We start from the raw sequence: 72089 nt of genomic DNA, 5'->3' as shown, positions 1-72089 counted from the left end.
CTGACCTCTCTGTTGGTCTAGGTGGGGCTGCGACGTGTTGATCTTCCGAGGCCGGGCATGACCCAGGAAAGTGTGTCCGGCCAAATGGGATCGAGCGTGTTGGGGTATGTGGTGCACCCCTGCAGGGAAGTTAATCTATTCGAATAGCCGTGATCTTCGGTAACAGGACGACTTGGAGTTGTATCTTGACCTTATGACAACTAGAACCGGATACTCAATAAAACACACCCTTCCAAGTGCCAGATACAACCGGTGGTCGCTCTCTCACAGGGCGACGAGGGGAGGACCATCGGTTAGGATTATGCTATGCGATGCTACTTGGAGGACTTCAGTCTACTCCCTTCTACATGCTGCAAGACGGAGGCTGCCAGAAGCGTAGTCTTCGAAAGGATTAGCTATCCCCCTCTTATTCTGGCATTCTGTAGTTCAGTCCACCGATATGGCCCTTTACACATTTACCCATGCATATGTAGTGTAGCTTCTTGCTTGCGAGTACTTTGGATGAGTACTCACGGTTGCTTTCTCCCCCTTTTTCCCCCTTTCCTTTCTTCGTGGTTGTCGCAACCAGATGTTGGATCCCAGGAGCCAGACGCCACCGTCGACGACGACTCCTACTACACCGGAGGTGCCTACTACTACGTGATGCCCGCTGACGACGACCAGGAGTAGTTAGGAGGATCCCAGGCAGGAGGCCTGCGCCTCTTTCAATCTGTATCCTAGTTTGTGCTAGCCTTCTTAAGGCAAACTTGTTTAACTTATGTCTGTACTCAGATATTGTTGCTTCCGCTGACTCGTCTATGATCGAGCACTTGTATTCGAGCCCTCGAGGCCCCTGGCTTGTATTATGATGCTTGTATGACTTATTTATGTTTTAGAGTTGTGTTGTGATATCTTCCCATGAGTCCCTGATCTTGATCGTACACGTTTGCGTGCATGATTAGTGTACGGTCAAATCGGGGGCGTCACAAGCAAGCACCTGCGATGGTGGTGTGGGGGAATTGCGGTGATCAACTAGAGAGCTACGTTGACTATCTTCATTTAGCCTTGCTATTTCTTTAGAATCATGTGGGGAGGATGACACTACACTCTTTAAACGAGTATGGGGTCTCACATTAACCCACCCGGGTGACTGTCTCATCATAAGTGATTGACGAGGGATACAAAAGAGCATTACTTTGATGTACGAACATGGTTAATAGACATATGTAGTATGTATCGAAAACAGGAAGGCATGTCATTATTAAAGGTATAATGTGTAAAGTAAGCAGATGCAATTTAACCAAATTGGAAGCAATACAAGCTAGACACCATATGCAACATGCAACCACATTTGACAGCGCGAAGTTAAAGCAAGCACCTGGGATGGTTGTGTGTGGCAATTGAGATCATCAACTGCAGAGCTACGTTTACTGTCTCCAACTGCTGACACTGCACCCGTTAGAGCGCTGGAACGCTTAGTGCTTATCTTTGAATTACACTGGAGCGACTTCTGTCTTTTCTTTTCTGCATTCATCAACACGGCGTTAGAGTCTGAAATACCCATGCATAAAAAACAATAGTGTGAGTATGGGTGAAGTGTGTGCACAATTAGTACAGTGTAAAGGTAGCAGATAGCAGGTCGGTGAGAAATAAATGATGGGAGACATATGATAGCTGTACAACATGCATGGCACACTAAATTACTACAGGATTCTATGAAAATAACAGTCGACTGAAAGCAAATAGGCCAGTCCATTTTTTCTGCACCGTCCGATGTACAAAGAACGGGCAGATCGCCTTCATCTACCTCCAGCCAGTCAGTGTTGACGATCTTCCTCGAAACGCCAGCGACCACCGGCCCAGTATTCCTCCCCTGCCTGCGCCCTCTCCTCGACCTCACCGCACCGCCGTGCTTGGCACCGCCCCTCGGCCATCCATTCAAGCCCCGCTGACCTCCAGATCGGGCACAAGCAGCTCCTGCGCCCCACACCCCGCTTCCGCGGGGAGCAGGCGGACTAGGTGCTCCGCGCGCCTAAGCGGGTGCTGCTTCTTTTAATTGCGGTTCGACTGACCCTGAATTGAAATCCAGGCGGGCTACTGACCTCTAGCAAAGGTGAAATAGTAAAATGGAGGAAACCTTGTGCATTTTGTATCACGAAGAAGATGCAGTAAGAAGCGCTCAACTAGTTTCTTTCGTGGGATGAATATGGTGTGAGCGGAGACGTAAGATTTGCACGAATATGGGAAGAGGAGTACCTCTTTCTGCTGGCAGTGCTGTGTCCTCCTTCTATTTTTCTGACGATCTTCTTGTTGTTCGCCGAAAACCAGAAGTTGTGGAGGACGGTGCAGCCTTGGACGAACCCATGGCCAAGTTATTGAGTGTGGTGCGGTGGCCATCTGTCGGCGGCGGGGAAGTAGATCTGAGGCGGCGAACGACGGCGTAGCGGGAACAGCTCCGGTGCGGTGGACGGTTGCGACAGTGGAGCCGCAGTAGTGAGGCGCAGGACGGCGTGGTCGGACTGGTTCCGGTACGGCGCACGTCGGCGTCGGCCTCATGGAGGCAGCTCTGCCTCGGCTTTAGCTGCTAAGTCCTTGAGGGCGTTGCGGTTGCGGCTGCGTTGGACGACGACGTTGGGGTACCGACTCTGGCGTGATGGAGGAGGGCGGCGGTGGATTGGCCTCTAAGGGGTGGAGGACGAAGGAGAATGGGGTTTCGCGGCTAGTGGAGAGGGCGTTTTCGCGCCCACGGAGTATGAATGGGGAAACGGAGGGAGGCGGGGAACTAAGGGGGAACAATGTTTCGGTTTGAGACGCGCTTGTTTGAAATTTGGGGAAAGTTACAAACTTTCCCCCCATCTAAAATTTTGGACATATTGCGGGTTGGGGGTAGGACAGTCATGTCAGGTGTCCCAAATGTGGGCGGGATAGATTTTGGCTGAGCGCATGGGTAGGCGCTCACGGCGTATAAATGCTTCTCTGGCGTCTTGGTGAAGTTACAAACCTACCCCGGTTTAGACCTTTGGACATCGGGCCGATAGGCTACACGGGCCAGAGTCAGGACAGTAATTTCCTACCACCAAAACATTAGTCTCGCGCGGTTTCGGGTGACCAGAGGCCTATTTGGCGCTTCGTTCAATATTTGGGAGCAGAAGCATTAACGTTTTCAGTTCTCTTGAATTGAACTTTCAGGATTTGTCAAACTTCACAAATCTTTACTCTTGAAAATCCTAAAGCTACGATTATTTTGGAATGGAGGGGGTACATTTGAATATACATTGCACACGAGTATATATTAAAAAATATGCAACTTACCTCAGTTCATGCATGGTTCCAGATATAATCTCCTTGGTTGCAAAAAAAAGTTAGATATGCGTATGAATATATATATATATATATATATAGCATGTTCAAACTCACAACAAAGATTGATGCCCCCTTTTACATCTGATTTACAAATGCAATTATCTCGGGTTCAAATAGATGAATGCACTTCCTATGAATTCGAATCTTCGAAACCCCCTTTATGTTGAATTCGACATGTATTCTATTTCATAGCTAGCAATTTGGAATGTATCCATGCAAGTGACAAATGTATAAAGTTCTTCACACTAACAACATGGAGTGCACTAATTAATGTTTATATATGAATTGCAAAAGCATCCATTGCCTGTATTTCAAACCGCTCTCACTCTATGGATCGATAATATGAAATAAACACATGCACATGCTAGAATTCAATTGCAGTTGAAGAAAGAGCCTACTCCTGGTACTGTATATTAGTGATAGGGGTGTGTACAAAGTACACGTGAATACCAGGCATTGTGCGTGTGTGGATATTATCGACGAACTAGCCCCCCCAAGCTTGTATAACATACTAAGGGCCTAGGGTTACAAATCATATATAGTCAGCTTATCACCAGTGGGGATAGAGTCCTCCGTGACTCTGGTAGCTTCGTGTTGTACGCCGAGTCCTCCACATGGGTCTTCGTATAACACGTCTTGGTCCAACCTATATGTGGCGCAGGATGGAACCGACCCATGAGTCTTCACATTGACCCACCACAACTATAAATGATGTGCCCACCACACCACACACGCAATCGGCCACTAAGAAAATAAGCATATACAATAGTACAACGGTATCTAGCTCATGATATGTCTCCATATTTTGTTGATGACACTGACGGACTTTGCATTTGATGCGTGGTCCGTATTTTGTTGACGACACTTACGATCATTGTATTTGAAGCGAAAGCACGATATGGTCAGTGGACTTGAGAATAAGCTCATCACGGTCACCGCATACATTTTGTCGTGCTAACCAACATGTGGTTGGATGGTTAGAGTACAGTGGTTTCTCGAGCCCACCAAGGTTAAAGTCCCGGTGCTCGCTTTTATCTTGTGTTAATTTCAGTATTTTCCGGCGACGTACATTCAGTGGGAGGAGACGTTCCACTCGACTACGAGGCACCTATGGTGACTTCGTAAAATCTCAAGATCATATATGCTGGCCCACTCTCTCGAAGGTGCTCATAGGGGTCGGGTTCGCGTGTGTGCGCTTATAGCGGTGAGTGCTTGCGCGTATATATGAGCTCTTGTGTCTGTACCGTTTTAAACAAATACATATCATGATTATACGATCACTGGCTCACGCGCACAACTCCGTATTTTGTTGATGACACAATCAATTGACCAGTCAAACGTTCCACGCGGCGCAACTAGTGTTGCACCATCGGGGCGCGTAACCGTGGGGCCCACCTGTCAGCCCGTATATGAAAGAAAGAAATGGTAGTTTGAGTCTGTACTGTGTTAATAAAATAGGAGTACATTTTAGGGTGATCGTACAGTCACTGGCTCACCATAAAGCTCCGTAATTTGTTGATAACACGATCAATTGACCAGTCAACCGGTCCACACTCAGCAGCGCACATTACCATAGGGCCCACCCGTCAGCGCGTATATGAAGGACATAAATGGTAATAAATTAGTGGTCGGCGGGTATTCGAAGTCCTGAGACCTCTGGTTGGCAGTCACCGGCGGTTGGGGGCGTTCATTGGGCGGTGGGGTCGGGATCCCCGGAGAAAAAGCTCGACGGGGGGGGGGGGGGGCTAGAGGGATGGCCGGTGCGGTGGCGGACCGGCGGTGGGGAGTGGTTTCGGGGAGGGCGGGCCGGCCGCGGGCGGCGGGGGCTGGCGGTTCGGCCGGTGGTGGCTGGCAGCTCCAGGGGGTGGAGTTTGATGATAAACTGGAGGCCCTTGATTTCGTATCCAACGGCTGGAAAATCTAATGACCAGAGATGAAAAAGTCAGTCGACTGACGTGTAGCCTCACCCCACACGTATACATGCACGCACGCAAGACACACATGCATGTAGGCGTGCAACACTGACACGTACACACGCACGCATGCTGGCGTGCAACACTGACATGTACACATGCACTCACGAACACACGCACGTACGCACCCATGCATGCAACACTGAAACATACCCTTGCACACACGCAACACTTGCGCGCCTGCATGCACACAGCACATGACGCAAGACACACGTTCAACCTATACGTGCATGCACCCTTTGTTAAGGACATGGATTGTTACGAGTATTAATCAATCTTATCTGTGATAAGCAGAACATTGATGTTTGCAGCGGTCTTTATGAATCACAACGTATCGAACGGGCTATCAACATAGTAGGCTTATCTACATGAAAAAGATGATGTCACACTCAATGAACAAACATCGGTTTATGAAATGCCCGCTTCTGACCGCCCTGGCCCACCAAAGGTTCCTCTGCTGTGCGCTGCCTGTGTTGGGTCACTGACATGCAGGCCATGCACCCAAAGAGCCCACACGTCAGTGGAAGAACGGCGCGGTGTCCTAGGTCAGAGTCGAGGGCGCCACTCGCAGCACGCCCGGCTGAACACGCCTCCGTGCCGCATTCAAATGCTTCCATGAAACCCGCCCGTGTGGAAGCCGAGAAACCCACTCTGGAAACACGTCCGTTCATGACCGGCCGGCGTTAAATGCAACACCGGCCGAGCTCCTCCCGTCCGCCGTCTATTTAATCTCCTATTTAAACGAGGCCAAACGCCGGCCAAGAATCGCACACCTCCCGCGCTCCCCTATCTCCTCCACCATTTTATCCACTCTTACAATGGCTTACGAAGAGTAGTTATTCCACATCCAAGCCGGTAGGGTATCCCGTCGGATACGAGCTATGCAGCTCGCTGATCCACCTCCCTCCCCTCGCCCGACGGAGCCAGTTGCCGCCCCAAGCCGGTGCGCGGTTCAGCAACTCACCGCTCCAGGCCAGCTCGACGAGGAGTGGCGCACGGGCGTCGTTACTGCCGTCCACGCCGCCGCCTCGTACCGTGTCTCCCGTTTCTGTGGCCGAGACTCCCATGCTGGCGGCCGTGCCATGCAAGCAGCGACAGAAGCCAGGTGTGTGGAGAGCGGCGAGTCGGTGTCCAGCGCCTCTGCGTCCGCCGCCATGATCGAGGAGAAGTAGAACACGGGAGGCCGCCGCCGCTTGGGTTCCATGAAGGCCACCGCGGAGGCGACGCCGGCGTACACAGCAGGTGTCTTGCTGGATCCTTTTGTTGCGAGGACCTTCGTCGACTCCACATGGGCTCCACAGAAGAGGGCAATGTTAAGATGAACTCGAGCCGGTGCCAGCCATGGCGAAGTAGTCACCAATATTTTGGCTACCCCGGGCAAGAACCAAAAAGCCCCTCCCAACAGAATCAAATCCCTCGTTCGCCATGGAATTTTGCCATGTGTTGTTTTCATGGACTAGCAAGATGCCCGTGCATTGCACGGAACATCAAGATGTATTTTTTTACAAACTCCCGCATGCATGCAAGGGATAATTAATGTCCTCCTTTGCTAGTACCACGAGGCAAACACCATTAATATTGCATCGATTAGTGTTAGTGGCCTTGTATATCTGCAAATTGTAATTTTGATAGTGGCCCCTTGTATATAAAAATGGAGGGAGAAAGATGAGAGATAAGGCGAGGAGGAGTGGGGCGTGGTGGTGACTGGTGGTCGGACTGGGCGGAGGCATGGGGATGGACGGCGCATTATGTCTAGGTTTGTATCTCTCTCACACACACCCACGTAGGTGGGGGACGTGCACGAAGAGAAGAGGTACACGCATGGCGCACGTACTCCCGTCTCTTTCCCAACCACACCCGCGCGGGTACACGGTGGAGCTCATTTCTGTACGAAAAAGGCAGCCCATGTGGTAATTTGGCACGTGTACTGGTTGTCCACTTGGTGGAGGGAGGATCATCTACCACGGGCGAACAAACAAATTGCGACTTGACGCGTTATGTTAAATTAAAAAAAGAGGCAAACCATGTGGGGCCTACCTTAGAGACAAGGCTCTATACACTGGAGTACTTTTGATGTGTCCCGTCAACTCGCAGAACGAGGAGAATCTTGCTTAGTACGCCGTCTCCCCCGCCCACGGGCGCGGTGGCTCGCAGGATGAGGTGAAGCTTGCTTACCACGCCTTACGCCCGCTCCCTCGCCCACGCGCGCGGTGGCTCGCAGCCCGAGGAGAAAATTTTACTACTCCCTCCGTTTACTCCTCGTCCCTACTACGTACTTTGGTTAGTACTCCCTCCATTTACTTATACAAGTCCACTATAAAAAATACATTTTGCATCTATACAAGGCCACAAAGAGTAATCGAGACAAAAGTTACTACTCCCTCCTTTCCAGTTTATGGCTCAATTTCAAAATCTCTCCAACCAAGGTAGACGGTGAGTGGTCGAATTAATTTCGTAGTTTGCACAAGTAATTAGTACGCTCGTTTTTCTCAAGAAGTTGTGTTTACCGAGGCATTAGTTAGAACGAATGCATGAATGACCACTAAATTTCCATGAACTTGTACATGCATTGGTTAGTTTCCTCTACACTTCTTGCGTCGGGTGATCTAACGCACCTCGAAATCCAACATGTAATGGTACTACTACTAGTATAGTACTCCCTCTGTCCCAGAATATAAGAACATTTTTTATACTATGTTAGTGTTAAAAACTTTCTTATATTTTGGGACCGAGAGAGTAGAATTGAGACTTATCAAACGGAAAAACGAAAGTTTTTTAGATGAGCCCTATAAACCCTAGTGCGTACGTACTCCGTAAAACAGATTTTTCCAAAACTAAGTCGCTCCCTTTCATGAATTCTGTAGTAGTATACTCCTCCGTCGATGCTCCCTTTCATGAATTCTGTACTTCCTATCGCCGACATGTGGGACATATAGCAACCGGGTCGATGTGTCAAGCACCAAATAACAGTGCAGAACAGCAGGGGGACGCACCCCACTCGTATCAGCCCAGTAGTAGTAATGAGAAATGAGACGTCAAATCACAATGCCGCACTTTCCCAGATGGACGAAGCAACCCTTATTTCACACTTCGGTTCGCCATCATCTCAAACCACGTACTAGTATCGCTTCTGCCTCAAGAGGGACATGCACATCGCCTTGGTACATCATGACACGTGGGACTGCATGACAGGCCATGCTCTCCCGCCGATTACTCAGTAAAATCACCTCATTTTTACTATACTTCCTCCGTATCGGTTTACTACATGGCATGCACGTCGTTCTAGGTTGAGAATTTAACTGGCTATATATGTGATGAAGAGTACTCTAGCCTTTTAAAAATGTATACTTTTGTACAGTAGTACTATCGATGGATTGCGCCATGGAGCAAAACTTGAAATTAAAAAAAGGTGGTACATATAGAGAGCGCTCGTCGCCAAATTATGCATATAGTACTATTAGAAAAGCTAGTACGTGCTTAATTGGGGTGCTAAATTCAATTAAAGAAATACTAGTAGTATGTACATACTGAAGAGTTAAAGTAACGAGAAGAAACATAACATAGTTCTGCTGGGAGCTCAGCACAACACACCCCTCAAATTAAACTAAGCACACATGAAATTAAACTATGCAACTAATCCGGTAGACACTGCATTAGAAGTTTAGAACCACCATGAGCAACGACACAGCCACCTTACTCAGAGTCCTCATCCACTTCCTCGACTTCGTCCTTGTCCCTATTCCTCTTGGCCGATACTTCTTTGCTTGAACCACACACTTGGCTGTTGCTCTTCATCCAACCCTTGTAGATATTGAAGCAAAGCTAGCCATCCATTGCAGCATAGTGGATGTGGTCTATATCTAGTACATTCCGCTGCCATGCATGACGATGAAACGTGTATGGAGGTTTCACCAGTTTACCATACGAAGGATGAACCATGGCTCCTGCCAGGGTCAGCATTGAAGGCTGACGAGAGGGCACCAGCCGATTTTTCTGGAGGTCGAAGGGGTTGCCTACAACGAGGCCTATCCGACCCAGGATTTCTTTGTCGTTACCAAAGTCTACAGTAACGAATTTGACTAGGTTGCTCCCGAGGAAGTCCTTAAAATCCTGGCACTCAACGTCGGCATGGCATATGTGGTAGACCAAGCATAAGTCATGCACGCAAACCTGGATCACGGCGGGCTTCTTCCTCTCTTCGCCCTTTAGATCCTTCTCTCGTCCCAGGACTGTGGTGTACTCAACATCTAGCCCAGCGACCCACTCATCATCTGAGTTTTCGAACATGCGTCTGAAGCGAGAAAGGCATCCTTTCACCGTCGCGGAAGAACGGGTGTAGATGACATCGAACTCATCGCCGGTGATGGTTCTAACCTTGTACTCACCGCCGATCATGGAGATTTGGGACGCCATGGATTTGGGAGGAGGGTTAGGATTAGTGGAACTACCGTAATGTGAATGGACGGGAGGACTAGGAGCGAACCGCCGTAGTATTGAAGGACGTGCAGGGACGAGTAGGAGCGAGCTGCCAGCGTGCGAACGGCAGGGTAGTGGCTTTCCATTCTCCCATTATACGGGCTTCCAAGAGCCCTTGGATCTGAGATCGAACGGTTTCATGGCGTGATTCTAGACCTATGGGTGAATATCCTTTCCTGTAGGGTTATTCTGTAATTTTCAGCAACTTAGCATGCGACCGTTTGATCTCAGATCCAAGGGCTGCCAGCAGCCCGTATCATGGTCGAGCCTACTACGACCGTCGCGTCGCTCGCGCGGTCGCGCCCTTGGAGATTTAACATGGTGCGTTAGGCTATCTGATGTTGGCATGTCATACAGAGTCATCACTTAGCCACTCATACTACAACAAGGTTGGCTATAAGTGTATTTTTTGTTACTCCTCTCTATCTCTTTCTTCGTACTCAAGGAAGAAACGGTGCTAGTAAGCGCGTGTATTTATTGCATTTTCCATGGAGTGACCTCTTCCAATGAAATGGTGTTGCTAAGTTTGCTTCATTTAATTAGCTATAGACTCAAAATAGTCTTTTCACCTAGGTACACGCGCTTAGCACCATTTCTTCCTTGGTTCACCAAACTAGTCTCTCTCTTCTTGATTAACTTGCCACATCAGACTTTATGCCTATGTGGCAAGCTTAAGCACCTATAGGAGCAAGTAAAAGTAAGTACAATAGTGCGCTTTACATGGCATTTTTGCATATGTGGAGGAAAGAGAGGCAAGGAAAAAGTGGAGAAGTGGGCTCTCATGCAAGAGCCAGCCTCTACTACATGGTGGAGCATCGGGAGAGGCACCTGTATGGAGGTGGTCAGGAATCTGGGAGACTCACGCCGGTCGTAGCGCCGCAGTTAAAATGATAATGGAAAGTCAAATCACGGGGCCCCACCTGCCAGCAGTAACTCACTGTCAAATCACACAGCCCTACGTTTGCAGTAGCTACTCCCTCATCTTCTCGCGTCTCTATCGAACCGACTAGGCGGAACTGCCCCGCCGCCTACCGCGCAGGAAAATCTCCGCCCTCGACTTTTAAATACAACTACATCCGCTTAAGAATCCAATGATATACTTTTTGTGACATAGTAACTCCTATTTTGTTAGTCAAATGCATGACCTAGAACTACGTGCAAGCCCTATTAACCGAGATGCCTAAAAATGAAAAAACCGAGACGGAGTGGGTAGTTCAGCATGTATCTTTTTAGATCAATATAGTCGGGATTCACCAAGGAGCAAAACCAAGTGGTAGGCTGCTCCTGTCGTGTTGGCGTAGCAACTCAAGCAGGGTCAGTCCGCACACGAAATGGCGACACACTTAACAGGACCCCTTTGGCCGACATGTGGCTCATCCACCATCTTGTTCCATGTGCGATGCACCAAATTACAGTTCGGAGCAGCGGTTGGAATTGGAGGCACCCCGGTCGTAGCGCTGCAGTAGTAGAAAATGAGCGACGAGGGGTCAAATCACAAAGCCCCACCTTTCCCGCATTAAGCTGGACAAACGAAGCAACCATCATTTCACTCTAGGGCGCAAGAGCATAAAGAAAAGAGAAAACAATGATGCGTGCGGCAGCTACTTAGGACACCCTAGGGTAGGGGTCTCCACTGCAGATCCTTTTTTTTGAAAGCGCCTCCACTACAAATCGGCTTCTCCCTCCTCCTCTTGAAGAAAACCGATGATGAGTGCGGCGGTAGGGTTTGTAGGAGTACTACGGCGTGCGGGGCCACGTCGTAGTAAACGGGTTCGACCGACGCCTTAAATATGTGTGGGCCGCTTGGTTTTACGGGAACGAGGCAACATTTTGGGTTCGGGGACCAGTGGAGATATAGTACATACAAAAAATTGTGGGCGTAGGTTCGACCAAAAGGCAATGATGCATGGGCCCTGCATTTTGATATACCCGGGGCCGCGTGAAATTTGCTACTCTACTCAAAACTACTAGTAAGGTACTCCCTCCGTCCATGAATAAGTGTACTTCTAGCTTTTGTCTTAAGTCAAAGTTTTAAAACTTTGACCAACTTTATAGGGAAAAGTAGCAGCATTTATGACACTAAATTAGTATCACTAGATTCGTTTTGAATTGTAATTTCATAATATAGCAATTTTATGTCATATATGCTACTACTCTTTTGTATATATTTGGTCAAAATTTTAAAACTTTGACTTAGAACAAAGGCTATAAGTACACTTATTCGCGGACGGAGGGAGTACACATGTATTGAACACATGAGATTTCAAAACCAAATTATGAATAAATACACACTATAACATGTAAAGCTTTGAGTCATATATGCATGATGTAGATGTTCGTTTAGTTCTTATAGTTCATCTCATTCAAAATCAATAAGTTCTATAAAAATGTTAAGATTCATGGGGTTGTGCATTGTACTCCCTCCGTTCCAAAATAGATGACCCAACTTTGCACTAACTTTGAGTTAGTGCAAAGTTGGGTCATCTATTTTGGAACGAGGGAGTAAATCATAAAGTAAAAAAATCAAATAATGGCAATTCATTTAGAAAAAAAATAATCAATTATGATACAGAAGATTCTAGAACAAAGGAGAAGTGCTTGTGTTATAAGGTTTGTGCATTATGCTTAAGTTCAACCATGGAGTCTTCTAAATTGTACATGTGGCAGTTCTGGTGGAATGTTGATGATATCCAACGGCCATTAGTGCTCGGTTTTGCCTATCTCTGCACTTTCGGGTTAGCTTCATCCAACGACCATCTTTCAAAGTTATTGGCACACTATATAGTTCTTGTGCCATAGTTGCATGTTTTGGAAAAAAGCTACTAGTGGGTTGTACTATCTATTTAGGAATAGAAGATGTATACATGGAAGTTGTAAGGAAAGAGATGACATGGAGCATCTCAATTCCTATGAGTAGGGATTGGAAAAGAGATGTCATTTGGTTCACATCATAGGAACTTTTCTATTGAATCTAGAGATGACATGTATCTCAATTCCTATGAGGAGGGATTAGAAAAGAGATGTAATTTGGTTCATATCATAGGAACTTTTCTATTGAATATACGCTAATGTTTATTTTCCTTTGAAACTAAGGGAGTATAGGAATCCATTCATATGAACCAAGTGGCTCTAAAGCTATAGAAATGATATCATGTTTATTTCCTTTGAAATGTGGAGTATATGAATATATTCCTATGAACCAATTGGCTCTAAAGGAAAAAATCCTATAAAAATCATATCATATAGAGTTCCTATGATATTCCTCGACACTAAAGGATGCTTGAAATTGCTGCGGGTGATACGATGGTCTTCCTTTGTAGACTCCTCACCCAACTTTATAGTTACCTCTCGAAGATGAATGAAATGACATATACATGGTATTCTACATGTGCAATTTGGTACACGAAAACTCGGTAAAAGTTAGCGAGGTTCGAATTTTCAATAAAGCTATATGCACTGCATTTCGGAACGGATGGAGCATACGGTAGTTGCTAACACTCACGTGGAAGATTTGTGTGTAGGAGGAGTGGCTGTTCGGTTAAATGACATGGCAAAACTAGCACTGTCGGATGCCGATCTAACGGTTCTTATGGAGTTCGTCAAGAAAAGCCTTGTGGCGAACGTTTGTCGGATAATGATTTACGGACACATGCATTGCATTGATACGTACCCCCCTCTCTCTCACGCACACACACTGTGACACTCCCAAAAATTTTAACTGGTTTTCATCAAAAACTTTGTTGAATTCTTTTTGAGGGCATTTAAAAATTTCTTTTCCAGAAATCCTTCATCTTAGAAACTTCCTTTTCTTTGGCAAGGATTTTATTTTTCTTCAAAACTATGGTGTTTGATCTTTTGAAATTTCTTCTCTGTTGGTTTCCCCTCAAATTATTTTGGGAGTTTTAATCTTTTTCTTTTAAAAAGAAACTCTATGAAAATTTGGGATTTTCATATCTTGTTAACCACCCATGACTTGGTATTTTTGCCCATGTGATAAAACCCCTCCAAAACCTCCCCTCCTCCTTGAAATCAACCTAATATCTCTGGCCCAACTCATCCAAGCAAGTTTTGGATTTTATTCTAATTATTTTTCCCCTCAAATCATTTCTGAAAATGATTTGGAGCCTGAGTGATTTTCAAAGCAAGTACCCTTTTGCTTTTGAGTTTTTACCTCAAACCAACTCTCCTGGATAGTTCTTTGAACCCACAACCCAGAACCAGCTTGATCCACTCCTCCCGTTTTCAAATTTTTCAAAATTCAGTCTCTGCAAGTTTGGACCAGATTTGCCAAATTTGGTGAAATTCATACCTACACTTCTCCAAAAATTCCACCAAAATTCAGGCAGCCTACTAGAGCGATGAGTAGCCACTCCACCAAAAATCAGCTCAAGGAAAAATCCCAGAGGCCAAAAACATTCTGTCGAACACCTGAGCTGCATTGTTCCTTTGCAAATTCAGTAAATTCAGATTTCAGTGTTGTTTTTCGTCCGTCAGCTTCACTCACGCGTCGACAGTGCGCTTGGCGCGTTGCGCGCGGCCTCTACTCCCTGGCCAGCACCCCCGCACGCGCGCTTGGCATCTTCCCGGTGTCGGTGGCGCCCCTGGCCGCCCGCGCCGGCGTGTCTTGCGGCGGCCGAAACCCCGTTACAGCCGACAGGGGACAAGAACGGCGACTCAACGCCGTTCCGCGCCGCCCATCGCCCCTCTGCTCTCCGCGTGGCCTCATGCGTGCCAGCGCACGCCCGTGGCACCGCCACCGTGGCCGGCAAGCACGGGACGCGCTCCCTGCCGCCGACGGGCCCGCGCCGCCCCGTTCTGTCGAACTCACCCCCAAAGCACCAAACTCCAGCTCGATTAGCACCAAAACGGAACCGTGGACCTCCACGATGACGCACAACGTCCTAATTACCCCGACCAAGCCCTGCGCCGCCGTAATGATCACCGGAGACCCCCGTTCACGGCCACCGCCTCGGACCGCCTATATAAAGGGCCCCCGAGCTCACCCTCATGCACGCATCATCTCTACACCTCACCAACACCCCGCCAGGCCACCAGGAGGACCTCGAGGAGGTCTCCTCCCCCAACTCCGGCCGCCCCGATCCGCCTCGGCCTCCACCACGATTCGCTCCAGTGAGGCCGTCTCCGGCGCCCTAACCCCGTCAGTTACTCCCTCTAGCTACCAGGAGCCTAACCCCCTCCTCAATTTGATTACTTCAGCTCTCTCCGACGAGCCCCTCGATCACCCGAGCCGCCGTCCGCCGGAGCAACGCTCGCCGCCGACGTGGTACTCGCCGGCGACCACCACCACCACCAACCGACGCGGAAGGGTGCACTGAACACGGAGGTACCCTCCGATCCCCCTGCCTCGCCGTGGATCGCCGCCGGCGACCACCGCGGCTCTCGGACGTCGACGAGCTTCGTCCCCCCCATTTGAAAGTTTAAACCTGACGAGTGGGGCCCCATTGTCAGCCTCTCTGTCATCTCTATGTGAAACGTTTTCTAGTAGCGCCTTCGGGCAAAATGCGTTTTCCCCTCTGGGCTGGCGTATTCAATACTGGAACGTCTTCTATTTTTATAAGCTAACCCCTGGGAACTTTCTGTTTCATTACAGATGAGTCCCTGGACAAAAACCTTTATAACTTTTAAACAGAATAATATTTTTGATTGATTCTTTTTCTGTTCTCTTCAGATTTTTGTCTAGTTTTTTATCATATTTATTTGAAAAAAATTTGGAATACTTTTTGTGCACCTCGTGGTATTTACGATAGCGCATATATTTTCTTTATACCGTAGATACCGAAGGAGGTGATGGGACCGCAAACTTCACCGAGCTAGGCTCCGACTACTCCGAACCAGGCAAGCATGTTTGAACTTTTGATATGATGAGTGTCTTGGCATGTTTTGCATTTTAGTTAGTCTCATGGCATGTTGAAGAGCATACCGATGAAGTTATTTCCATGCATTGATGAGGTAAGTGAGTTCGATGATCCATACGTGGATGGATGTGAGTATGAATGGCCATGTGTTGGCATGAGGATGGGTAAGATGGCAGTGTTGTAGCATGCCAGTCTTATGCCAGGCCATATGACTACAGTATCAAACCGTATCAGTCCAGTTCCTCCCATTTCCTTCCCTGTACTACCACATGTTTTCCGCAAGGAATACGGCTTAGTAAGTTGCAAACCGCTTTCCTGGTACACACCAAAAAGGAGAGGCTGGGATGATGGTTCCATGGCCCTGGATTAAAGCCAGTCATCCGGTCAGGGGGCATGGGTGTTTCCGGTTGGGACCGAGAGGGGGGCACCCCTTAGAGCGCGCGTATATAAATTTGATCCCATGCTATTCGAGATTGTGATCTCCCTGTCTCAAAAGTTTTTCTTGGACAATGTCTAGGGTGATTCCTAGCATCGAGAGGTAGGATGGGTGTGTACTGGTTAGCTGTGTTTTCTTCCGAAATACCGTAAACGGAACTAGACCTTCGTGACTACGGAAATCCGTTGGCTGTGGGAAATTTTTGTACAACCTCTACAGAGTCATATATTCCTTGAATCATCTATTCCATGTCCAAGTTCAACATTATCTTATCCTGACAAGTGCCAGTTTTGATGACAGAAACTCCGGTGAATCGTATGAGGGCTAATTTCGGTTAAATGATTATTCCTGTGGATGGACTAACCCGTTTATTTTCATGAATTGAATGTTGATTATGAGTATTATTTACTTGTGAATAAAATCCCTTTCTGTGATGTCGCTCAGACGTCCGACTGTGGCATTTCTTTTAAAGCCCTTTCTGTGATGTCGCTTAGACGTCCGACTGTGGCATTTCTTTTAAAGCCCTTTATGTGATGTCGCTCAGACGTCCGACTGTGGCATTTCTTTTAAAAGCCCTTTCTGCGATGTCGCTCAGACGTCCGACTATGGCATCATTTCCTTCTATTTATTTGTTCACCTTTCGAGGCGTCGCTTCAGACACCCGATCGGTTTTTCATTTATGTTTTGTTGGGATTTCAGGCAGACTACCGCCGTTTCCCTTTTTACTTACTTCGTTATGCTAATTTTTGAATATACATTGGTGAATTAATCGTGACGCATTCATGCATGCATTTGTTATATCTTACGTCCGAACTTTCTTGCGAGTACTTTCAAAGTACTCACTGGCTTGTTGATTTGGCCAGATGCTGACGATGGCGATCTCATGGATGAAGAGTTCGATAGCGAGTCCGACGCCTAGAGGAATCCCAGTCAGTCTCGTGCGCCCCTGGATTTGGTCACTGTATTATATCCGCTTCCGCTACCAAATAAATTCATCGAGCCTCACCTCGACGCTCGATGAGATGCCAGTTTTAGAGTCATGTATCCCACTCCCCGCTGTGTTTTTCCACCACCGCCCTATCCTCGACTCAGTAGTATGCCTCCACACCACTGTGTCATGTCCGCCATTATGTATAATTATTGGCGTGCTTGTAATAATTTGGTTGAGCTGCCGTGGCTCGACCCTGTAATATATTTTATGCTACTGGCCTATTGTATCAAGAATTTGTCTACCGGTAAGGAGAATTTTTCTCATACCAGACTCAAAAGATTGGTTTCTCAATAAATATTTTATTGGAAAACCGGTCATGACACGCACCCTCACGAGTCACGACTCTCCCGAGTCCTCTTGCATACTCGCACGTCGCACCCACCATCTATCTGCAGGTAGACGTCACACACATATGTGCTCTTCACACCCTACCCTCAGAACTTCTAAAAAACAAAAGACGGCGCGCACATTTTATTTTAGCTCACACGTCACATACATGTACTATTACTCTTGCGGCGAACGTGCTTTGGGCATAGTATATTGTACTCTCATGAAAAGAAGCGGTGCACGCACGCACTAGTTCTCTCACACCCACTCGCGGTTACACGTAGGAGCACATTTTTTTGAAGCTAGTACAACAAAATCACTCCATTATATATAAAAGCAGGAGCCTTAGCACTTGCTTTACTAGGGTTCCTCTCGTTCTCTCTCTCATGCTCTGGCCACACTCTCTCTCAGCTCACGGCTGGTCACAAATCCGACCGGACAACCTCGACCAGGGCAGGGGTGTAGGTGCATCATTCACGCTGTCGTCGGCAGCGAGGGAGGAGACCAACGGCTGCCCGCGCGTCCCGATCGGCGGCCATGTCGTTCTCTCTGAGAGAGCACCGGCTCGGGAGGGCCTTCGACCCCTTCTTCCTCCCTGCGGTATTGTGGCCAAGATGCGGCCTCCGGACGCCGTCTTTGCGACATGCCGACGACCCTCAGGTATATATTCCTTCGAAACCTACCTTGCTCTACTGCCCCAGCTCCCTTCATGTGGATCCTTTTCTACTTTCGTCCTTTGTTCCAAAGCCACCTAGACTTCTACTATTATTAGAAGTAAAGCTATTTCATACAGTCGACTCAAAGCGTTGGTTCAAACAGGGAAGAAAGTGGGAAAGCTATAGAATGAATTTAGGACTTGGTTCTAAGAGGAAACGGGGGAAAGTAGTAATATCTGTCACTGTTTAAATAACCGTAGTTCTTATTTGCGCAAACAGGGATGTCTGTCTCCATATCATTTCGGGATGTCTGTCTCCGTATCGTTTCTATCCATGCAATCAAAAGCACACACCTCCGTTTTAGTACAACTGCGCAAAATGAGATGGCTATCCCTCGTTGCCGTCATCTAACCTCCCGTCTTCAAGGTATCCCTACATTGGTAGTAACTAAGGTAGAATGACCAACGCAATCTAAAAGAAGCTGATTCGTACGTTTTACTTCCTGATTGCAGTGCAGGGGCGAGCGAAAACAACTACATCCTAGTCCGGAATGCACTTTCTACCAGTTCATCCATGGACCGAGGACTAGCTGGCACGGCTGCACGGCGGTTTTTTGGACAGGTGCGCGGACAAGAAGCATTTGGTCTGCTTATTTCTGCAAATAGCGGTGCTTAAATTTAGTGGAATGCACAAGAATTTCACCTGGTCAGTACATTGCATGGTTCAGTTCAGCATTCCAGCTGAGACCACAATTATAATTGGTTATTCTGGAATGAGAGAACCTAACCCTGAATGGTGGCAACAAGAAAAAACCAGAGTGAACTCCAGGAAATTTAAGCCTGCCAGGAGGCCCTTTGCTCAGAGAAAAGCCTTGCTTGTTTTTTCCTGATTTGTAAACCTTCTCACAACTTTGTCTTTTGCTGTGAACTAGTATATGTTTGATATGTTCTATGAATCATTGAGATGTATAAAATTTCTGAACTTATGCTTTTCAAGTTTTTATGAAGACAAGTTTAATGTGAGTGTTCCACATGAGTTCTAGACTAGCGTGTGAACATTTGGAATTTATTACATTGTGGCCTCAATTAACTGAATGAACCACTGTAACAAGATACATAGTTGCTTATATGTCAGACAGTAGATTGTTGATTGTTAGCTGGTCGATAGCCTAGTGTTGAAGAGAGCTGAACCAATGTGCTGTGTTTTGCACAACTGCTTACAATTGGGGTAGCACCAACAGTGTTTACAAGTACTTATGTATACGTCGGCGCACGGTTCTCGAACGAGTGCTCTATTTCATCAAAACACACACTGCTCGTATGATAAACCGTGACAACTTATGTCTTACCATGCCATATTCATGAAAAAACTAGTGAGGACGCATCTGTTTCGGCAACAATTACGATGGTTCTCACATGATTCACGGGAACACAAAAGTAGCAGCAGTTCCCATAGACAGATTCAAACTGAGTACTAGCCCCAGAGGGGTCGATAACAGGCAAGGTTCGGATAATTAGACACAATCCAAACTACTATTAAACACTAGCTGGGGCAACTATTTTATGCCTCGATCTAATTTGGGCTGGACACAAGACGGACCTTGCCATGAACATCATCGAGGACGTCCCGCAGCAGCTCAATCCTGTGAACCTTCATGAAGACAACCTTGTGGCCTTGCCACTAATAAACTAGTTTGTGGAGGCATGCCACGTCATCTTCCTGCATAAGCTTGACAAGAACAGTATTCCTCACAAACGAAGGAGTAGCTTTGAACTTCTTGTGCTTCAGTACACCCTGGACAACACGGCTAACAACAGTAAGGCTGGAATACAACTCTTCATTGGTATAACCGCAAATGGATTCCTGGATCCAACAGCCTAAGAACTCTATTTTCCAAGTGCGTATATTCAGGTCGTCCGCCTCATAGCGAGTGACATGTACAACCACACAATTGTTGTCTGCATCAGGGCTCTAATTGAAACAGAAACAAATTCTGAATTACTTTTCAGTATAAGAAACACAAGTTATTTAAACCACTACGTATACCATGGCATCGAAGCTAATAAAATTTTGCATTATTAATCACCACATACTTCCTTTTCTAAAAAAAATCACCACATACTTTGATGAAAAACCACAATCGAGACTGGCAAAGAAGGAAATCACCTTGGGCAGCTTAGCGGGGGGGGGGGGGACACATCCTCGAAGGGGGAAAACTGCTCCTGCAGTGCCACGGGGGTTGTAACCTCAAACGGGGCGTTGACCGTCTCAGTATCTGAGGTCGCCTCGGTGGTTGCCTCCATCTTCTTGGAGCTCTCTGTCTCGTGGGGATCAGCCTCCCGCGTCTGCTCCAATATTGGCAGATCTTTGCCTGGTTCTCCTTGGTCCATCATGAAACTGACAAATACTAGGAGACCACTAAAAGGAAAACAATTAGCAATGCGGCTGCTTTGAAAGGCAGCCAAAGAGTTAAGAGCCGAGAAGGCCGCGTATTGCGAAAGCAAAGAGAAGATGGCCATAAAATTAAAAGACACCGCCGACCGTTGCTAGTTCCTTGAAGAAGAGAACTGAGTGAAGGCAGAGGACCTTGAAAAGGCCACGGTGGCGACCAAAGACACCCGCTCTGCTATGAGGGAGAAGAAGGAGGAGCTGCGTGAAGCCGGGGATATTGCGACTGGGAAGCCCTTTCTGCTGCAGAGGAAGTTCAGAGATCCAAGGTATGCCCCTCTGGATCGGCTGTGGAGTTCGGCAGACGCATATATGGACTTGGCAGCGAGCGCTGTCGATGCGGTCGAATACTTCCGAGATCAGACAGATCGTGAAGTGGACAAGCTGTTCTGGTCGCAATTTAACGTTCTAGAGCGTCCGCTTCCCTTGACTGATCAGCTAGCCGAATGGGCCAAACTTAATAGATTGTCCAGACTTGCCATGAGGTCCGTCGTAGATCATCTGTGGCCGGAGAAGCCAAAGACGAACAACTATTTCAGCTTAGTGCAGCAGTTCCTTGGTGCGGTGCCACGCATCATTGCGATGAAGAGGTCGGCGTTCATAGAAGGCTCGCGGATGGCCATTGCCCGTGTCAAAGCATACTGGGCGGAGATGGATGCTACCACTGTTGCGGTGCAGGGTTCGGCCATAGGTCGAGTGGCTGCCGAGCACTATTTTGAAGAAGTTCTTGAGGGTTCTCGTTTGATAGAGGCCCAGTGCTCGAAGAATATTATGTTTGAGTGACATGTATTCCCATTGTAAACACAATGTTTTTATGAAATGTATTAAGGCTGTATTTATACTTTTGCCTGAAAGTAATATGATGCCTCCTGTGTGGCTGTTTATGTATATATGTATATAACCTGAAAGATTGCAGTCGTCGGCTTCAACCCCCACGCATATAATGCGGAGGTGCTCGCAGAAGATGCGTGTTCACACTTAACCCAACGTCTTGGTCCTATTAAGGAGGTGATAGCGCAGCGAACGAGGCAACCGGACTATAATGCTTTAACACTTTCACTTAGCCATAGGAGTTTGACGGTGGGGCTACTATATAGCCCCTGGTGGCTCCGCAATCTCCCGAACTCAGGGTGCGTATATGCTTGGCCAGGAAATGGCCCTTCGTTAAAGCGGACGAATTCTAACATTCCGATAGGCCATCAAGTGGTTGACCAGTCTCGCGCTATATCATGACAGTCAGTTTTCGGCTTTCTCTACTGAGGTGCTCGTCCGGATGAACCAGGGCACAATCGCAGTAGTTCTCCTGGTGCTGCCTTAGCCGATAGAGCGGAACGTAAGGCACCAAAACACAGGAGTCGGGCAAACCCAACATTTGACCAAAGACATGATTCGGAGCTGATGCATATAAGGCCAAACTCGCGACGCCGAACACTACCTAAGGTATTTGGTCTTTATGGTATAAACCATGTCTAAATAGTGCCCTTTGTAAGAAGCCCCTTGTGTCCAGGTACGTGCATTATTCTGACGTGGCCACATGCCAAGACTTTAGCATCCTTCTCAATTGTACTGAGAATCCGAGGGATGTGTATCAACAAGAGACAGTAAAAAAGGTTTACGTAGGGTCTTAATCTAAAAAGAATCCTTGGAACGGGTCCCTGCTGCACGTCTGCGCCTGTGTCTCCATTGTGCCGTATCCTGGACGGGTGTAGCACGATGGTCATCTGTAAAAGAGAGGAACTTAGGTGAAAAGTTGTCATGCAAAAAGGTAGTTTTAAAGAAACCATGTATAATTCAAGATGAGTAAAAATTGCCACTTGTCTGCGCGCGTTGAGGCCCTTGTATTTGTAATAGGGGTGTGGACATCAATCCTATATGAATTACATATAGCTGCATCGGACTCGTCTAACCGTGTCCGTGGTCTTGAAGACCTATCAAATGCTTTAGTTGGTGAGGCCGTTTTTAGTGTGCGGCTGCCAAGGCATTCGCACTCTCTTTGGCGCGCAAAGATCGCTCAATATTTACATTCACTGTAATGATGCCACATGGACCGGGCATCTTGAGCGTGAGGGAAGCATAATGCGGTATTGCATTAAAGAGAGCAAAAGCTTCGCGTCCATGTAGTGCTTGATAGCCACTTTGGAACGGAGCAATGTGGAAGGTTAAATGTTCGCTACGGAAGTTATCGGGGAAGCCGAATATAACCTCTAGTAGCAGGGAGCCCGTGCAATGAGCCCCTGGGCCTGGCGTTACTCCTTTAAAGGTAGTATTCCTGTGGCAAATTTTCGTTGGGGTCTATCCCCATTTTGCAGATTGTGTCCTGGTATATCAGGTTTAGACTGCTGCCACCGTCCATCAGGACTCGTGTGAAGTGGTATCCGTCAATTATTGGGTCTAATACCAAGGCAGCCCATCCTGCACGCCGGATACTTGCTGAGTAATCCTGATGGTCAAAAGTGACCGGTTGAGCCGACCAGTGGCAGGACTCCGCGGTGATAGGCCCTTGGGCATATTTCTCTGGTAGTGCCGCTTTGTTTCTCCCCATGATCACGTGTAGCACAATTACTATTTTGACTTCTGGTGGAAATTTCTTTTGTTCCCCAGTGTCTTGCTTGAGAGGCTCATCCTCGTCTTCGCTTGGTGTATCCTCCCCCTTGTGTACGGCGTTGAGCTTGCCGGACAGCTTGAAGACCCAACATTCTCTGTGGGTATGATTAGCGGGTTTACCAGGGGTGCTATGGATCTGACATATTTGGTCCAGAATTTTGTTTAGGCTAGACAGTTCATCTCTAGCGCCTTTAGAGGGCGGCTTTTGCTGACCTGGCCGAGAGCTTCTGAATCCGGCATTTACTGCCATGCTCTTCGGGCTGTCTTCTTTATTTCGGCGTTTATTATTGTTGCTGCGCCGTGATTTCCCATTTCCATCTCTAACTTTGGATGTACTGGGGTCGCTGGTGCTGCATCTGGCTAGCCAGCTATCCTCACCCACGCAAAAGCGGGTCATGAGGCTTGTCAATACCGCCATTGTTCTCGGCTTTTCTTGGCCAAAGTGTCTGGCAAGCCATTCGTCATGGACGCTATGCTTAAAAGCTGCCAAGGCTTCGGCGTCCGGACAGTCGACTATTTGGTTCTTTTTAGTAAGAAACCTGTTCCAAAGCTTTCGGGCTGACTCTCCGGGCTGTTGAGTTATATGACTCAAATCGTCCGCGTTCGGAGGTCGGACATAAGTCCCTTGAAAATTTGCCCGAAAAGCGTGTTCGAGCTCTTCCCAGCTTCCAATGGAGCTTTCGGGGAGGCTTTTAAGCCAGTGCCGAGCTGGCCTTTGAGTTTGAGGGGTAAATACTTAATGGCGTGGAGATCATCTCCTCGAGCCATATGGATATGGAGGATATAGTCCTCAATCCAGACCCCAGGGTCTGTTGTTCCGTCGTATGCCTCTATGTTTATGGGTTTGAATCCCTCTGGAAATTCATGGTCCAACACCTCATCGGTGAAACATAGGGGGTGTGCGACACCCCTGTATCTGGGTGTACCCCGTTGTTCAGATGTTTGTTGTGTTGCATCGTATGCTGGAGCATGCTTGCGTGGTCCATAGATGGATCTGGCTTCACCGTCCTTTTGATGCAAGCCCTCGCATGGAGGCGCTTCATGGGCGACGCCGCCCACGGCTGGCGGGGGGTGAGGCGGCCAGAGGGACAGCACGGGGGAGCCCCCTGCGGCACTGACAAGCTCGGCAATGCGGTCGAGCCAGTCCTCATAGAGGTCGTTGATTGGGCGGTAGCGCAGGAGCTCGTGCACCATGCACAGAGCGGCCTGCGCGTCGATGGGAGCGCGACGAAAGTGGGATGACGAGCTGGCCGGGGTTAGCGATGGAGTGGCGGTGCGGCCGCCCCGCCACACCGAGGGGTGCAGCGAGGATGCTTGCTGCTCGTTCCCCACTGGGCCGGTGGCGGCGTTGAAGGTAGGTGACGGAGAACGATGGGGTGGCCCGCCGACGGGGGCCGTCTGAGCAACGCGGGCGGCGAGGGCAGCCCGACGATCAGCGCGGGCGCGGCGAGCGTCCGACATGGAGACGATGAAGTAATGGGATGCAGAGCGATGGAAGGGAAGCTTCGGCGCCCCCTACCTAGCGCGCTAAATGTCGGATCACAGGTTCCGGCAAAACCCTCAAGGTTCGAACACTCGGGTGCACGCGAAGATCTCCCCCTACTGGTCCATGTCCTAGCTTCGCTAAGATCTCACAGGCTAGCTCAACGAACTCGCAACACAAGGGACACAGGATTTATATTGGTTCGGGCCACCGTTGTGGTGTAATACCCAACTCTAGTGTGTGGTGGTGGATTGCCTCTAGGGCTGAGGATGAACAGTACAAGGGAAGAACAGCCTCGCGAGGAGAGGTGTTCTTGTGCTTAGTGCGCTTGTGTGGTTGACGGTCGGAATCAGATCAGTTGCCGATCGATCGATCCTCCTACTACGGTGGTGGCTAGTCCTATTTATACAGGCCCTGGTACTCTCCCTAAATATTGAGCAGGAAGGGAGGCAACAACGGCCAATTCGAAAGGGGACATCTAGTACAACTTATCCTGACAAAAGTGGTCTTCGCCTGCCAAAGGCTCTGGTGGTGACGCCGTCTTGGGATCCACGGTGACCTCCGTCTTGCCGTCCTGCTTGTCTTGGTCTCATTGCACCGATATGGAAACCTTTTCTGGACACCTCGGTACTCTGCACCTACGCCTGCTTTCTTAGAACCGAAGAGGAAACAAAGGACACTGGGCGCGCTGGCGCCCGCCTGGCATCCGCCTGACGCCCGCCTGGTCGCGATCGTCATGGTTCACGTCATCGGAACCTCGCGAGGTTTGCCTGGCCTTGATCTCTGTGCCCCTCGCGAGCCCGCCTGGTGAGGCCGCCCCTGAGGAGGTCTTGCGTCGTCTGCCTCACGAGGCTTGGCCCCTCGCGAGGGTCTTGAGTCCTTGCTAGTGAAGATAGGCCGTACGGGCCCACTCGCAGAGCCACGCCGTGGGCCGCAGGCAGGCAAGTCTGGGACCCCCGTTCCCAGAACGTCGACAGCGGGAGGTGGCCATCAAGGCCGCTGCCCCACTACCGGCCATCACCCGCTCCGCCACCGTGCCCCGAAGGCGGGAGGTGGCTATCGTGGCCGCCACCCCATCATCGGCTGTTGTGGCCGCCAGCACACCATCGACCGCCGGGATCATCACCCGTTCTGCCGCCGCCGCCCGAAGCAGGGAGGCGGAGGTGGAGGCCCGCACGTGTGTCAGCGACCTTGCGCGCTACATTGAGTTCCTGTGGAAGGAGGAGGAGCGCCTCATCGAGCACGCAAAGAGCCATACCGCAGCCGTGGCCGCAGCACACGCCAACACAGAGGCGAGGAATTAGGAGATCTACGAGCAGTCCGACCACTTCGAGAGGGATCGTTTGGAGTGATAGTGGGCGTTTGAGCTGGCGAGCGTCGTTGAACGTGCAACAGCGGTAGGCACCATATTGCATTTGCCCAGCTCGTCGGTAGGCTCCTCCTCCTCCTCTGCCTCTTACTGAGCGCGCTTGGCAGAGGAGAGGCTACCGGAAGTAGCACAAAGCCCCTCCGTAGTAGTAGTATTTAGGGGTTATTTTGTTCAGTTCATCTGACTATAGATGTGTGGTGGAACTGTACAACGTACTTAAAATTAGCTAGTATATATAGTTGAACTAGCTATTTCAGTACATGGTTGGCAACAATTGGGGAAAAGTTTGGTCGGTTCAGCTGTCGAGTTGAACTGTTTGTATAAATTAAGAACGACTGCTTAATCTATGAATGAAATCTATGCTTAGTTACTGAATTTTAGTTGCAAAAATTAGATAGTGCTAGTAATTTTTAGCTGCATATTTTGACAAATCGCAGTGTTACAAGGATTGACAAATGGAAATGTTACTAGATCAACAAATGTCAATCTTTCTAGTTTGACAAATGGCAACATACCCAATATGACAGATGCAAATCTTACCAAATTGTTTGTATGTGGTTGTACACGGGTCATCCAAAACAACAGTTTGCATTGAAGGATTCACAAATCCTGCGCTGCGAGTTTTCCCTCGACTTAAGGGGGAAGACCATAGCTCTCACTTTGCATACGGGTGTTCTATCTAAAACGTTTGCGATCAAGAGCTGCAGAAATCCTGCTTGGCACATTTTCTCTCGGCTTCCTGGGGAAGCTGTCGGTTTGCATACGGGTGTTCTAACTAAAACGTTTGCGATCAAGAGCTGGACAAATCCTGCTAGGCACATTTTCCCTTGGCTTCGTGGGGAAGTTGTCCGTTTTGCATATGGGTGTTCTAACTAAAACGTTTGCGATGAGTGTTTTATATTTAAAAACCATATTAAATTGCAGCTTGGGCGCCATTAATGGAGAGGATGCGAGCAAGGCGGGCGGCCATGGAAGTCAAAGGGCTCACTTCCCGGTGAGCCTGCACGGCGTACAACTAGCACGCTTCCCGGTGAGCCTTCGCATTGGAGTATAGCTCGCACGCCTCCCGTTTAGTCAAGCACTCAAGCACCTGTCCGCACGACACCTCCTAGCCATTAAAAGAGTGAGGCGTGGCGCGCGTCACGTGAATGGTTAACAGAACACACACAATTTAAATTATACAAAACATTTGAGATGTTACAGTGGTAGCTATTTGTTTCAAAATGCCTTTGTTGGCTGTTATTCGAGTGCGCCTTCTCTCAAAATGAACATGAAAAATACCAAAACATGTCGGGTGCCATTCCATTATAGCATGCCAAGTTTCATGAATTTCACACGAGTTTTGGATTTACTAGAATTTAAAAACAAAGTATCTCAATGTTTTGCCTGCAATGAACAGTGCACTGGTGTTTGAAATTATTCCCATTTCTTGCATGGGACCTAAGCATGCACCGAAGGACACATATTTTATTTTTCAACCAATTTATATGCACTGGAGCATGTGCATGTAGTTCAAATTTGAATTATGCACATAAAATGCCTGGAAAACCCAGTTAATATATAAAATGTCCAAACGAACCCCGAAAAATTGATTCGGTTTACCTACCAGAGATGACTCCTAAAACTATGTGAAGACACTGAAGACAATGGTGGTCTGTGAAGAGATTCACATTGAAGACTATGACATGAGAAGACATCATATGAAGACTATGGAGTACGAAGACATAGTTGTTTCGTAGTTTCCTTTTCTTCTTTGTTGAGTCATAGGAACCACCATACTGTTAAGTGGGGTCCAAGTGAACAAGGTCAGAGTGACTGATGTGATGCTCAACCAAATCCTATGTCTTCGAGCAAAGACAATGAGAGCAAATCTTATCCAAAGCTGGATGAGTCAGCTTAACTTGTAGCCCAAGTCAAGCTGCCGCATGCGTTTGAAATCTGACCGTTGGACACATGTCAGTTCCTTAGTGACCTAGGGTGATTTCGGACAAATCAGGTTGGGTTGCCTCCTGGCTATAAATAGCCCACCCCATACACCATAAATTGGTGGCTACTCAGAGTTAGTGCACGGCTTTTGTCGTTTATGAGCAACCCACCTCTGAAGCATTTGAGAGAGAGATCCTTGCGAGGACAAAGCCCAAAACACCCAGAGCCAAAGAGTGTTAGGCATCACTAAAGTCTTTCTGTCTGCATGACCTGAAGACTTGTTACACTTGAGGACTGTGAATCCTCCAGCCGGTTAGGCGTCGTGTTCTGAACGTCCAAGAGCCATTGTGGATCGCCGGTGAATGAAGTCTATGAAGGTTTGGAAGTCTACCTTAAAGACTTACCAGAGTAATTGGGTGAGGACTGTGTGTCCTTAGCTCAAGAGGAATAAGGTGAAGACGCGATATTCTGAGTTGAATCTCATTCTCCCTAACCAGACGTACAGTTGTCACAGCAACTGGAACTGGTCTACCAAATCCTTGTCTTCGTCAAGCTACTGGTTCTGTCCTTCACTTCCCTTTACTTTACAATTTGTCTTCATGAAGTCATTGCATTCCTGTATGATCCGATTGACTTCACTAAGTGAAGACTCTTTACTGTTTGGCTTCATACTATCTTCCATCCTGATCCATACTACCTAGCCGCTGATAGTCTTTGTGTTTTCACTTTATTGCTTACTTGACTGTGGCTTGTCTAGTGTAGTTTACCTTCCGCTGCATATCAATAGGTTCATTTCTATCGTTTGTCTTCAAAGCTCCCGTGTTTTGAAGACTCATAAAAATCGCCTATTCACCCCCTCTAGTCGATAACTAGCACTTTCAATTGGTATCAGAGCAAGGTGCTCCCTTGTTCTGTGTGATTCGGTTTAACCACCTGGAGTTTTAGCTATGTCGACTGCAGGGATAATCAAAGTCTCCGCTGCGTGCACTGTCTTCGATGGCACTGATTACCCCTACTGGAAGAATAAGATGCACATGCATCTTGAAGCCATTGACGTCGACCTCTGGTATGTCGTCAAGAACAGCATTCCCAAGGTCAGTGAAGGTGTCACTCCTGCTGATGTCAAGAGGTTCATTCAACTGGACTCGACTGCCAAGAACATCATCTATGGTCATCTGACCAAAGGACAGTATGGTCGTGTGAGTGCTCTGGAAACTGCGAAGCTAGTCTGGGACTCGCTCTCCAAGGTCAACGAAGGTGTCTCGACCCAGAGAGACTCAAGGATCAGTGTTCTCCGCAACCTCTTCAACCGCTTCAAGAGAAATGACAATGAGAATGTCCAGCTCACATTTGATCACTTCACTGATATCACCAATGAGCTTCGTGCACTCGGCGCCACTGAGATCACCAAGCATGAAATCGTCAAGACACTTCTGAGATCGCTCGACAGCTCATTCGAAACCCCAACCCTGATGATTCAAGAACGCCCTGACTTCAAGACTCTCGATCCGTCTGACATACTTGAGAGGCTCAACACACATGAGTTCCAGCAATCTGAGAAAAAATAGATATCTATGGTCCCAACTATGGCCGAACTCACGCTTTGAAGGCAAAGGTCATTTCCTCATCTAAAGAAGAATCTGACTGTAGTTCTGAGGATCCTGAAGACATTGTAAAGGAGCTTGCTATGCTTGTAAAGAAGTTCCAGAGGTTCACCAACAAGAAAGGTTTCAGACAGTCTTCGAGATCCAGCTCAAGAAATGATGAAGCTTCCTCCCATGACTACAAGAAGAGAACGTGCCACAAGTGCAAGAAACCTGGTCACTAGATCTCTGAATGTCCATAGTGGGACAATGAGAGCAAGAAGAATAAGAAGATCAAGGAATATGATTCTGATGACAAGAAGAAGAAGAAATCCTCAAAGTCTTCTTCCAAATCTTCGTCAAAGTCTTCATCACAGAAGAAGAGCTCATCTAGCAGGGCTCGTGCATTTGTTGGCAAGGAGATGGATTCTGAGGAGTCTGCATCTGAGGAGGCGGAGGTGGAGTCTGAAGAGGAATCTGATTCAGGCGTGGCAAGCCTGGCTCTAGCTTCAGCGTACGTCGCCAAGTCCATCTTCAACACTGAAGACAATGGCCTCGTCACCAACGCCGAGGCTAATGATGAAGATGACTCTGCTCCCACCTACTGCTTTATGGAACGTGGTGCCAAGGTAAACTAACGCGATGCTTACTTTCAAACATCAAGTGAAGAAGACTCTGAGTGTGAATCTAAACCTAGCTACAAAACACTTGCTAAAATTGCAACCGAGCAATAGAATGCTATGGAACATATTCAGAAATTGCTAGACAAAAGCGATGACCTGTTGGACGCGGAAATGACCTGATCTCAGTCCTTAATTGAAGACATCAAAAATCTTCATGTTAAGTACGAGGAACTTGAAAGTCGTCATGAGACTCTATCAGCAACTCATGAAAAGCTCTCCTATGATTATCTTCAAAGGAAGCAAGAACTTGAGAACCTGAGAGCGTCTCATGAAGATCTTCAAAAGGAGAACGAGTCACTGCATGCTCAACGGATCAGTTCCGCTCAGGAAGGATTTGAACCACCCTGCTTAAAATGTCTTCAGCGTGATAATGCTATCTCTGTTGTTGAATGTTCTACTGCTGCTACTATTGTAATATCTTCAACTGCTGATGTGGTAACTAACCCATCTGTTGAGGATATCACTACTATTGCTGATGAGAATGCCAGGTTGAAGACATTGTGAAAGTTCTAGTTATTGACTAGAGGGGGGTGAATAGGCAATTTTTATGGAAGTCTTCAAAACACGGGGGCTTTGAAGTCAAACAGTAGAAAAGAACCTATTGATATGCAGCGGAAGGTAGACTACACTAGGCAAGCCATAGTCAAGTAAGCAATGAAGTGAAAGCACGAAGACTATCAGCAGCTAGGTAGTATGGATCAGGATGGAAGATAGTATGAAGCCAAACAACAACAGTCTTCACACAATGAGGTCAATCAGATCATGCAAGAAGGCAATGACTTCATGAAGACAAACTGTAAGTAAAGAGAGGTAAAGGATAGAACCAGTTGCTTGGTGAGGACAAGGATTTGTTGGACCAGTTCCAGTTGCTGTGACAACTTTACGTCTGGTTAGGGAGGCTGAGATTCAACTCAGAAGACCGCGTCTTCACCTTATTCCCCTTGAGCTAAGGACACACAGTCCTCGCCCAATCACTCTGGTAAGTCTTCAAGGTGGACTTCCAAACCTTCACAGACTTCGTTCACCAGCGATCCACAATGACTCTTGGATGCTCAGAATGCGACGGCTAACCGGCTGGAGGATTCACAGTCCTCAAGTGTAACAAGTCTTCAGATCATGCACACAGAAAGACTTCAGTGATGCCTAACACTCTTTGGCTCTGGGTCTTTAGGGCTTTTTCCTCGCAAGGATTTGTCTCTCAAAAGCTTCAGAGGTGGGTTGCTCTCAAACGACAAAAGCCGTGCACTAACTCTAAGCAGCCACCAATTTATGGTGTAGGGGGTGGGCTATCTATAGCTAGGAGGCAACCCGACCTGATTTGTCCGAAATGACCTTGGGTCACTAAGGAACTGACATGTGTCCAATGGTCAGATTTCAAACACACGCGGCAGCTTGACATGGGCTACAAGTAAAGCTGACTCATCCAGCTCTGGATAAGATTTGCTCTCACTGTCTTCACTCAAAGACATAGGATTTGGTTGAGCATCACTTCAGTCACATTGACTTTGTTCACTTGGACCCCACTTAATAGTACGGTGGTTCCTATGACTCAACAAAGAAGAAAAGGAAACTACGAAACAACTATGTCTTCGCAATCCATAGTATTCATGCGATGTCTTCTCATGTCATAGTCTTCAATGTGAATCTCTTCACAGACCACGATTGTCTTCAATGTCTTCACACATTTTTAGGGGTCATCTCTGGTAGGTAAACCGAATCAATGAGGGACTACTACCTGTGTTATACTTCAATTCTCACAAACACATTAGTCCTTCAACCAAATTTGTCGTCAATACTCCAAAACCAACTAGGGGTGGCACTAGATGCACTTACAATCTCCCACTTTTGGTGATTGATGACAAACTGGTTCAAGTTTTCAACGGGGATAAAAGTATGTGAAATTTTTGAGATTTAAGGCATTGTCTTCATAAGTAGCAAAAGGCTCCCCCTGAAGATGTGCATATAAGTAGTTTGCTCTTGAATGCAAATGCACATGGCAGGTTTTACTTGTGGATATCCTCTTCAACCTACGAAGACAATTCATTATGCATATAAAGATTTAATGGAGATAATGCCATGCATAATGAAAAATGGACGTCTGCGGAATGACTTCATGCGGAATTTATCGTCGCATCACAGAGTGGCAGACAAAGTAGCATACAACCATCAAGTTTAAGTGTTACAACCCAAAGAACCAAATGTATCAAAAACAGGAGTTGTAACCACTTAGCAAAAAAATATAGCAACCACCCATATGGACCCGCTTGAAGACTATCAACTCATATGCTTCTCCCCCTTTTGTCAGTAAGGACCAAAAAGGTTTGAAGACATAGAGCATCTACTCGTTCCCATCAGGACTAAATGAAGGTGCAGGGTTGACGGTGGAGTTCGGTGGTGCAGAGGGGCCTGGTGCAGCGTCGAGACGTAGTGAAGCCATGGCTGGTGAAGTGGCATCAGCTTCTTCATCGACGACTCTCGCAAGAACACTTGCAGCCAAAGATGAATACTCAGAATCTTCAATGGGAGGAGTCCGACGCCAGCTTGCATTCTGGGGACGCTTGGAATCAAATTTGAAGCCCTGTGTGAAGCTGTCTTCCCGAAGATCGTCTTCGGAGCATAGCAGTGTGAGACTCTTCCAAGACCGCCGACAGGCTTCATGGGCAACAAATGAGTTCTTGGTGGCAAGATTGCGAATGTGATTGACATCCACCAAGATGTTCTGCATTTGAAGCTGTAGCTAGTCATGGTGTTTATCCTGTTTCTGATGTAAGGCCACAAGAAGCTCTCGGTCATTGAGTACACGAGATCGCTTCAGATGCCTTTGAGCAATGGTGATTTTAGTGGCTTCAGTTTGAGCACGACGAGGTGCACGCATATTTCTAGCCAGAGGATAGACTCGAGTAGCAGCAAGGACTCCCTCAATTGGTTGCATGAAGCTTTGTCGATCAACGTTACGAATATAAAGTGGCTCCTTGGCAGGCTCAGGGAAGATGGCTTCGACAGACATATCAACCTCAGGCAAGAAGACAAGATGGTTGCATGCTGAGGGTTGATAGTCGACAGATGAATGAAGTTTGATCAGGTGCATCACCCATGGAGCATAAAACTTCAGGCCAAATAGATCAATTCCAGATGCAGCAAGCTGCCTGATGTAGAAGTCTTGAACAGTGAACCAAATGCCATTGAGAATATAGAACACCAAAGTCTTCATGGTGCCTTCAAGTTTTGCTGTAGGTGAATGTCCCTTTACTGGCCATAGAGTTCGCCTCACAATATGATAAATGGTACGGGGCAGATACTCGAGGTCCTCGACAAAGAATTCCTTGGGATATTCTGCATCTTGGGGCAATGGATTCATCATGCTGAGCATCTGACTCATGTTTGGCTCAGGCTTCTGAAACATACTCTCCAGAGCATTCTTGTGTAGCTGACAACCAGGTTCATAGAACTCGCCTGGAGTGGGCAGGGAATTAAGCTCCATAATATCTTGAGCTTTGGCTTCATGATGCACATCGCCTGTCATCCACTCAGGGATCAAAGTCTTCGGATCCCTGTTGCAGCCACGAATGTGAAGAGTGGCATAAAACTGTAGCAGAAGCTCTTCGTTCCAATGCTCTTTGTAGGTGATTAACTGCCGAAGGCCAACATCTCTGAAACAGTCTAGAGCTTCTTCCAAGCAGGGCAGTTCAGCAATGGCTTCACAATCAAGACGCATGTGAGGAAAGATTCGCCCTTGATTGTACAATACACATGAGCAATAACTGCACTGTTGATAGCTCCAGAAGTGATCAGATGAGATCTTTGTCTTTGAGTAAGGGTTCTTGGCACTGTTAAAGAATGTGTTGTGTGCCCTGAAGCTATTTACACCGAACGAGCCTGGCAATGTTGCAGCACCGGGAAACCTTGGCAGTCTAGGCTTTGGCTTCTGGACCTAAGGCATGTGCTCCACATGGTATTCATATTGTGGTCCGGGAGCAGCGGGAGGAACCAGAACAGGCCATCGAACAGTGACAAGTTGGCGCGATCAAATGCTTTTTGAATAGTGTGAGGCCTTGGGGGTGGAACAGCAACTTCGGCATTGATTGTGGCTTCAGGTTGCACACAAGCTTCAGGAGCAACGTTAGCTTCAGGCGCCATAGTGTCTTCAGCCATGACAATGTCATTGGCTTCAGCAATGTTGTTTGTGGCCGCCTCAATGTTTTCAACCTCCGCTTCAGTAGCAGGAGGGTCGGCCATAGACAGTTCTCCTCGAGAACAACTTCTTGAGTGACAGGGGGTGTGGCAACTCCCTCTTTTTCTTCCCATGGTTCTTGATTGTCATCGGCTGATGCAGCCGGAATGTCTTCAACAGTTTTTGCGAATGCAGCAGGAAACACTTCACATGCGACTGAGCTTTGTTGCACTTCTCCTTCTGGAATGCTCGACATGGTGACGTGAGTCCTAGGGCCTTTGCGAAGCCTGCGTAATGTGGGCGACGCCTGTGGGGATGGAGTGGTCTGCACCATGTAGTCATCGTCAAGCACTGGAGTGGTGACTTTAGGGGTTGGAGTTCTGGGAGTTTCATCTTGAATGGGGGTATTTTGTTGGGGGTGATCAGCCAATGAATCATCCTGAGTGATTGGCGTCAAAGGATGACCAATGCTGATGAGTTCGTTGTTCCTGAGAATAGGCGATGATACCGGTTGGTGCTCGATTTGAGGAAGGACTTCATCATCTGCTACATTGTCTTCATGACCAATGTCTTCAGCTATGGTGGGGTCAACAGTTGGTACTTGTTCATCTTCAGGAGCCTCTGTGGTAGCAGGGTTGTGAATCACTAGACGAGGCTCTTGGCTCGTGGAGGCAGGACGGGCAACAAAAATTGGCTCGACCACAAGAGGCTCAGAGGCCGCAGCGCACTCTTTCTTTGAGACCTTTTTTCAGTTTCTTCTGTGACTGAGCATCATCAGAATCATGCCTGTGCTTGCGCTTCCTGGCATCAGCTTCAGCTGCCCTTGTCTTCTTGATTTCTGAAGCTGCTGTGGGGACCTTAGGCTTCGGGCCTGTCATGCTGGCAGTGAAGATAATGTGAGGTTCTTCCTGCCTTAGTGTTTCAGTTTAGGCCGCAGCAGACTTCTTCTTCTGTTTGACAGCCATTCTGGGTCGATACCAGGGCGCCCCAGTGCCTTGCGCTTCTCTGCCTCATTGTGTGCCTGAACACATTTCTCTGCGAAGTATTTCATCCGCTCTCTTGAACCTTTTGCTTCTTCATGTTTCTTGTGAAACTGTTCCTTGAGCTCATGCAACATCTTCTTGAAGCTTTGAACATCAGCCAGGCTGAGCTTTGCCAAGTGTTTCTTGAACTATGCCTTCTCAAAATAAATTTTGTTCTTCAGCTCGACAATCTTCTGAGCCAAGGCCAACTCATTAGCAATGGCTCCGTGGAAGGTGAAGCTGATGTCAACTGGCAGCTGAAGATCATCAATGCTGAGGCTCGGGTCATCAAACCATTCGTCGATGAAGTAGTTCAGAATATCCACATCAAAGAGGGGTAGATCGTTGAAGATCTCCGCCTCTTGCTTGCTCTTGATCAACAGCTCAAGGGCATCACCACTAATACCTTCGTCGCTTGACAGATCAATGGTTTCGTCTTTGTTCCGCAGAACGATAGCTGGAGTGAGTTCATGCCCAGAAATCTTCTTGGGCTTCTTGGTTTTCTTTGTCTTCTCGGCCTTCTTGGAGACATGAGACAGATCCTCAGAATGCACACTGGGTTCAGGAGGTGTAGTGGCCAATGGCTTCATGTGTGAAGCTTTTGGTGCAGCAGAGGGCTTCGAAGCTCTTGACTTCTTTGGCTTCTGCGACTTAGGTGGAGCTGGCACTTCATCAGAATCTGTGTCGTTAGGTGTGTGATCCACCAAAGCCCCCTTTACATCAATGTGAGTGAGGAGGCCTTCGAGGTTGTAGAAACGATTTCCTTGGGATTGTCATCGCGGGTGCCATCAGCCCTTGGAGTAGGCTCTAACACCCTCGATGCGGCTATATCTCCTACGTGTCGAAGCACGACTTTGAGGCATAACCGCATTGAAAGCAATGTCGCAAGTGAGATAATCTTCACGACAACCCATGTAAATAAATAAAGGGGAAAGGTACATAGTTGGCTTACACTTGCCACGTCACACAAATACATGAATAAGTCATTACATTCATCCAATACACTCAGGGTCCGACTACGGTACCAAAATAAAGATCAACCCCCAAATGCGACAAAGTCCCCGATCGCCCCAACTGGGCACCAGTACTGATCATCTGGAAAGGACACATAGTAACGACGAGAGTCTTCATCGAACTCCCACTTGAGCTCAAGCGCATCACCTGGAACGGTATCATCTGTCCCGGCATCTGGTTTTGGAAGGAATCTATGAGTCACGGGGACTCAGCAATCTCACACCCTCGCGATCAAGACTATTTAAGCTTATGGGTAAGGTAAAGGTATGATGTGGAGCTGCAGCAAGCGACTAGCATATATGGTGGCTAACATCGCAAAAGAGAGCGAGAAGAGGAGGCAAAAGCACGGTCGAGCAACTATGGTCAAGTAGTGACCCTAGAATAACCTACGTCAACCATTACTCCAACACCGTGTTCACTTCCCGGAATCCGCCGAGAAGAGACCATCACGGTTACACACGCGGTTGATGCATTTTAATTAAGTTAAGTCTCATGTTATCTACAACAGGACATTAACAAATTCCCATCTGCCCATAACCGCGGGCATGACTTTCGAAAGTTCAAATCCCTGCAGGGGAGTGCCAACTTAGCCCATCACAAGCTCTCACGGTCAATGAAGGATATTCCTTCTCCCAAGACATTCCGATCATACTCAGCATCCAGGTTACAAGACATCTCGACAATGGTAAAAGAAGTCCAGCAACACCGCCCAAATGTGCTGACAAATCCCGATAGGAGCTGCACATATCTCGTTCTCAGGGTACACTCAGATAAGCAGTCCGTACAACTAAAACCATCCCTCGGGTTTCCCCGAGGTGGCGCTGCACGGGGCTCTAGTTTGGACCAACACTCAGAGAAGCATTAGCCCGGGGGAGGGAGGTTAAATAAAGATGACCCTTGGGCTCCGGAAACCCAAGGGAAAAAGAGGCTAGGTGGCAAAAGGTAAAACCAAGGTTGGGCATTTCTGGAGGGGTTTTATTCAAGGCGAACTGTCAAGGGGTTCCCATTATAACCCAACCGCGTAAGGAACGCAAAATCTGGTAACATAACACCGATATGACGGAAACTAGGGCGGCAAGAGTGGAACAAAACACCAGGCATAAGGCCGAGCCTTCCACCCTTTACCAAGTATATAGATGCATTAAGATAAACAAGATAAATATTGTGATATCCCAACAATAAATAAAGTTCCAACAGGAACGAACTCCAATCTTCACCTGCAACTAGCAACGCTATAAGAAAGGGCTGAGCAAAGCGGTAACATAGCCAAACAACAGTTTGCTAGGACATGGTGGGTTAGAGGCTTGACATGGCAATCTGGGAGGCATGGTAAGCAAGTGGTACGTATCGTAGCATAGGCAAAGCAAAAGAACGAGCATCTAGCAAGCAAAGATAGAAGTGATTTCGAGGGTATGGTCATCTTGCCTACAAAGTTCTCAGAGTTGCCTTGATCCTCGAAAGCATACTCAACGGGCTCCTTGTTCATGAACTCGTCTCCCGGCTCTACCCAAACAAGAACAACAAGCAAAAGGAACACAATCAACCACGTGCAATGCCCAAGCAACATGATGCAAACATGGTATGATATGCGGGATGAGGTATGCGATGCATATGCAAGATTTGTAAAGAAATGATTGAACCTAGCCTTAACATGGAAAACCAAGAGTTACACTGGAAAGGATAGTTTATTTTGGTCGAAGTCGATATAAAGGTCACCGGAATCGGATGCACGGTTTGGAAATGGCAAGCAAAACAAATATGGCACCGGTCTGCGATTAACAGCAACTAGCCATCTAAATGCATCAAGTTAAATATGCAACAGCACTCAAACACAGCAACAAAATACATGGCAGGGATCCACTCATGATTCTTGACAAATTATGAACACTGAGCTACAACTAATTCACTCATTAACAGGTTCAAACAAGCATGGCAAAAGTGCAAATGATAGCAGGTTTCAGACTTAGTGAAATTAACACAAGTCTGGAATTTAACATCAGGAAGCATACTTTAGAGCGTGAAAAATACATGCTAAAGGAACATAACATGGCAAAGAAAGGCATGGCATGAAGCTAATCAAAGCACTTAACAAAAGTCCCTTAGTGACCTTGAGCCAAAAGGGATCAGAGAATACACTTGCAGGCGTGCGAACATAGCAAAAACATAAACAGATTCAGACTTAGTGAAAAACTGGAGCATGCAAAACAGATTAACGAGTAGGCATGTTTACGAGATCAATGCACTCACTACAGAGCATTTCATGACAAACTAAGCATACATCCATCAAGAAGACTGTAACACCCTCGATGCGACTATATCTCCCACGTGTCGAGGCACGACTTAGGCATAATCGCATTGAAGGCATATGTCGCAAGTTAGGCAATCACAACATCCCATGTAATATAGATAATAAAAGGGGAGATACCATAGTTGGCTTACAATCGCCACGTCAATCAAGGTACATAAATAACATTACATCATTCAAACACTCATGGCCCGACTACGGCACCAAAATAAAAGATAACCCAACAAGCGACACGGATCCGATCACCCCAACTGGGCACCACTACTGATCATCAGGAAAGGAAACATAGTAACGTTGAGAGTCCTCGTCGAACTCCCACTTGAGCTCAAGCGCGTCACCTGGAGCGGAATCATCAGGCCCTGCATCTTGTTTAATAGTAATCTGTGAGCCACAGGGACTCAGCAATCTTGCACCCTCGCGATCAAGACTATTTAAGCTTCATAGGAAAGGAAAGGTAAATATGTGGAGCTGCAGCAAACGACTAACATATATGGTGGCTAACTTGTTCGCAAAAGAGAGCGAGAAGAGGAGGCAAGGCACGAGCGAGAAACTAGAGACCATCACGGTAACACACTCAGTTGATTCATTTTAATTAAGTTAAGGTTAAAGTTATCTACAACCGGACATTAACAAATTCCCATCTACCCATAACCGCGGGCACGACTTTCGAAAGTTCAAATCCCTGCAGGGGAGTCCCAACTTAGCCCATGAAAAGCTCTCACGGTCAACGAAGGAATAGACCTCCTCCCGAGACATTCCGATCAGACTCGGTACCTCGGTTCTTCAAGACACTTCGACAGGTTAAAACAAATCCAGCAACACCGCCCGAATGTGCCGACAAATCCCGATAGGAGATGCACATATCTCGTTCTCAGGGCACAATCGGATAAGCAATCCGTACAACTAAAACCAGCCCTCGAGTTTCCCTGAGGTGGCGCTGCAAGGGGCTCTAGGTTGGACCAACACTTAGAGGAGCACTGGCCCCGGGGGGGGGGGTTTAAATAAGATGACCCTCGGGCTCCGGAAACCCAAGGGAAAAAGAGGCTAGGTGGCAAATGGTAAAACCAAGGTTGGGCATTGCTGGAAAAGCTTTAATCAGGGCGAACTATCAAGGGGTTCCCATTATAACCCAACCGCGTAAGGAACACAAAAATCCAGGAACATAACACCGATATGACGGAAACTAGGGCGGCAAGAGTGGGACAAAACACTAGGCGAGAGGCCGAGCCTTCCCCCTTTACCAAGTGTAGAGATGCATTAAGATAACATGGCAATATAATGATATCCCAACAAGTAAATAATGTTCCAACAAGGAACGGCCTCCAATCGTCACCTGCAACAAGCAACGCTATAAGAGGGGCCGAGCAAAGCGGTAACATAGCCAATCAACGGTTTGCTAGGACATGGTGGGTTAGAGGTTTGACATGGCAATTTGGGAGGCTTGAAAGCAAGTGATAGGCATCGTAGCATAGGCATAGAAAAAGAGCGAGCATCTAGCAAAGCAAAGATAGTAGTGATTTCGAGGGTATGATCATCTTGCCTGCAAAGTTGTCAGAGTTGACTAGATCCTCCAAAGAAAACTCAACGGGCTCCTCGTTAGTGAACTCGTCTCCCGACTCTACCCAAACAAGACAAACAAGCAAACGGAACACAATCAACCACGTGCAAACTCAAACAACATGATGCAAAGATGGTATGCTATGTGGGATGCATATGCAAGATTTGACAAGGGATGCTCGAACCTGGCCTCAACTTGGAAATCCAAGTATGCCACTGGAAAGATGAGATGAAATCGCTTGAAAACGATATAAAAAACGCCGGAATCGGAGTTACGGTTTGGAAATGGCAAGCAATTCAAATATGACCACGATCTGCGGTTTACAGCAAGTAGCCATCTAAATGCAACAAGATGAACATGCTACAGAACCCAAACATGGCATAAAAATACATGGCTGGAATGCATTCAAGATGCTTACCAAAGGTCTAGCACTGAGCTACGGCCAAATCATCCATTAACAGGTTCAAACAAGCATGGCAAAAATGCATTTGACAAACAGATCTCAGACTTAGTGAAATTAACACTTATCTGGAATTTCAGATCAGGTAGCACCCTTTGGAGCAACAAAACTATATGCTACAGGACCTGAGCATGGCAAAGTAAAGCATGGCATGGAGCTACTCAAAGAGCTTAACAAAAGTCCCTTAGTGACATTGAGCCAAAAGGGATCAGAAAATACAATTGCAAGCATGTGAACATGGCAAAAACATAATCAGATCACAGACTTTGTGAAAACTAGAGCATGCTGAAAACAGATATCAAGTAGGCATGTTTACAAGCTCGATGCACTCACTACAGAGCAAGTCATGACAAGCTAAGCATACACCCATCAATAATACACAAAATTCAAGCTAGACATGGCAAGAACAATGACATAGCATGCACGGATCAACTACAACATCATCGGCAAAATCGCTAACAAGTAGACAATCTGCCCAGATTCACGAAATGACAAAAGTAGAGCTCGATTGACTCAAGCTAGGGTGCTCCATAATTGCAAACAAAGACATGGATGGATAGAGCACTAGAAGATTAACAAAACATCCTTACTGATCATCCTCAAAAGAGGCACGGATCGCTAGCAAACAGCATGAACATATGGCCATATGAGATAAACAGATCAAGGACTTGGTGAAAATGCTAAGTCCCTGAAATCAGCATTACCAAGTGCCTCACTTTGCAAGCTTGTGCTAGTCACCACACACATCACAAAAATACATGGGTTGCACCTCTGGAAATATGGCAAAACCCTTAACAAAACATATGTAGAGCTCATGGGCATATCATGCACACATTAATCATGGCAAAAATGACAAATATCTAAATGGAGCAGCAGATCTGACAATAATCTCAAGTAGCACTCTATTAACAGCGTTTCGGGCTTCAAGATGAACTCAAATGAAAATGATGCAATGGAATGAAATGATGTGATCTCTAAGACAAACATTTTGATATGCCCAAAACGGAGCTACGGTTGCGAAGTTACGATGCGATGAACAAGGGCATATGAACTAGGGTTTCGGGAGAAAGTCAACCGAGATTTCGGATCTCAGATCTGCACGCTTCCCGAGGTCGCCGGAACAGTGCACGGAGCTTCGCCGCGGAGGAGGACGACACCGGAGAGGGGGTCGCCGGAGTGGCGCGGACGCCGAGGAGGTCGCCGGATGGCGGCGGGTGGCGCGGCGCCGGACTTGGGAGGCGGCGGAGTCGGGGTCGAGGCGCCCTTGCGCCGGTGGTCGGGGCGGCACTCGCCGGGCAGCCGGTGCGGCGGTCGCCGGGCGCGAGGACGAAGGGCGTGGGGCGCGCGGGGAACCGCGGGCCGAGAAGGGCCTCCCGCGGGCTCGCCGGGCCGGCGGCGGAGGAAGGCGGCGACGACACGTGGCGCTGCGTGGTTGGCGGCGGCGGATCGGGCGGACGTGTCCGGCCCGATTCGGACACGTCCGGCGGCGAGGGGATCTTTTTTTAGGGTTTAGAGAGAGGGGATCCGAGATTTGGAATGGGGGAGGTATATATAGGCATAGAGGGAGCTAGGAGTGTTCAAATGAGGTGCGGTTTTCGGCCACGCGATCATGATTGAACGCTCTAGATGATGGAGAGGGTTTAGGTGGGTTTTGGGCCAAATTGGAAGGGTGTTGGGTTGCAACACACACGAGGCCTTTTTGGTCCCTCGGTTAACCGTTGGAGTATCAAACGAAGTCCAAATGATACGAAACTTGACAGGCGGTCTACCGGTAGTAAACCAAGGCCGCTTGGCAAGTCTCAGTCCAATCCGGAAATGTTTAATCCCCACACACGAAAGAAAGGTAGAAATGGCCACAGGAGGAGAATGAAGCGCCGGAATGCAAAACGGACAACGGGGAAAATGCTTGAATGCATGAGATGAACACGTATGCAAATGCAATGCACATGATGACATGATATGAGATGCATGACAATGATAACAACACACGGAGACAAATACCCGAACCCGAGAAAATAAAATAACTTAAGGCGGGAAACGGCAAGAGTTGGATTACATATTGGGTAAATCATATCCGGGGTGTTACAACACTCCACCACTATGAAAGGATCTCGTCCCGAGATCTAGGACTGAAAGAACACCGGGTATTCAGAACGGAGGTGATCCTCGCGTTCCCAGGTAGCTTCATGGTCGGAATGGTGTGACCACTTGACTTTGAGGAATTTGATTGACTTGTTGCGAGTCTTGCGTTCAGTCTCTTCAAGAATAGCAACTGGGTGCTCACGATAAGAGAGATCTTCTTGGAGCTCAATGTCCTTGAAGTTGACGGTGCGGTCAGGAGTCTTGAAGCACTTTCGGAGCTGAGAGACATGGAACACATCATGAACATTTTCAAAGTTTGAAGGAAGCTCGAGTTGACAGGCGAGATCGCCTCTCTTGCTGATAATCTTGAAAGGTCCCACGTATCTGGGGGCAAGCTTCCCTTTGATACCGAAGCGACGAGTACCTTTCATAGGAGAGACGCGGAGGTATACATGATCTCCGATCTCGAAAGCCAAATCACGGTGCTTACTATCATAGTAGCTCTTCTGGCGGGATTGGGCTGCTTTGAGGTTATCTCGAATGACTTTGCACATTTCTTCTGCCTTTGTGATTAAGTCATTTCCCAAAAGCTGACATTCACCGGTTTCAGACCAGTTGAGAGGGGTACGACACTTCCTGCCATACATAATTTCAAATGGGGCCTTGCCCGAACTTGCTTGAAAACTATTGTTGTAGGAGAATTCAGCATAAGGAAGACAATCCTCCCACTTCATGCCGAAGGAGATCACACAAGCCCTGAGCATATCTTCAAGAATCTGGTTGACACACTCGATTTGACCGCTAGTTTGAGGATGGAAAGCTGTGCTGAAGCGGATGTTGGTGCCCATGGCCTTCTGAAAAGAATCCCAAAACTTGGAGGTAAAGATACTGCCACGGTCTGAAGAGATCACTTGTGGAATACCGTGCAGAGAGACAATTCTTGAGGTATAGAGTTCCGCCAATTGAGCTGCAGTGATTGACTCTTTGATAGGCAGAAAGTGAGCCACTTTGGTGAGTTTGTCGATGACAACGAATATAGCATCATTGCCATGTTTGGACTTTGGAAACCCAGTCACGAAGTCCATATCAATGTGGTCAAACTTCCATTCTGGAATGGCAAGAGGTTGGAGGAGACCTGCTGGCCTTTGGTGTTCTGCCTTCACTCTTCTGCAGACATCACACTCATTCACGAATTGAGCAATCTTGCGCTTCATTCGAGTCCAGCAATAAGCCTGCTTGAGGTCCTGATACATCTTCGTGCTCCCAGGGTGGATGGAGAGGAGAGAATTGTGAGCCTCATTCATGATCACTTTACGGAGGTCACCTTTGGGCACAACAATACGATCTTCGAAGAAAAGAGTGTCCTTGTCATCAAGGCGGTAGCACTTGTACTTGGGTTGGCTCTTGGCAATCCCAATCTTCACCTTCTTCACCATAGCATCAAGAAGCTGAGCTTGGCGAATCTGGTCTTCTAAGGTAGGAAAGACTTGAAGGTTGGCGAGGAAACCTTGAGGAACAACTTGCAGATTAAGTTTGCAGAAAGCTTCACAAAGCTTGGGTTGATAAGCCTTGAGAATCAGGCTGTTGCAGTAAGCCTTCCTGCTCAATGCGTCAGCAATCACATTGACCTTGCCTGGAGTATACTTGATACTCGGATTATACTCTTGAATCATTTCGACCCATCGAGTTTGCCTGAGGTTGAGATTAGGCTGAGTGAAGATGTACTTGAGACTCTTGTGGTCAGTGAAAATGTCCACTTTTCTTCCAAATAAGAGATGTCTCCAAGTCAAAAGAGCATGCACAACTGCCGCCAACTCGAGATCATGAGTGGGGTAGTTCTTCTCATTGGGCTTCAACTGGCGAGAGGTATACGCAACAACTTTCTTCTCTTGCATCAACACTGTGCCAAGACCTTGGAGAGAGGCATCACAAAAGACTTCGTACGACTTGGATTCATCAGGCGGAGTGAGAAATGGAGTAGTGATCAATTTCTCTTTCAAAGTGTTGAAAGCAATGTCACACTCCGGAGACCAAACGTACTTGACGTGCTTCTGGAGAATATTTGAGAGAGGCTTCGCGATCTTATAAAAGTTTTCAACAAATCTTCGGCAGTAGCTTACGAGACCGAGGAAGCTACGGAGTTGCTTCACGTTCTGAGGAGGTTCCCAATTCACAATTGCAGACACCTTCTCAGGATTCACCGCAATGCCCTTGGCAGAGATGATATGACCAAGATAAAGAACCTCATCGAGCCAAAAATCGCACTTGGAGAACTTGGCGTAGAACTGGTGTTCCCTCAGCTTATCAAGCACCAAATGCAAGTGCTTGGCATGATCTTCCTTGTTCTTCAAGAAAACCAGAATGTCGTCGAGATAGACCAAAACGAAGTCATTGGTGTAGGAGTTGAAGATGAAGTTCATCATGCGAGAGAAAGTCGGAGCAGCATTGACGAGGCCAAAAGACATGACAGTGTATTCATATGAACCATAGCTTGTCCTGAAAGCCGTCTTGGGAGTATCTTGCTCACGGATTCAAATCTGATGATAACCCATACGGAGATCAAGCTTGGAGAATACTTGGGCACCTTTGAGTTGTTCGAACAGCTCATTGATGTTGGGAAGTGGGTATTTGTTCTTGATGGTCTTCTTGTTCAATGGACGGTAATCGACACAAAGTCGGTCCGTTCCATCCTTCTTCTTCACAAAAAGAACACCACAACCCCACGGAGAAGAACTAGGCCGGATGAGACCCATTCTTTCTTGAATATCGAGTTGCTTCTTCAGCTCCTTCAACTCTTCAGGTCCGAGCTTGTAAGGACGCTTGCACACAGGTTCTGTGCCAGGCTCAAGATCGATGACGAATTCAACTGGCCGGTGCGGAGGCATTCCTGGAAGCTCTTCTGGAAAGACGTCTTGATATTCGCACACAACTGGAATTTGCGAGATAGCATCCAGTTCACCCTTCTCATTGAGAGAAAATACACGGATAGTATCATCATGAGCGGCAAAGACAATTACATCCTCAGATGAATGAGTCAATTGAATCTGCCTGGCTGCACAATCAAGCTGAGCCTTGTGCTTAGAAAGCCAATCCATTCCGAGAATAAGATCAATATCCGAGTCACCAAGAACATTTGGAGAGGACAAGAACTTATAGTCACCCAAAGTGATTGTAACATCCGGAACGCATACACGAGATGTCATTTGACGGGCCGGAGAAACAATAGCCAACGGTTTCGACAACACTTGAGTAACAAAATCATGCTTAGATGCAAAAGGTCTCGACATGAAACAATGCGATGCACCAGTGTCAAAAAGAACTCTTGCAGGAATATCGTTAACAGGAAGGTTACCCATGATGACATCTGACGAATCCTCTGCCTGTGCTGCATTCATCAAGTTGACTTTGGCATGCTCGGGGTTATGCTTGACCACAGTTGTACTTGCCGATCTCACAGGAGGAGGAGGAGGAAGACGCCTCTGGTTGAAACACTTGTTGGCATAGTGACCCTTCTGTTGGCACTTGTTGCACGTGACCTCTGAAAGCGGACGGTGATACAGAGCACTCGATCTTGGAGGTTGAGACGAAGTCTTGTTCTGAAAGCCAGGGTTGGGTGGGTGGGAAGATGCACTGCCACCTTTGCTCTTCTGCTGATACGGCTGACGGAACAGAGGAGGAGGAAGCCAATACTTCTGCTACTTGGCCACTTGAGTAGAGGAAGAAGGAGTAGCATCTCTGAATCGCTTCTTGGAAGCATCACACCTCAATTGAGCAGCCTCTTGCTTCAATGCCATGTTGTAGAACTCATTGTACCTCAAAGGCTCAAAGAGGACAAGAGCTAGCTGAATTTCTTCTCTGAGACCACCCCTGAACTGGTATATCATGCTCTTCTCATCAGGGACGTCCTGGTTAGCAAAGCGGGCGAGTGTCTGAAACAACTTGTTGTAGTCATAGACAGACAAAGAGCCTTGCTTCAGGTTGCGGAATTCCTCACGCTTGCTTTCAACCACGCTCTGAGGGATATGGTGAGCTCTGAAATCTTGACGGAATTCATCCCAGGTAATAACACGTCCAACTCTGGAGTCCTTGTACTGCTGGAACCATTCTGCAGCTTGGTATTTGAGTTGGAAGGAAGCGAACTTGACGAAGTTCTCAGGCCTGACGTTACTGCACTCGAAATGCTTGCATAGATCCACGAGCCAATCGTCAGCATCAGTTGCCTCAACACAATTGCTGAAAGTCTTTGGCCCGTTAGCAAGGAACTGGTTGAGTGTAGCAAAGTGATTCTGATTGTTGCCTTGGTTCCCTTGGTTGCCTTGATTGCGCTCTTGAAGAATTTGCATGATCAACTGTGTGTTTGCATTGGTTGCGGCCATCACAGCTTGCCATGCCTCCGGAGGAGGTGGAGGTGGTGGCGGATCTTGATTCTGATTCTGATTGGTGCTCTTAGCGGGAGCCATCCTGAAGAGGTTGACCACCGTTAGCACATCGACAGATAAAATGAAGCTGAATCCAACGGAATGAAAATTGCAACATAAAGTCTTCACATCCGAACAAAATGAACGAATGCATTCCTCTTGAAATGGTCACATATCCATAAATTGAGAAGCCACTTAGAATTTAGGTAGAGAAATAAATCAACAAGGTACGGATCAAGAACGAATACTCGGTAAGAAATCCCAATCTCAAACCAAATATCCGTGGAAGAAGAACTAGAGCTACAAGAATTCCCACCTATCAAACTCCCGAACCTTTCTGGTTATGCAATCAGGTGTTGGGGGTACAGGGGAAGCATAATATCTCACCCAAATCTAGCAAATCCTACATCCAGCTGTATCCATCCTTCAACACATAACCAAGAAAACTTCGGAAACCATCTACCTCAACCTTCGAAAAGCATCCGTTATACAAGTTATGGCGATACTCCTGAACTCCCGCCCCAGTACTGGGTGGCGTCGAGGTTATCTCACCAACGAACTGCATAAAAGAGATTTTCGATGTCGGCGTACTAAACTCAGGTATTCCAGAACTACAACGATAAAATTATGACGACAACACCTCAGAGCTCAACTCCCCGGGACACTTCCACAAAACCCCTGACAAGAGGCACCAAGACAATGTTCTTGTCATAAAACCATCGAAACGATTCCAAGATACCCGCGTGATCCTAAATTTTTTATAGTGAAATTTGAGAAGAGAAGAGTCAAAACTCTACGTCAGGATGCCTTACCAGAGTGATGAGGAGACTGGGAAGTAAAAAAGAATTCCTAAACTCTCTGATATATAATTCCTAAATGACTCAAAACATTTTTCTAGACACAACTCGGCCGCTAAAAACGATCAAGCAATGGGGCTCCTAAGGTTGGGGAAGGCTCTGATTACCAACTTGTAACACCCTCGATGCGATTATATCTCCCACGTGTCGAGGCACGACTTAGAGGCATAATCGCATTGAAGGCATATGTCGCAAGTTAGGCAATCTTCACAACATCCCATGTAATATAGATAATAAAAGAGGAGATAACATAGTTGGCTTACACTCGCCACGTCAATCAAGGTACATAAACAACATTACATCATTCAAACACTCATTGCCCGACTATGGCGCCAAAATAAAAGATAACCCAACAAGCGACACGGTCCCGGTCACCCGAACTGGGCACCACTACTGATCATCAGGAAAGGAAAGATAGTAACGTTGAGAGTCCTCGTCGAACTCCCACTTGAGCTCAAGCGCGTCACCTGGAGCGGAATCATCAGGCCCTGCATCTGGTTTAATAGTAATCTGTGAGCCACAGGGACTCAGCAATCTCGCACCCTCGCGATCAAGACTATTTAAGATTAATAGGAAAGGCAAGGTAAATATGTGGAGCTGCAGCAAGCGACTAGCATATATGGTGGCTAACCTGTTCGCAAAACAGAGCGAGAAGAGGAGGCAAGGCACGAGCGAGAAACTAGAGAGCAACCTGCGCAAGCAGTACTCCAACACCGTGTTCACTTCCCGGACTCCGCCGAGAAGGGACCATCATGGTAACACACACAGTTGATTCATTTTAATTAAGTTAAGGTTAAAGTTATCTACCACCGGACATTAACAAATTCCCATATTCCCATAACCGCGGGCACGACTTTTGAAAGTTCAAATCCCTGTAGAGGAGTCCCAACTTAGCCCATGACAAGCTCTCATGGTCAACGAAGGAATAGACCTCCTCCCGAGACGTTCCGATCAGACTCGGTACCTCGGTTCTTCAAGACACTTCGACAGGTTAAAACAAATCCAGCAACACCGCCCGAATGTGCCGACAAATCCCGATAGGATCTGCACATATCTCGTTCTTAGGGCACAATCGGATAAGCAATCCGTACAACTAAAACCAGCCCTCGAGTTTCCCCGAGGTGGCGCTGCAAGGGGCTCTAGGTTGGACCAACACTCAGAGGAGCACTGGCCCGGGGGGGGGGGGTTTAAATAAGATGACCCTCGGGCTCCGGAAACCCAAGGGAAAAAGAGGCTAGGTGGCAAATGGTAAAACCAAGGTTGGGCATTGCTGGAAAAGCTTTAATCAGGGCGAACTATCAAGGGGTTCCCATTATAACCCAGCCGCGTAAGGAACACAAAAATCCAGGAACATAACACCGATATGACGGAAACTAGGGCGGCAAGAGTGGAACAAAACACTAGGCGAGAGGCCGAGCCTTCCACCCTTTACCAAGTGTATAGATGCATTAAGATAACATGGCAATATAATGATATCCCAACAAGTAAATAATGTTCTAACAAGGAACAGCCTCCAATCTTCACCTGCAACTAGCAACGCTATAAGAGGGGCTGAGCAAAGCGGTAACGTAGCCAATCAACGGTTTGCTAGGACATGGTGGGTTAGAGGTTTGACATGGAAATTTGGGAGGCTCGAAAGCAAGTGGTAGGCATCGTAGCATAGGCATAGCAAAAGAGCGAGCATCTAGCAAAGCAAAGATAGTAGTGATTTCGAGGGTATGATCATCTTGCCTACAAAGTTGTCAGAGTTGACTGGATCCTCGAAAGCAAACTCAACGGGCTCCTCATTAGCGAACTCGTCTCCCGGCTCTACCCAAACAAGACAAACAAGCAAACTGAACAAAATCAACCACGTGCAAACTCAAACAACATGATGCAAAGATGGTATGCTATGCGGGATGCGATGCGGGATGCATATGCAAGATTTGAGAAGGGATGCATGAACCTGGCCTCAACATGGAAATCCAAGTGTGCCACTGGAAAGATGAGATGAAATCGCTTGAAAACGATATAAAGAATGCCGGAATCACAGTTACGGTTTGGAAATGGCAAGCAATTCAAATATGACCACGATCTGCGATTTACAGCAAGTAGCCATCTAAATGCAACAAGATGAACATGCTACATCACCCAAACATGGCATAAAAATACATGGCTGGAGTGCATTCAAGATGCTTAACAAAAGTCTAGCACTGAGCTACGGCCAAATCATCCATTAACAGGTTCAAACAAGCATGGCAAAAATGCATTTGACAAACAGATCTCAGACTTTGTGAAATTAACACTTGTCTGGAATTTCAGATCAGGTAGCACCCTTTGGAGCAACAAAACTATATGCTACAGGACTTGAACATGGAAAAGTAAAGAATGGCATGGAGCTACTCAAAGAGCTTAACAAAAGTCCCTTAGTGACCTTGAGCCAAAAGGGATCAGAAAATATAATTGGAAGCATGTGAACATGGCAAGAACATAATTAGATCACAGACTTAGTGACAACTGGAGCATGCTGAAAACAGATATCAAGTAGGCATGTTTACGAGCTCGATGCACTCACTACAGAGCAAGTCATGAGATAAACAGATCAAGGACTTAGTGAAAATGCTAAGTCCCTGAAATCAGCATTACCAAGTGCCTCACTTTGCAAGCTTGTGCTAGTCACCACACACATCACGAAAATACATGGGTTGCACCTCTGGAAATATGGAAAAACCCTTAACAAAACTTATGTAGAGCTCATGGGCATATCATGCACACATTAATCATGGCAAAAATGACAAACATCTAAATGGAGCAGCAGATCTGACAATAATCTCAAGTAGCACTCTTTTAACAGCATTTCGGGCATCAAGATGAACTCAAATGAAAATGATGCAATGGAATGAAATTATGTGCTCTCTGAGACAAACATTTTGTTATGCTATATGCCCAAAACGGAGCTACGGTTGCAAAGTTACGATGCCATGAACAAGGGCATATGAACTAGGGTTTCGGGAGAAAGTCAACCGAGATTTCAGATCTCAGATCTGCACGCTTCCCGAGGTCGCCGGAACAGTGCACCGGAGCTTCGCCGGGGAGGAGGACGACGCCGGAGAGGGGGGTCGCCGGAGTGGCGCGGACGCCGAGGAGGTCGCCGGACAGCGGCGGGTGGCGCGGCGCCGGACTTGGGAGGCGGCGGAGCCGGGGTCGAGGCGCCCTTGCGCCGGTGGTCGGGGCGGCGCTCGCCGGCAGCAGGGGTGGCGGTCGCCGGGCGCGGGGACGAAGGGCGCGGGGCGCGCGAGGAACCGCAGGCCGGGGAGGGCCTCCCGCGGGCTAGCCGGGCCGGCGGCGAAGGAAGGCGGCGGCGACACGTGGCGCTGCGTGGTTGGCGGCGGCGGATCGGGCGGACATGTCCGGCCCGATTCGGACACATCCGGCGGTGAGGGGATATTTTTTTAGGGTTTAGAGAGAGGGGATCTGAGATTTGGAATGGGGGAGGTATATATAGGCATAGAGGGAGCTAGGACTGTCCAAATGAGGTGCGGTTTTCGGCCACGCGATCGTGATCAAACGCTCTAGATGATGGAGAGGGTTTAGGTGGGTTTTGGGCCAAATTGGAAGGGTGTTGGGATGCAACACACACGAGGCCTTTTCGGTCCCTCGGTTAACCGTTGGAGTATCAAACGAAGTCCAAATGATACAAAACTTGACAGGCGGTCTTGAAAGTGCGTTATATCGACTAGAGGGGGGTGAATAGGCGATTTTTATGAAAGTCTTCAAAACGTGGGAGTTATGAAGACAAACAGCGAAGATTTTGCCTATTACTATGCAGCGGAAGTTAGATTACACTAGGCAAGCCATGGTCAAGTATTCAATAGAGTGAAAGCACAAAGACAAATAGCTGCAATGTAATAAGGATCAGGTAGGAAGAAGTTATGAAGTTATGAAGCCAAATAGATCATACATTCACGATGTGAAGACAAAAGATAGAGCAAGCATGCAATGGCTTCACAATGAGTAACAGTAAGAAAAAGGAAGTGAAGATGAAACCGGTAACTCGTTGAAGACAATGATGTGTTGGACCAGTTCCAGTTGCTGTGACAACTGTACGTCTGGTTGGAGTGGCTAGGTATTTAAACCTTAGGACACACAGTCCCGGACACCCAGTCCTGAACACGCAGCTCAGGACACCAAGTCCTCACCGTATTCTCCTTGAGCTAAGGTCACATAGTCCTCGCCCAATCACTCTGGTAAGTCTTCAAGGTAGACTCCCAAACCTTCACATACTTCGTTCACTGGCAATCCACAATGTCTCTTGGATTCTCTGAACGCGATGCCTAACCGTCTGGAGGATTCAAAGTCCTCAAGTGTAATAAGTCTTAAGATCACACAAACAAGAAGACTTAAGTGATGCCCAATGTTCTCTGACTCTGGGTGGTTAGGGCTTTTCTCCTCGCTAAGAATTTTCTCTCAAAGGCTTCAAGGTGGGTTGCTCTCAAACGACAAAAGTCGTGCACTGAAATCTGAGCAGCCAACCGTTTATGGTTGTAGGGGGTGGGCTATTTATAGCCACTTGGCAACCCGACCTGATTTGTCCGAAATGACCCTGGGTCACTAAGGAACTGACACGTGTCTCAACGGTCAGATTTCAAACTCTCATGGCAACTTTACTTGGGCTACAAGCAAAGCTGACTTGTCCGGCTCTGGACAAGATTCACTCTCATTGTCTTCACTCGAAGACATAGGTTTTTTGGTTTAGGCATCACTTCAGTCATTCTGACTGGTTCTCCTGGACCCCACTTAACAGTACGGTGGTTCCTATGACTCAACACAAAAGAAAAAGAACTACAAAAGATCTAAGTCTTCGAGCTCCATAGGCTTCATAACGTGTCTTCTTTTGTCATAGTCTTCAATGTGAATATCTTCATATACCACCTTTGGCTTCAATGTCTTCATACATTTTTAGGGGTCATCTCTGGTAGTAAAACCGAATCAATGAGGGACTTCTACCTGTGTTATCCTGCAATTCTCACAAACACATTAGTCCCTCAACTAGGTTTGTCATCAATACTCCAAAACCAACTAGGGGTGGCACTAGATGCACTTACAATCTCCCCCTTTTTGGTGATTGATGACAACCTAGTTGAAGTTTTCGACGGGGAATATAGTCTGTGAAATTGTAAAGGATAAGGAATTATCTTCGTAACTTTCAAGGGCTCCCCCTGAAGATGTGCATATAAGCTAATTTGCTTTTGGAATGCAAATGCACATGGCAGGTTGTACTTGTGGAGATCCAATGCAGCTTATGATGACAATCCACTATGCATGTGAAAGTATATGAAGATAATGACATGCATAATGGAAAATGGACATCTGCAGAATGAGATAAGTGCGGAATTTATCGTCGCACATGCGGAATTTATCTTCGCAAGTAGGGTGGCAAACAAGTAGCAGACGACCATCGAGTTTTAGTGTTACAACTCAAAGAACCAAATGAAGCAAAAACGAGACTTGTAAGCACGAAGCAAAATATAGCAAAACATAAAGCACCCGCCTATATGGACCCGCTTGAAGACTATCAACCCATATGCTTCTCCCCCTTTTGTCAGCAAGGACCAAAAAGGTTTGAAGACATAGAGTGTCTACTCGTTCCCAGGAGCAGCAGGGTCGTTGGAGGTGTTTGGCGGTGCAGAAGAGCTTGGAGGTGCTGAAGCAGGTGGCGGTGATGTAGCATCATCTTCTTCATCAATGATTCTGGCAGTGACTGTGGCAGCAGATGAAGAAAACTCAGAGTCTTCAAGTGATGGTGTGTTGCGCATCACAGCCCTTCTCGGAGGTGTGGTGTCAAACTTGAATCGCTCAGTGAAGCCATCCTCTTCAAGTTCAGCTTTAGTACACATCATTGATAGCCCTTTCCATGTACGACGACAGGTTTCATGAGTGACGAAAGCATTCTTGGTGGCAAGATTTCGAAGACGATTAACATCCACCAAGAGGCTTTTCATCTGACGCTTTAGCCAGTCGTGATGCCTATCTTGTTTTTGATGAAGGGCCACAAGAAGCTCTCGGTTATTGAGAACACGAGCGCGCTTCTTGGGTCTGGAAGCAGTTGCACTATCAGTGGCTTCAGTTGAAGCGGGGTGTGGCGCACGTGTAGTGCCAGCCAAAGGATACACCCTGGAGATGGCTTCAACACCTTCATCGTTTTGAGTGAAGCTCTGGTGTTCTGCATTCTGAAGACTCAAAGGTTGCTTGGCAGGCTCAGGATATATAGCTTCAGCAGAGGTATCCACATCTGGCAAGAAGATCCGATGGTTGCGGGTTGAGGGCTGATATGAGATCGCAGAGAAGCTTGATCAGTCTCATTACCCAAGGAGCATAGAACTTTAAACCAAACAGATCTGAGCCTGATGCAGCGAGTTGGCGTATGAAGAAATCCTGTGCGTTGAAGCATTTGCCATGAAGGATACAGAATATCAGTGTCTTCATTGCACCCTCGATCTTGCCATTTGGAGAGTGTCCTTTAATAGGTCAGAGAGTCCGCCGGATAATGTGATAGATGGTTCTGGGCAGGTACTCAAAGTCTTCAACGAAAAACTCTGTTGGATAAGGAGCATCGTGGGGCAATGGCTTCATCATGGAGAGCATCTGACTCATATTTGGTTCAGGCCTCTGGAATATGCTCTCAAGAGCTTCAGTGTGTAGTGGACAGCCTTCCTCGAAGAGTTTGCCAGGAGTGGGCAGGCCGGTGAGCTCAATGATATCGAATGCATTGGCTTCGTGATGGACATTGCCGGTCATCCACTCTAGGGCCCAAGTCTTCGGATCTCTGTTGTATCCTTTGATGTGTAGGGTGGCATAGAATTGCAACAGAAGCTCTTCATTCTAGTGCTCTTCATCAGTTATAAACTGCAGCAGACCCACTTGCTTGAAGCAATCCAGCGCTTCCTCTAAGCAGGGCAGACCAGCAATGGCTTCAACATCAAGGCGCTTGTGCGGGAAGATGCGACCTTGGTTGTATAGGATGCATGAATAGTAGCTGCACTGAGGATAGCTCCAGAACCTATCTGATGAAATCCTTTCCCTTGAATAGGGGTTCTTGGAGCTGTTGAAGAACGTATTGTCTGCCTTGAAGCTATTGATGTCAAAGGAGCCAGGTGCTGATGCAGGACCTGGGAACCTTGGCAGCCTTGGGACTGGCTTCTGGACATGAGGCCTGTGCTCAACATGGTAATCAAATTGAGGACCTGTAGCAGACTCAGGAACAGAAGTGTCTGGATCAGTAGCTTCGCTGTCTGCTGAAGCTTTTGGTGGGGAGGGCTCCACATTGGCTTCAGTGTTGGTTGTGGCAGCCTCAACATTTTCAGCCTCCGCTTGACTAGCTGGAGGGTCAGTCACAAGCACGTTCTCCTGGAGAACTTCTTCTTGGTGGAGCATAGGAGTAGGCTCTTGTGGTGCGTCTTCTGCGGCTGATGCAGCCGGAATGTCTTCATCATAGACTTGAGGCCTTGGACCTTTGCGAAGCCTGCGGAATGCAGACGACGCCTGTGGGGTTGGAGTGGGCTGGGCCTCATTGTCTTCTCCCTCTTGAGGGCGATCCGCCCATGACGCATCTTGTGCAATTGGCGTCAGAGGACGACCAATGCTGATGAGCTCGCTTTGTTCATACTGAGGAAGGGCTGCATCATCTTGTACATTGTCCTGATGACCAATGTCTTCAGAAGCAATGGGGTCGGCTACTGGTATGTCTTCAGCTTCAGGAGCCTCTGTGGAAGCAGGCTCATGAACTGTCAGTTGTCGTTCTGCGTTGGGGTGAACCATAGAGATAGGTTCAACTATCAAGGGCTCTGTGGAAGCAGCCCGAGATTTCTTGATCTTTCGCTTCTTCTTGCTGGGGGCAGTAGGAGAGGCTTCAGAGCTTTTCCTCTTCCTGGCTTCAGCCTCAGCAGTTCTTGTCTTCTTGAGCTCTGAAGCTGTTGACCGGCTCTTTGGCTTCGAGCCAGTCGTTGTAGTTGGGAAGACAATTGGAACTGCTTCTTGCCTAGGTGCCTCTGGTTCAGCCATAGCAGGCTTCTTCTTCTTCTTCACGGCCATCTTGGGGTCGATGCCAGGACGCCCAAGTGCCTTGCGCTTCTCAGCCTCATTGTAGGCTTGTACACATCTTTCAGCCAGAGACTTCATCCGCTCACGTGAGCCCTGAGCTTCAGCATGCTTCTTCAGAAAGTTTTCCTTGAGCTCATGCAACATGGTCTTGAAGCTCTTCACTTCTTGCACGCTAAGCTTGGCCATATTCTTCTTGAACTGAGCCTTTTCATGATCAACTTTCTACTTCAGTTCAACAATGCGCTGGGCAATGGCAAGTTCTGAAGCAATTGCGCCTTGGAAGGCGACGCTGAGGCCAACAGGCAGCTGCAGATCTTCGAAGCTGATGTTTGGTGTGGCAAACCATTCGTCGATGAAGTTGTGGATGATGGCGACATCAAAGAGAGGCAAATTGTTGAAGATTTCAGCTTCTTCTTTGCTCTTGATGAGCTGCTCTAGAGCGTCATCGCCAAGATCTTCATCACTTGACAGATCAATGGCTTCGCTGCGCAGAATGGCAGCAGCTGTGAGCTCTTTGCCGGTGTGTGGCTGAGGCACCTTGGCCTTCTGGGCTTGGAGATGCGGGATACATCTTCAGACTGCACACTGTCTTCAGGAGGTGCAGTTGCCAATGGCTTCGCCCTTGAGATTTTTGATGAAGGGGCTGGTTTTGAAGCTTTTGGCTTCTTCGACTGCTTTGGCTTCGGTACAGCAGGAGCTTCATCAGACTCAGAGTCAGCTGGAGGGTCATTCACGGCAGTCCCTTGGACTAAGATGCGGGTGATGAGGCCCTCAAGATTGGCATACGGACCGATGATATTGGGTTCTGTCTAGCGTGTGCCATCTGCCCTTGGTGCTAAGGGACCAGGGTTGAAGTCTAACCCCAACTTCTTCTTGTTCTGCTTCGCTGATTGTTGGGCAAACTGGAAGTTGCGCTTGAATAGATTGTCATCACGACACCAGATTAGTGACGACAGATGTGCATCATCAGGCTGTGGCCCACGAACCATGCATGGATAGAAGCTTTGGGCAATAGCTTCATCTCTCGACCTGGGTACAAGGTTTTTGTATAAGATGTCTCCCCACGGTCTTTTGATGGCACTTTTCTCAGCATACTCTTGGGTTGTGAAGCGGTATTTGAACCATTGTTCAGCCCAATAGCGTCGAATCCATTGGATTCGGGTCTTGCGCTGCCCATAATTCTCTTTAGGATCTGTTTTATACTTTTCTGCCAGGTCTTCAGGCAGATCTTTGGAAGTTCCTTCACGTCGCTGTCTGCCCCCCTTCCTTGCTGCTGCTTCTGAAGCCATAAACTTTAACTTGAAAGGCTTCAAAACTTTCAAAGGCTTCAAAGGCTTTCTTTTGCTGGACCAACAGGAACTTGCTTTAGGAGAATTTATGTGACGCTGTAGGAATTCTGCAAATGAATGCAGACTATGAGAACCGAAGGATTCTCCCACGGACATGTACCTATGATAGCACTAAAGTGTGAGGGAAGGGGAAGAGGTCATATGCATTCTCAGAAGGTTTTGAATATTAATCAGTTTAGAAGACATTGACCTCATCGTGCAAAGACATTCACTCATAGATAAGAAGTTGGTTCCAGATTTGTACGAACCCACAGATCAGTACAACTGAGGAATCTAACTACTTCATGAAGCACAAGTGAATATACTAGGCATGTTATGAGATGCAGATTGAGAGATCTAACTTGTGTGAAGAGAAACTTCTTATGGTAGAAAGTGACAGAACCATGAGATCAAAAGGGGCTGTAAAAAGAAGTTTTATTTACCACACTTGGAACTGCTAGACGGAGTGGGAGATGATGCCGAGCAGTTCAGTCCTCCGTGCCCTAACTTGGCGACGGAAGACACCTACGGCGACGGCGGAGAGAACGATGTCCGCGGTCGGCGTGAGGACAGCGTAGGAGAGGTTGCGGCAGCAAAGCGCTTCGTCGCCAGCATCGTCGAGAGCTAGCGGTGGCGCTAGGGTTTGTGCGAGGGTGGAAGAAGGAGATAATGACCGCGGTAAGTGTGAATTTATAGGCACAGGGGCGGCACTGTGCTATTACACAGGTGCCCCTGGCGATTCGCATCTCAGGAACGCGTGGCCTGTTTGCGGAAGTTTGGGGTTTGTTCCACTTCCCACGCACGCCTGGATTGTCGGGCGGTCGTTCCCGTTTCTCCGGATTTTATGTGGAGGAGTGAGCATTGAAAACGGACTTTATGATTGTCTCTATATCTTCTGCTGACAAGGACGCAGTGAAGACATTCGACAGTTTCAATAGAATGCATATGACTTGGAGAGATAGAATTTGAGATAGAGAGCATAGAGAGATTAGGGTCCGATCACATTCACTTAGTTCAAAAGATTCAACCAAGAAGACATAGCTATAAGTGAATGCTGTAGAGGACAGAACACTAGTATGTATACATCTATATAATCAACGTAGTGAAGATAATCATGAAGATATGTTGAGTTCGAAGCCAAACCAAAAGTGAAGATATTGCAAGGTAACGCCATGAGTGAAACACTTCAAAATAGAACGTTTGGTGGTGGCGTTACCCACCGTATAGGAAGTATTAGACCCAGACACGGCGCACAATTATCGTGGCGCTCCGAAGTCAATTTCCACATTAATGTATTCACACTTAGAATGTATGACTTCATTGATTGAAGATATACTTTACTTTGTGCGTTGCACATCTAAGTCATCATATGCATAAGTGTTAGGATGTGTGCCTGGTCACAGGACATTTGAGGATTCCAGGATATTTAGCTCACACCATAACTTGCAAAATCTCTTCTCGTCCAAGGGCTTGGTGAAGATATCTGCCAATTGTTCTTCAGTGTTGACGTGTATGATATCAATGTCTTCCTTCACAACATGATCTCTGAGAAAGTGATGACGAATTTCAATGTGCTTTGTCTTCGAGTGCTGAACTGGGTTGTTGGCAATCTTGATAGCGCTTTCGTTGTCGCAGTAAAGTGGTACTTGCTTCAGATGAATGCCATAATCCTTGAGTGTTTGCTTCATCCACAGAAGCTGAGCGTAGCAAGATCCAGCTGCAATGTATTCAGATTCAGCAGTGGAGAGAGATACACAGTTCTACTTCTTTGAAGACCAACATACAAGTGATCGTCCCAGAAAGTGACATGTGCCTAATGTAGACTTGCGATCAACTTTGTCACCAGCATAATCAGCATCCGAAAATCCAACCAAATCAAACTCTGAGCCCTTTGGATACCATAATCCTAGAGTTGGGGTGTGAGACAAATATCGAAGAATTCGCTTCACAGCTAAGTGATGCGACTCCTTTGGTGCCGCTTGAAATCGAGCACACATGCAAACACTAAGCATAATATCTGGCCTAGATGCACATAAATAAAGCAAAGAACCAATCATGGAGCGGTATACCTTTTGATCGAACTCTTTACCATTGTCGTCAGGACCTAGATGATGTTTGGCTGGCATTGGTGTTGTGAAGCCTTTGCAGTCTTGCATACCGAACTTCTTCAGGCAATCTTTGAGATACTTCTCTTGAGATATGAAGATGTCATTGCGTTGTTGTCGTATTTGAAGACCAAGGAAGAACTTCAGCTCCCCCATCATGGACATCTGATATTGCTCTTGCATCATATATCCAAACTCTTCACTGTACTTCTGATTGGTGCAGCCGAAGATAATGTCATCCACATATATTTGGCACACAAACAGTTCACCATCATATGTCTTCGTGAAAAGAGTGGGATCTAGGGAACAAGGTATGAAGCCTTTGCTCTTCAGGAAATATTTGAGTGTGTCATACCAGGCCCTAGGGGCTTGTTTGAGGCCATACAGTGCCTTGTTGAGCTTGTATACCATGTTACGATGTTTTGGATTTTCAAAGCCAGGTGGTTGTGCAACATACACTTCTTCTTCAATCTTGCCATTGAGAAAGGCACTTTTCACATCCATTTGATATAGAAGTATGTTATGATGATTTGCATAGGCTAGCAGTATGCGTATGGCTTCAAGCCTAGCCACAGGAGCAAATGATTCATCGAAGTCAATGCCCTCCACTTGAGTATATCCTTGAGCAACGAGACGAGCTTTGTTTCTGACAACTTGACCATGCTCATCTTGCTTGTTGCGGTATATCCATTTGGTGCCTATTATGTTGTGCTTCCGTGGATCAGGACGCTTAACCAGTTCCCATACATTATTCAGCTCAAACTGTTGAAGCTCTTCTTGCATAGCTTGAATCCATTCAGGTTCCATGAAGGCTTCTTCAACTTTCTTGGGTTCTGATATTGATACGAATGCGAAGTGCCCACAGAAATTTGCTAGCTGAGTTGCCCTTGAACGAGTGAGTGGACCAGGTGCATTGATGCTGTCAATTATTCTGTCAATCTGCACTTCATTGGCAACACGAGGATGTACAGGGTGAAGACTTTGCTCTTGCTAATCTGTGTTGTTGATGGGAGGAATGTCTTCAGGCTGAGCATTGTCTTCATGTTGATCAGGTGCTGAGATGATAAGTTCTTCTTCAGGATGAGCTTCAGAAGGTATAATCTCTCCAGTTCCCATAAGCTTGATTGATTCACTAGCTGGAACTTCATCTAGCACATTTGGCAGTTGCTCTCTTTGTGAACCATTTGTCTCATCGAACCGCACATCCACTGTTTCAACCACTTTGTAATGAAAGAGATTGAAGACTCTGTAGGAGTGCGAATCCTTTCCATATCCAAGCATAAAGCCCTCATGTGCTTTTGGTGCAAACTTTGAGGTGTGGTGTGGGTCCTTGATCCAGCACCTTGCGCCAATTACTCTGAAGTAACTGACATTTGGCTTCTTGCCAGTTAGGAGTTCATAAGATGTCTTGTTCAGAAGCTTGTGAAGATAAACACGATTGATTGTATGGCATGCAGTGTCAATGGCTTCAGTCCAGAATTTTCTTGGAGTCTTGTATTCATCTAGCATTGTTCTGGCCATCTCAATGAGTGTTCTGTTCTTGCGTTCGACGACGCCATTCTGCTGTGGCGTGTACGGAGCTGAGAATTCATGTGTGATGCCCAAGGTATCAAGGTATGTATCAAGGCCAGTGTTCTTGAATTCAGTGCCATTGTCACTTCTGACGTGTTTTATCTTGGCGCCAAAATTGTTCTTAGCATGATTGGCGAAGCGTCTGAAGACATCCTGCACTTCAGTCTTGTAAAGGATTATGTGCACCCAAGTATATCTAGAGTAATCATCAACAATGACGAAGCCATAGAGGCAAGCAGTAGTAGTAAAAGTTGAGTAGTGAGTGGGGCCGAAAAGATCCATGTGGAGCAGTTCGAAGGGTTGAGTAGTAGTCATGATTGTCTTCGAAGGATGTTTTGCCCTTGTCATCTTCTCTGCTTCACAGGCACCGCATAAGTGATCTTTCTTGAACTTGACGCCCTCGATGCCTATGACATGCTTTTTATTTGCAAGGGTGTGGAGGTTCCTCATGCCAGCATGCCCAAGCCTCCGATGCCAAAGCCAGCATTCTGAAGCTTTTGCAAGAAGACATACTGCAAGTTGTGGCCCTGCTGAGAAATCTACCACGTACAGATCATCTTTTCGATACCCTTGAAACACTAGAGACTTGTCAGATTCCATTAGTACTAGACAACGATATTTTCCAAACATTACGATCATGTTCAAATCGCAAAGCATTGAGACAGACATTAAGTTGAAGCCAAGGGATTCAACAAGCATGACTTTATCCATGTGTTGATCCTTTGTGATTGCAACTCTACCTAGACCCAATACCTTACTTTTACCAGTGTCAGCAAATGTGATGTGGCTCTTGTCGGATGGACGTAAGGTTGAGTCCATAAGAAGGCTTCTTTTGCCAGACACGTGATTTGTAAACCCACTATCAATAATCCATTCTGAAGACTTTGAAGACGCTGGTGTCGTACCCTACAGTGCAGTTAGGGGGATAGGCTTCACGAAGAGAATTGTGAAGCAAAAACATTTGACGAACCAGTGGGTTATGAAAACTTAGATCCAAATTAGGACTAATAGGGAGAGTAGCATGCGATTCAGGAACGAAGTACATAATGATGCCATTCGGGCATTTTATCTTGCTCCCTACACGATTTTTAAGGTCCCCAGCAATAGCGTCAGAAGATTTCTTTTTTCTGCTGGAGACCTTTCCCTGCAAAAGAGAGTTAAGCTTTCTTAACCACCCACATGTTCAAGGGTGGCTTAGAAGCAATAAGTCTAAGTGCAGCATGTGAGAATTTTGGCTTTGAAGCCTTAGCAAACAGTCTTGCAGGTGGACAATAGTACTCATAAGAATAAGCAGAATAATTTTTGGTCATATGAACATGACGATTTGATGAACCGCTCTCATATTCATATGCCTGAGTATGGTTTCCCGGCAAAACATTTGCATTAGTGTGACTTAGGTGAGTCCTCTGTTTGTATGAAGCCTTTGGACCGTATGAAGCCTTTGGTCTGAGGTTTGTCTTCTTCAAGTGAGGTGTCATGAAGACATTCACAGGAAATTTTCCAGACACTTTTTCGGAACCCAGATCTTCTTCATAGGCGGTCCATTCCTGCAGTTAGTACCAATGTACCTGGCAAACACTTCACCATTCTGATTCTTAAACAGTTTATAGTTTGCATCAAAGGATTCATCAATGATAATGGGGTTAGCACAAGTGAAGCCAGATAAATTGGATGGATCTGCTAAAAATTCCTTTGCAGCAACCCATGTGGTTTTGGGGTACTGCTCAGGTTTCCAGTAAGAGCCATCTGCATTTATTTTCCTTGTGAACCCAACACCCTCTTTCCTAGGGTTTCGGTTCAGAATCTGCTTCTTGAGGACATCACATAATGTCTGATGTCCTTTAAGACTTTTGTACATCCCTGTTTCAAGCAATGTCTTCAACCTAGCATTCTCATCAGCAATAGCAGTGGTATCCTCAGCAGAGGGGTTAGTTACCACATCAACAGTTGAAGATATTGCAATAGCAGTAGGAGTGGAACATTCAGCAACAGAAGTAGCATTATCACGCTTAATGCATTTAAGACATGGTGGTTCAAATCCTTCCTGAGCGGAACTGATCTGTTCGGCGCAAAGTGACTCATTTTCCTTTTGAAGATCTTCATGAGCCGCTCTCAATTTCTCAAGTTCTTGCTTCCTTTGAAGATAATCATAGGAAAGCTTTTCATGAGTTGTTGAGAGAGTATCAAGACGATCTTCAAGTTCCTGATACTTAACGTGAAGATTTTTTATGTCTTCAATTAAGGATTCAGATCGAGTCATTTCAGCACCCAACAGATCATCGCTTCTGTCTAGCAGTTTTTGAATATGTTCCATAGCTTTCTGTTGTTCAGTTGCAATTTTAGCAAGTGTTTTGTAGCTGGGTTTTGAATCACAGTCAGAGTCATCGTCACTAGATGTTTGATAGCGAGTAGTGCATGCGATTACCTTGGCACCGCATGCCATGAAGCAGTAGGTAGGAGTGGAGTCATTCTTGTCATTTGCATCAGTGTTGGTGATGAATTCATTGTCTTCAGTGTTGAAGATGGACTTGGCGACGTATGCTGTAGCCAGACTCGCAATGCCAGAATCAGACTCCTCCTCAAATTCCACCTCTGCCTCCTCAGAAGAGGACTCCTCCTCTGAATCCATTTCCTTGCCAACAAACGCACGTGCCTTGCCAGATGAGCTCTTCTTGTGTGATGAAGACTTTGAGGAAGACTTTGAGTATTTCTTCTTCTTCTTGTCGTCAGAACCATATTCCCTGCTCTTCTTCTTCCTTCTGTTCTCATTGTCCCACTGTGGACACTTAGAGATGAAGTGTCCAGTTTTCTTGCACTTGTGACATGTTTTCTTCTTGTAGTCATGAGCAGAAGCTTCATCAATCCTTGAGCTTGATCGTGAAGATTTTCCGAAGCCTTTCTTCTTGGTGAATTTTTGGAACTTCTTCACTAGCATTGCAAGTTCCCTTCCAATGTCTTGAGGATCATCAGAACTGCTGTCAGATTCTTCTTCAGATGAGGAAACAGCTTTTGCCTTCAAGGCACGAGTTCGCCCATAGTTTGGACCGTAGATATCTCTTTTCTCAGAAAGCTGAAACTCATGTGTGTTGAGCCTCTCAAGTATGTCAGACGGATCGAGTGTCTTGAAATCAGGACGTTCTTGAATCATCAGGGCTAGGATGTCAAACAAACTATCAAGTGATCTCAGCAGCGTCTTGACGATTTCTTGTTTGGTGATCTCAGTGGCGCCGAGGGCTTGAAGCTCATTTGTGATGTCAGTGAGCCGGTCAAATGTGTGCTGGACATTCTCATTGTCATTTCGCTTGAAGCGGTTGAAGAGGTTACGAAGAACACTGATTCTCTGATCTCTCTGGGTTGAGATGCCTTCATTGACCTTGGAGAGCCAGTCCCAGACCAGCTTGGATGTCTTCAAGGCACTCACACGGCCATACTGTCCTTTTGTCAGATGACCACAGATGATATTTTTGGCAGTAGAGTCCAGTTGAGTGAACTTCTTGACATCAGCAGCAGTGACACCTTCTCCAGCCTTGGGAACGCCGTTCTCGACGACATACCAGAGGTCGACGTCAATGGCTTCAAGATGCATGCGCATCTTATTCTTCCAGTAGGGATATTCAGTTCCATCAAAGATGGGGCACGCAGTGGAGACTTTGATTATCCCTGCAGTCGACATAGCTAAAACTCCAGGTAGTTAAACCGAATCACACAGAACATGGGAGCACCTTGCTCTGATACCAATTGAAAGTGCGTTATATCGACTAGAGGGGGGGTGAATACGCGATTTTTATGAAAGTCTTCAAAACGTGGGAGTTATGAGGACAAACAGCAAAGATTTTGCCTATTACTATGCAGCGGAAGTTAGATTACACTAGGCAAGCCATGGTCAAGTATTCAATAGAGTGAAAGCACAAAGACAAACAGCTGCAGTGTAATAAGGATCAGGTAGGAAGAAGTTATGAAGCCAAACAGATCATACATTCACATTGTGAAGACAAAAGATAGAGCAAGCATGCAATGGCTTCACAATGAGTAACAGTAAGAAAAAGGAAGTGAAGACGAAACCGGTGACTCGTTGAAGACAATGATGTGTTGGACCAGTTCCAGTTGTTGTGACAACTGTACGTCTGGTTGGAGCGGCGAGGTATTTAAACCTTAGGACACACAGTCCCGGACACCCAGTCCTAAACACGTAGCTCAGGACACCAAGTCCTCACCGTATTCTCCTTGAGCTAAGGTCACATAGTCCTCGCCCAATCACTCTAGTAAGTCTTCAAGGTAGACTCCCAAACCTTCACAGACTTCGTTCACTGGCAATCCACAATGTCTCTTGGATGCTCTGAACGCGACGCCTAACCGTCTGGAGGATTCACAGTCCTCAAGTGTAATAAGTCTTCAGATCACACAGACAAGAAGACTTAAGTGATGCCCAATGTTCTCTGGCTCTGGGTGGTTAGGGCTTTTCTCCTCGCTAAGAATTTTCTCTCAAAGGCTTCGAGGTGGGTTGCTCTCAAACGACAAAAGCCGTGCACTGAAATCTGAGCAGCCAACCGGTTATGGTTGTAGGGGGTGGGCTATTTATATCCACTTGGCAACCCGACCTGATTTGTCCGAAATGACCCTGGGTCACTAAGGAACTGACACGTGTCTCAACGGTCAGATTTCAAACTCTCATGGCAACTTTACTTGGGCTACAAGCAAAGCTGACTTGTCCGGCTCTGGACAAGATTCGCTCTCATTGTCTTCACTCGAAGACATAGGTTTTTTGGTTTAGGCATCACTTCAGTCATTCTGACTGGTTCTCCTAGACCCCACTTAACAGTACGGTGGTTCTTATGACTCAACACAAAAGAAAAAGAAATACGAAAGATCTAAGTCTTCGAGCTCCATAGGCTTCATAACGTGTCTTCTTTTGTCATAGTCTTCAATGTGAATATCTTCATATACCACCGTTGGCTTCAATGTCTTCATACATTTTTAGGGGTCATCTCTGGTAGTAAAACCGATCAATGAGGGACTTCTACCTGTGTTATCCTGCAATTCTCATAAACACATTAATCCCTCAACTAGGTTTGTCGTCAATACTCCAAAACCAACTAGGGGTGGCACTAGATGCACTTACAGGTCTACCGGTAGTAAACCAAGGCCGCTTGGCAAGTCTCGGTCCAATCCGGAAATGTTTAATCCCCACACACGAAAGAAAGGTAGAAATGGCCACCGGAGGAGAACGAAGCGCCATAATGCAAAACAGACAACGGGGAAAATGCTCGAATGCATGAGATGAACACGTATGCAAATGCAATGCACATGATGACATGATATGAGATGCATGACAACGATAACAACACACGGAGACAAAGACCTGAACCCAAGAAAATAAAATAACTTAAGGCCGGAAACGGCAAGAGTTGGATTACATATTGGGTAAATCATATCCGGGGTGTTACAAAGACATGGCATAGGAGCTATGCATGGAAAGAACAATATCATAGCATGCACGGATCAATAGCAACATCCTCGGCAAAATCGTTAAACATGTCAACAATCTGCTAGGATCATTTTATAGAAAAAGTAGAGCTCGATTGACTCAAGATAGGGTGCTCCATAATTGCAAACAAATACATGGATGGATAGAGCACAACAATATTAACAAAACATCCTTACTAATCATCCTCAAAAGAGGCACGGATCACTAGGAAACAACATGAACATATGGCATAAAAACAATATCAAGACAAGGACTTGGTGAAATTCTAAGTCCCTGAAATCAGCATTACCAATTACGCTACTTGGCAAGCTTGTGATACTCACCACAAACATCACAAAAATACATGGCATACACCCCTGTAAAGATGGCATGGCATATAACAAAACACATGTAGAGCTCAGGATCATAGCATGCACAAATTAATAATGGCAAAAATGAAAACATGCCATTTGCTGAAGCAGATCTGATAAATCTCTCACATGGGCCTCTTGCAACAACATTTCGGGTATCAAGATAAGCTCAAATGAAAATGATGCAATAATATAAAATGTTGTACTCGTCGAGACGGACATTTTGATGTGCTACATGCACAAATCGGAGCTACGGATGCAGAGTTATGGCATGATGAAAATGCCTAAAAATTACTAAGAGGAGAGGGAAAAGTAAACCCCGAGATTAGGATTTTCCAGATCTGTAATCTGGATCGGCTCACTGTTCACGAACGCAGCTCGAGGTTCGCCGGAGAGTCGCCGGACTTGACGCGTTCCGAGGAGGAGGAAGGAGAGGGGCGGGCGGCGCGGCGCCTGTGGAGGAGGTCGGCGGCGAGGTCGCAGTGACGCAGGGCGGCCGGACCGGGGCGGCGCCGTCTGGTGAGGTGGCGGCGGTGGCCGTCGACAACGATGCGGAGATGAGGCGGCGCGGCGGAGCTGCGGGCGCCGGTCGCTGGAGGAGAAGGCGGCGGGGTCGCGGTGCCACTGGTCCGGTGGGCGGCTCGGGTGGGCCTCCCGCGGGCTCGCCGGGCCGCGCGGTGGAGGAGCGGCGATGTGGGCGCGCGGGCGCCACATGGCGTCACGGGAGTGGGTGGCGGCGGTGTCCGGCCGCGCAGAGGGAGAGGGAGCTAGGTTAGGGTTGGAAATGACCCGAAATTTCGGGGGAGTGTCTATATTTATAGGTAGGAGGAGCTAGGATGGTCCAACTGGAGTGCGGTTTTTGGCCACGCAATCGTGATCGAACGCTCTAAACGGTGGAGGGGTTTTTGGTGGGTTTTGGGCCAAAATGGAAGGGTGTTGGGCTGCAACACACACGAGGCCTTTTCGGTCCCTCGGTTATGTAACATCCCAAATTTTCAATTTGGTATGTTATACATTAGGTCATCATGCATATCATATTTTATTTTGCTTTTGGTTTTGATCCTAGAAAATCCTAAGAAACTCAAGGACCCACGGAGAGAGTTGGGGATTTCGTTATTTACATATTTGAGTTTTCTCAAATTATGTAAACAAGATCATTTGATTTTATTTATTTTATCCTCAATTATTTCCATTACAAAAATATGAGAGCGGGAATAAAATGACTTTCCCAAAATATAGAAATATTGAAGATTTAAAAAAAATCAAACAAGTTTTATTTCGGAGTTTTTCGGTATTTTTATTTGAATTTAGGAAAAATGCGTGTTTTTCAAAGTTGTAGTTTGGGCCCAGATAAATGTTCACTTTATCGGGCTTGATTTTAGAAACCCGGCAAAATTTATTTCGTGATTTTTGGAGTCCGTTTAGTATTTCTTTTTATTTTTCTTCCGAGCGGATTTAAAAAAAAACGGAAACCGACTTCGGGCCGTACCCGGCTAGGACTCCTTGGCCCGGGGCCTTTATATAGCGCCCGAGGCCGGCCGAGAGCCCCAGCCCAGCCGAAACCCTAGCCGCCGCCACCTCCCAGCCCCGCCGCCGCCGCCCGCCGCCCCCGACTCGCCGGAGCGCGCGCCTTTCGAGGTTCGCCGCCGTCTCGTTTTCCAGGCAGTTTTTTTTTACAAAAAATTCTGTTTGTCGTTTTTCTTTTTCGTCGGATTTTCCGCGGTTATTTTCTGATCGCGATTTCTGATCTGATTTTCGTTTTAGTATAACTTTTTGCTCGTTTATCGGAATCAGGCGATTCAAGCGCCTCGAGTTTCGTCTCGGAACCCTCTTTCCGAATAATCAACTTAAACAAGTTTTTGCTACTGTAAAATTTTCCCTAGATCTAGATTACTAGAACAAAGTTGTTTTCTTTCGCCGTTTGATTTCTTTTGCTTCGTTCGATTTGATTCTTTTTGCCAACCAGGGTTCTTAAGTTGAATTTTCTGGTTAGATCTTCTATTTGAGTTTTACCTGTGCATTAGATGAGTAGATATTGTATACTTGCTATTTATCTGCGATAGAATACCCGGAGTGCGCCGCCTGTTACTTCGAATCTCTAGGTTTCGCGGATCATGAGCAAGGCAAGTAACACATTGATCATACCTTTTCTACAACCCAGTTTTATTGCATTAGATCAATCCTCACACATTGCATGATTAGGATCTAATTAAATTGTGGGATGGGAAGTAGATGAGGTAGTACCTATTACCTGTTTATTATCAAACCTTTGGGAGTTACTTCTACATTTGCTTATTATGCCATGCTATGCTAGTAGACGTGGATTGGGTGAGTGATATCCATGACAGATGTGAGATTTATAATTAAGGGTTTATTTAAGGTGGCAACCTAACACACATCTGGGTGGATTGAGGCACCTGGGGTTACCAGGACTTGCCTGTTTTCTTTGGACCGCCACCCAGGCTCAAAGGGATCATAAGATTATTCATACTAGAAACTTCCGTGTGCAGCCACAAGCCATTATGGGCTCTGGCATAGTTGACTAAGTTGTGCGAACTCTTATGGGTAGACTAGCAGATGTAGGGGAAAGTAGGTGTACCGGTCTACCCACATGTAAGGTGCTAGCGCTTCTGAAAGACTGTGTCTCGGTCATCCGTCTTCTCAAACACCCTGCAGTGCGAGAAACCAAACGGAGGCGATCGAGTCTTGTGGGGAAAAGTGCGCAAACCTCTGCAGAGTGTAACAAACTAATCATGATTAGCCGTGTCCCCGGTTATGGACATCTTGAGTATCTAGTACCTGGATTATCATGTGAATGTCAACATGTTACTCTAAGTTAATTTTGATGGGTTTTAATGATGTTACTTAATTGGGATTGAGAATGCTGTCAACCATTCTCAGTTTTTAACAACCACCATGATAGTAATTAATTTTATTCCTTTGAAGTAGGGAAAAATTGGCTTTATGCCAAAACTGTAACCATAGAGCTTTCCACCAGCCAAATATGCATATAGTATAGTTGTTGCATTCCATTATTCTCTATGTGTTACCTTGCCAGCATATTCCATGTGCTGACCCGTTTCGGGCTGCAACGTTAATGTTGCAGACTTTTCAGACGATGATTAAGGAGGGTCGTGGTTCTATACTCAGTGATGCCGTTGGAGTTGATGGACTCACTTATCTTCCAAGCCTTCCGCTGTTATCGTCACTAGATGGCCTTAAGCCATATTTATTGTAATAAGTTCTCTTTTGAGACACTCGATGTAATAAGTGTGTGATTGCTACTCTGCTATAAATCCTCCGAGTACTGTGTGGTGTCAGCATTACTGATCCAGGGATGACACTAGAGCACAGAGATCAGACTGTTTGAGGTCTGCTCGCTACAGAGATGGTATCAGAGCACACACTGACTGTAGGACACAACCACTAAGCTAAAGACCTAGATCACTAGATCACTCTCTTCTCTTCTGACTTCTCATCTTTTCTACTCTTTAGGATGGTGGATGCAAGGAACAAGTTCACCCAACCAGATGAAGATACACCCTTTGGACGCCACTTGAAGGAAGTCACTAGATACCTGAACATAGGAATACCAAGCTTCACGGGAACCTACAACGCCACTTTACCTGAAGAAGAGCACTGGATGATTCAAGTTCAAGTTCCAGGAAGGACGTTCATGCCAGTCACTGAGCCCATAGAGTTTTCTTTTGATGCACCAACTTGGAGTCTAGGAAAGAGTATGGCAGCTCACATCACCATGGGACGCATTGGAGAAGTCTACCACAAGGATCTTAAGGATACTATCTACCAGATTTGTGGGCGCCGAGATGAACACTGGGAGATGATTAGCACCAGGAAGGATAGATCAATTGCAGCTTTTATTCAGGAGTTAAACCAGCACATTCGACGACAGGAGAATCAGATGTGTGCCGACATGATAGATCTGAAGAAGGCTAAGACTAGAATCAAGGAACTGGAGGAAGAACTCAAGGCTACACGCGAAGGTTATGAAGAAGAAATTGAAGTATTGGTGGATAAGAATGCCGACCTAACAAAGAAGATTGGCATATTTATGGGAGGCCCGACACCAGTAGATGAAAATGAAGAACCCAAGGAGATTAGCCCGGAAGACTACATCATCATCGACGGCACCGACTCGGAACAAGATAGTAGCGATGATGTCTATGTTGATGAAGCAGGAGCAGATATCATGGAGTCTACAACCGTAGAATATTTCTAGTAGACCACCTCATCAGTAATAGTAGTCCACCATGTAAATATAGTAGTCCGAGCACTTTTGCGATAGTTAGAACGATTGTATGCCTTGTTTGATTGATTGAAGTGAATTGTTTGCTTTTGCCTCATGTGCATATGGGTAGTGTTTTCCCTTTAGACCCCCTCTATTCTTATATCACATCTTTTCTAAACCCTCAGATGCCTCCGAGACGTGACCTCGGATTTGCCTTTCCACCGGAGCTCACCCAGTTGATCCAGCAGCAGAACACCTTGATGCAGTTGCTAGTTCATAATCAGAATCAGGGGAACAACAATAACAACCCACCCCCACCACCACCTGTTGACCACTTAGCCCGTTTTCTTAGGCTGAATCCGCCGGTGTTTTCCAGTAGCACCGAGCCGATAGTAGCAGATGATTGGCTCCACAAGATAGCTAGGGAGTTGACCACCACAGGATGCACAGATGTGGAGAAGGTTAAGTTTGCCGCACATCAGTTAGAAGGACCCGCAGCATCTTGGTGGGAGAATTTCACAGCCACCTTCCCAGTCGACACTGTCACATGGGACCAGTTTCAGCAAGCTTTTCGTATCGCCCATGTTTCAGCAGGAGCAATGGCCATGAAGAAGCGTGAGTTTCGTAACTTGTGCCAAGGAGGACGGACAGTTGGCCAGTATGTGGAGGAGTTTAGTAAGCTAGCACGTTATGCCCCAGATGACGTTGCTACGGATGCAGCTAAGCAAGAGAAATTCCTGGAAGGACTTAATGATGAATTGAGCATGCAGTTGATGGTAGCCACTTTCAACAACTACCAGGAGTTGGTAGATCGTGCTCTTATGATTGAAGGGAAGCAGCAGCAAATTGAGAACCGCAAGA

Source organism: Triticum urartu, chromosome 3A, assembly GCF_056163025.1.
Source record: "Triticum urartu cultivar PI428250 chromosome 3A, HENAU_Tu73, whole genome shotgun sequence".
Lineage (NCBI taxonomy): Eukaryota > Viridiplantae > Streptophyta > Magnoliopsida > Poales > Poaceae > Triticum > Triticum urartu.
This window is presented reverse-complemented; position numbering follows the sequence as displayed.